This window comes from Venturia canescens, chromosome 1 (genome assembly GCF_019457755.1).
Source record: "Venturia canescens isolate UGA chromosome 1, ASM1945775v1, whole genome shotgun sequence".
Taxonomy (NCBI): domain Eukaryota; kingdom Metazoa; phylum Arthropoda; class Insecta; order Hymenoptera; family Ichneumonidae; genus Venturia; species Venturia canescens.
Window position 1 is genome coordinate 25467994 of NC_057421.1, and position 61022 is coordinate 25529015.

The 61022-nt window shown below is 41.1% G+C and overlaps 3 protein-coding genes and 1 long non-coding RNA gene across 4 annotated transcripts; 1 reads left to right on the plus strand and 3 right to left on the minus strand.

Annotated features, from left to right (window-relative positions):
- Window positions 1-749: 749 nt before the first annotated feature.
- On the minus strand, window positions 750-10243 carry VAChT (Vesicular acetylcholine transporter). Its single transcript, XM_043434164.1, has 3 exons — window positions 10105-10243; window positions 8724-8921; window positions 750-7338 (listed from the first exon to the last, which is right to left on the minus strand). Exon 3 carries the CDS (start codon window positions 7001-7003, stop codon window positions 5156-5158), a length of 1848 nt encoding a protein of 615 aa, XP_043290099.1. The 5' UTR covers window positions 7004-7338; window positions 8724-8921; window positions 10105-10243; the 3' UTR covers window positions 750-5155.
- A 30990-nt stretch (window positions 10244-41233) lies between these two features.
- Window positions 41234-46039, plus strand: LOC122415743 (loricrin). Its single transcript, XM_043428164.1, has 4 exons — window positions 41234-41520; window positions 43948-44166; window positions 44449-45064; window positions 45139-46039. Exons 1-4 carry the CDS (start codon window positions 41439-41441, stop codon window positions 45398-45400), a joined length of 1179 nt encoding a protein of 392 aa, XP_043284099.1. The 5' UTR covers window positions 41234-41438; the 3' UTR covers window positions 45401-46039.
- Window positions 44197-44560, minus strand: LOC122415746 (uncharacterized). Its single transcript, XR_006261964.1, has 2 exons — window positions 44404-44560; window positions 44197-44317 (listed from the first exon to the last, which is right to left on the minus strand). It is a non-coding gene; the product is annotated as an uncharacterized lncRNA (long non-coding RNA).
- Window positions 46040-47994: 1955 nt separating the features above from the next.
- Window positions 47995-59392, minus strand: ChT (choline transporter). Its single transcript, XM_043419143.1, has 7 exons — window positions 58667-59392; window positions 57745-58119; window positions 56984-57354; window positions 56375-56679; window positions 55535-55814; window positions 54569-54786; window positions 47995-54388 (listed from the first exon to the last, which is right to left on the minus strand). Exons 3-7 carry the CDS (start codon window positions 57255-57257, stop codon window positions 53675-53677), a joined length of 1791 nt encoding a protein of 596 aa, XP_043275078.1. The 5' UTR covers window positions 57258-57354; window positions 57745-58119; window positions 58667-59392; the 3' UTR covers window positions 47995-53674.
- Window positions 59393-61022: the final 1630 nt, after the last annotated feature.

Here is a 61022-nt window from a genome sequence, read left to right on the forward strand (position 1 = left end):
AGCAAGAGAAATAAAACGTAAAAGTATTTCGCGAACGATGAGCATACGATGAAAATAAAAAGTGTCAAAGTTCACATAAATCGAATGGAATAATTTCGAAAAGCTCTATCAATAGTTAAGGCAGCAGGCGGAGCCGCTTATGGGAATATGGAAGAGATTGGAATAATTGACTTGTGTCCGAGCAATCGAAAATGCATATGAGAGCGCAACAGCAGCGTGGTCTCTTGAGCTCACCGGGATAGGAATAGCCTCGCTAAGCCTCTTAACGAAACTATTCTCACCGGCAAGCTGCAAGCGTGGAACGACACACGCGAGTGAAGTTAACACACTCGAGTATATCGGCTTACGAATTAATCGTGTACGACACCGTGAGGTTGCCCCGAGCCTGCCACTCAAGAACTGAACTTCACAACTTTTTTTATTCTTTCAAACCGCAACAATGCCACTCTTCTCATATCCGTTATGATCCAAGCGAAGAAACAACCCTTCGCCCACGATTTTCAAAGTCAATTTACGACGGTTTGTCACACTGACTAATCGAAGGAAAACTTAACAAAGCAAAATAAAATCAATTTTTTTTATCTCCGTATATCCCAGCATTTTATTTTAAACAGATAAGGAAAATATTTTCTTTTTAATCATATTTTCATAGCGAGTTTTTTCAATTTCGTGCGCAATAGCATACGCGCGCGGCAAGGAGTGATGAACGAGAAAATAGGAAAAGGGAATAAATGCATCACCAGATACGCTTCGGTAACAATGACATCTTTAATAACCAGTTCAACGACATTACAGTGTTCATAGGTTTTTTTTTTGTTTCAATACATACGCAATTCGATACTTCGTATTACTTTCCTTTTTTCTCCATTAAATATACATACATATACATGTGTATAGATGCCCTTGCGAGTGTTTTTTTTTTTTTTAATGCGATTTTTTTTCATTCCTTTTTCACGTCTTATACGCATGTACTATTTTTGTCTGTGTTTGTATGTTTGTCATGTATATGTCGTGTTGTTGTTCTCGCGTGTTATATTTATATGTATATATATTTTTCTGTGTATTATGCACAGGTGAGTGCGTTTATACGGGAACTACACTCGTACGTAAACTCCTCACGATTCGAATAATGGTTATTCATTTTTTTCTTCTTCAACTTATTGCGCAGCTCTATCAAGTACGATAGACACGATCGACAGGGGCGTATCACGCACGAGGGTCGTACGATATGTGTCGAAATTATTTTTTTCTTTTTCATTATTTTCTCTCTCTCTCTCTCTCTCTCTCCGTTTCTCTCTTTCTCTACATTAATATGGTTCTTCAAGTGATTTTATAAATTTATACTTTCATGCTAAAATATGATGATAAAAACGATTTTACCCTCAGCACCTCGCCAATATAATTCCGAGAAAATGGAACGTTTACGGATGAACTACGCACCCTCACATTATTTTCAATTTCATACTCGAACGTTCGTTCCATGTATGAAATAATAGTTGACTCGTTGCATGGAAATTTATTGTTTTCAAGCAACCAAATGACTCTTCAATGATAATGAATAGTAGTTTTAATTTTATATTACGAACCATAATATATATGAGCTATAAGTATCAAGTATACAACGCGGTATATTGTACAGTAGGCGAGAAATTTCTAACGGGTGTTTGGGACACGAGGAAACGGATATTTGGATGAGGGAACGGGAGAGGAACGAAAATTACGGGAATAAGGAGAGGCTTTTACATTATTTACAAGTGATATATTAATTAGTTCGAAATTAGCTACGAGGTTACGCCCTAACGAGGCTGAACGTTTGCAACGTTCGAGTCCAACGAAATGAACGAACAATACATTTGTAATTCACAAATGATTTATTTCACGAATCATTGGTGTGGATTGAAAAACTACGAATTGAAAATTTGACAGGGAACAAGATTGGAGATTTACTGGAATTATTTGAAAGTTTTTTCAAATCGTTTCGTTGGACTCCAACGTTACAAATTTCAACGTCATACATCTTAATATTATAATCATACATGCAATTTATGCATTTTTCTCTTGTATATGCATGTATAGATATCTACGTATTATGCATATGTATCTATATACATATGTAAATATGTATATAAAGATACATATATATACGTACGTATATATATGTGTATACTATTTACTGTTAGGTACATCGATATAATAGCAATCGAAAATAATGGTTCGTGAATTGCTACCGCGAAGGGAGTTTGCGTTCGGTGAGGCCAGCTCAAAGAAAAGCATATAGAGAGTATGAAAAAAGTTATGGCAGTACATATACTCGAGTCGAAGGCAAAGCACGACAGAAATAATACTCTGTATTTTTTCCGTTACTTCGATTGAACGGTACTCGCCGTACACGATCGACATGCTTTGCACTATAAAATCGCTCTTCTGTACTTCTTCCATGTTGAAAACGAATAAGTTAATAAAACAATAATAATCGTCTCTTTCCTCCAACTATGCTACGAACCTATCAAACAGCATTATATTTATTGTATTTTTCATACTACTTGTTAGCTGTATACCACATTTGTTTAGCATATATTTTCGCGCGGGTTTTTTTTACCAAATTTTTGGTATTTTTGTTAACCCAATTAAATGAGCAACACTGAAACGAGAAAGCGATACTTTTCCTTTTTCATGATCATTTTTTTTCTTTACGTTTTTACATTTATTTATCAATTCTTATCTTAATTCGTGACATTGATTTAACAGGCAATTCGAACGAAAAGCCCAGACACTGAAAACTCGAATACTTGATTTTTTATGCAAATGAAATTATTCGAACGTTCTTCCTTAATAACTACTAAATATATTTTATTATTTCGCAGCAAACAATGAGCATTGAAGTGTACCGCTAGAACAACATCGCTACATAGAGTCAAATTTAATTTACGATTTTTCATGACTCGTGGGGTTTCTTCATTTAAACGTACAACACTTTTGGACCTTCCAAGTACGAAATATGTGTTACTCGTCTGTCCACAACCGTGAAAAAAAAATCGAAAAATGCAATCTTGAGTCTTACGGCGACACTTTGCGACACTTTGCATTTTGAAAAATTATATTCGGAAATAAAGAAAATTATTCGACAAAGGAACAGTCGTCATGCATACGTCGATCTTCATAAACACTAATAATTAATTACAAATTTGTATATATATATCGATTCTATGTATTTGATATACTACAACGTTAACTCACTCCCAATGCCAATTGAGAGCAGCTCTTCTAACTGTGATAAAATCAAGTATTTATTAATTAGAAAAGGATCGTCATAAAAATACGGATATGTTCATACCTTTGGCTGATCAGCCCGCACAGGTTGATTATTTATGATAATATTACACATTCGTCAATCCAAAGTATCCAAGTGATACTCGGTTCATCATACACCTATTCTTTTCTCCTCATTGTTTTATTATCCGGAAAACAAAGTTTCCGCACTCCCAGTTTCATGTGTAAATTTACATATACATTAACTCAGTTCTTTTTAATTTTATTTTTTGATAAACCATACGAGAATAAAACATTTTTCAAAGGAAAGAATACGAAAAGATTTCAATCGAATCGGATCATCAGAAGTTTTGAAAAATAGTTTTTTTCATGTATCGAAATCCAATCACTCGCTGCCCCGAATTAAGACAAAAATTGAATCTGTCTAAAATGGCTGGTGTCAAGGCCTGTGCAATGTGGGATAAAACGGAAAATTCTATGCGATTCAATCGCGGACACTCCAAAAATTCAATTCGAAGAACTTTGTTTTAACGTTATATATATCTGATTGGAAATTAAATTTAAAGTTTAACGCTAAGACGCAGTAAAAGAGGCACTGCATTGCGTCAACAAATCATTCAACGATTGACTCAAAGGTAATTACGATTTTCGTTAGTACCGATATTACAGAAACCGTAATTTCTCTACTTGCCATTGATTTGTAGGAGCCGGTCAAATAAAAAACGAATAAAGCTCAATTAGTTAAGCCATTTCAAAATTCATTCACGAGTTGGCATGAGATGCCTCGCATATATGCTTTATACATGAAATTAGTGATGCTCGGACAGATCTTAATTCGCATCTCGTTCACTCATTCATCATTCATCACCTATTTTTCTAAACTTAACGACTTACGGACTAGATTTTTGGGCTTCGTATAGTCCCCGGTAAAAACTCGATAATGCGTGAGGATTTACTCGGGGCTTCCGAAGCCTGATATGTTATCCTGGTTCAGCAGCAAATAATTTGTTTGTTTTTTTCTTCTTTTCGTTCTTATCAACGAAAGATTTATCATTAATGAACAAAATAATATCGCTATAGTATGTCGCGATACCGGAAGCCAGGGGTACGTTTATGCTGATTGGTACCCTCCGATTCCAGAAGTTATTTTTTCATCAGATCGTTTTCTCACTCTCACAATATCCCGGGCATTTTCGTAAATTCACGAAGACAAATACTCGGACGCTTACATGAATGTAAGATCGAGAGCACGAATCCGTTGTTTTCCGTCTTCTCACCTAATCTGGGCGACCTACCGTTCGTCAGACGCCGGCTTCCTTTATCTTCGCCGTGGAAACGACGTTTAACAGCACCCCTTTCCCCTAAACCACTTCCACTTTCCGGCAGACTCCGCCATTTTGAATCACATTCTTGACACATATCCTCGGACGAAAAGCTCGATGGAACGTTAGCACGACATCACTGATTTTTTTATTTTTTTATTTCACCCTCTCGTTGCAACTCTCCAGAAATATATTCGCACTGATGTAACACTTTATGGAACGTGGGTTCAAGCACAAACGGTAGACACACCGGAATACAGGAACACGAAAAAATCCGCACGATCACAGACTGCTTGGTTGTGATGTCAGAGCTCCATGACGTCCGGACTTTTCAGTTTCTGCGAGTCGTTGAAGCAAATATCCGATCGATGTGTATGTGTGTATGTGTGTGTGTGTGTGTGTGCGTGTGTGTGTTTTATGTAGATATAAGTACTCTATATATGGAAGCCTGGGCCACACGAAGACTTATTATTATCTCGAAGCTTAGACCCGTACGTCGTCCTCCCGGCGTCCATCACAGCTTCGGCGCGATAGCGCTTCATCTTATAACTCGAGGATACACACTAGTACATTCCTTGTCTGAAGGGATTGCTGTCACCACCGGTTGACCTTTGCTCAACATCCGGCGGAGGCGGTCTCCTAAAAGGATTTGGATCAGCTTGGGGTTCACTCGCTGGAGCATTGTACACTCTTGGGTCTCTGGACTCCTGAGCGAAGCTCCTTTCCTGCACGTATCCCGTTGGCTGACTGGCGTAACTTGGCTGTTGTTGAGGCTGTCCATATCCAGGCTGGTGTGCATAGCCACCGGTTCCTTGCTGCTCGTAAGTTTGCTGCTGGTCGTAATTGGCCGTGGACTGATCCCAGCCCGTCGATGTGGCGTTGCGATTATAGCCCGAGGACTGATCATATTCCTGCATCGTTTGATAGCCCGTCTCTTGATCAATGTTCGTTTCCATTCTCGCTCCTTGTTTCAAGTGGTTACCAACGTCACCGCTGATGGGTCTTTGCTCCTGAAGGACGTAAGTTTGATATTCTTTGTCCGGTGGATCCTGCATCAAGATATTTGCCTCATCCTGGAACGGTTTGAAGTCATAGATGTGTCGAAGGTAGTACAATACCGGTGCGTACAGCAGATTGGAAAAGGCGATGCCGATGTTCAACGCGGGAAAACCAATGGCATCGACGACCCCGCCGGCTATTATCGGTCCGACGGCGTAGGCCACGCTATAAGATATATCTGCTATGGCGTAAATACTCCCGTAAACGGAGACATAGCGAACGTCAACGAGATAACCAAGCGTAGGTAGAAGTGCTGTATCGACGAGGGCTATACCAAAGCATATCCCGCATATCGGTAACATGAGAAACGTGTACGAAGTAGAGAAAGGTACTATGAAGCAGCAGAAACCTTCCAAGGCAAGACCTAGCGCCGCCATCAGCCACTGATGCTGCGGATACTTTTTGGCCATTTTGACCGTTATTATAACGCCGAATACGTGGGGAAAGAACGCCGGGAACCACACCATACCGATTTTCCAATTGTCCGTCGTAATGTTATCTTCCATCCACAGTGCGATGGTCGGCTCGAGAAACGCCAATGCAACGTTTGACATCATCAGAGCACCGGCGCAAACCGCTATGTAAGGATCGATGAACAGTCGCCAGATCGGTATCGTCGGACGCTGTTCTTTCTGGCTGCTATCGGTAAGCTGCTCCTTCAACGGTTTCATCACGAGGAAAAGCATGAAAAGATCTGCCAAACTGACGAGCGCTAGGATCAGGAATGGCATTGGCTTGCCGGCGAACTGATAAAGCGAGCCTCCAAAAGGCGGCGCCACGAGACAACCGAAACTTATGAATGCTAGTGCGATACCCAGCGCTTGCGATCGCTCGTTTTCTTCGGTGTAACGATCGGCTATCATGGCCAGTCCTGACGTATCGGCAAACGCTGAACCAACGCCTTGCAGACTTCGAGCGAAAAAGAGAACTGAATAACTGCCAGCGAAAGCGAATACAGTTGTCGATAAAAACAGTATGCACAATCCTATCATCATAGGAATTTCGTAACCAATTCGATCGATTAGTGCACCTGAGAATGGATTAACCATCAGCTGCACTATAGCTTTTGACGCGAACAAAACACCCGTTGCCGAATCCTGGCCCTGATGGCTTCGTGGTCCCGTGTAGTTGAGATCAGCGTTCCCATCCATGTCATCAAAAGCTCCTACGGCTTTCAGATAGTCCGGTAATATCGGCACTATTACCATGTAAAGCATGTTGTCGAGTAAAAGTGCCACGGAGACGATGACGAGCACGAGCCTCTTCTGGGACTGCGGCTCCTGGAGCTTCGCCCAGACGATCTCTTTCGCCTCCCTAATCTCCATATTGAGAATCGGTATTTTCGTGTCCATCTTTAACCGGTTATTCAGCCTTGACAGTATAAACTAACGATAAGAATTTGCGTATTTTTTTCTCCCTTTCTTCCTTGTATTTTTTCAACGATGCGCTTGATTTTTTTTCCTTCTTTCTACGTGTTCCATATTCCTCCAATTTATCAATCCTCACTTTCACGCCCGGATATGTTTGTTTCGGTTTTGTAGTTGATGCTACTTTTTTCGTGTTGTATCGTGAGCGTAATTTCAATATGCACTAATCTCGATCAAGTCCGGGACCCGGGGTGACCTTGGGAACGATGACGGTGGGCTCTCGATTGAAGCGGCGCGCATCAGGCCGGGCCGGGGGTAACCTACAACAAATAACCGTAAAACCGGTTAGCTTCGACGATTGCCTACCGGTACTAATGTATTTTTTTTTTTTTTTTATTTTAATTTTTTTCTCTTATTTGGAGACTTTCCGTTATCGCGTGATATTTTTCAGTCCCTTGTCTCGTGCTGTTCAGAACGTAATCGTCTTTTGTAAATAAATGAGATATTTTATCGCGATAAATACCGAAAGTCTGCCCCTTCCATCCAGCACATTTCTTCCCCAGCTCAAAAGTCGCACTTATTCACGGCCTGGGCCAACAACGTTTTCACACATTTTCGGTTTTATTAAGCAATTTAACTGATAAGAGGGAGCCCTGGCCCGGCCTGGTATATCGCACGCAACCCAAAACTGCGCAACCCCGAACCCGGACCCGAGCGAAAAACGAGCTCGTGCCCCGAGCCTATACCTACTTCCATCTCTCGCCTCACGGACGCCTTCCACCAAACCTGCTGGAGAGGGAAGTGATGGAGGAAGAGGGGTCGAACCAAAGGTGATTGCACCCCCGATCATCGATCTGTAGCCCAGCACCCCAAAATATTTGTCCAGGTGCTATTGTTACTTGAGGCTAACCATTATTTTTTCTCTTTCGTTCCCTCCTAGCATAGATACGAATCGGAGAAAACAAGTCATACCGACAACAGAAATTGTTTTTTTTTTTCATCACCGGGTGATTCGACACTTGAGCAGACAGGTGTCCGATACATAACTGACAAATGTTTGATGTCAAGTGTGCGATAGCTCGACACGTGTCCATACGCCGAAGATCGTGATTATTCATTATTTATTTTCCCCCATTCTATTCGTTAATGATCATCAAGCTAATCGCTTGTGAATTAAACTAAAAGTGGTAATGATTATCTGATTGTCATAGCGAAGGCTATGTGGTTGACAAATGATGAGTTAATGCCAGACTAATAATGTCTAATGTCGTCGATTGATCGTAGGCATTATCCGCACCGTGTGCGCTTCTTACTTTATATACATCAAGTACTACAGCATTCGTTCATGCGCGAAAGCACGTTAAGAGAGAAATTTCGTTAAATCATAAATCCGTGGACCGTCGAAGGGGCCAGTTTGATGATGGCTCATTCTCGTCCAGGGTGCGTTACAAGAACAGCGAATAGGAAAAAAACGAGGCAGAAAACAAAATTTCGTGGCTGGTAACGCTAACCGTCGTTCGTTGTTTCATAGACGAATTAATAAAATAGAAAATGAAAATGAAACGAATCGTTAAGCCCGAATCGTTGCTTCTTTGCAGCCTCTCAATAAAACCGATCGCTTCGAACATGTGAAATACTCGAATCATAGTCCGAAACAGAGAGAAACCGTATCGGGGTGTATTGCTTTTTCAAATGCCATACTCACCGGAGTTGTTGGTCAACTTTTGCCTGAGGGAATTAGCGAGACGCTGGGGCCCCGCTAATGCCGGAAGTCCGGCGAGTAAGCCGCTCAGCGTCGTTCCGACGTCGGGGACTCCCTCGTCCTTCGACCCGTTCGACGGCTCCTCCTTCACTCCTTGTGTCCCCGGGCCCTCCACCTTTTCAACCGAGTCCTCTACCGAGCCTGTAACAACGAATCCATTTTCCATTCACATTAATAAACTTATTTTCCCGAAAAAATGAAGGGATCATTCACTTATTAAAAATGCTCAGGATCCATCAAAAAAATGCCGTCTACAACGTGTGCAAAAATTGAAATATACCGAGGCTTTCCTGTGACGCTACAATCGCATTTGATCGAAGAATTTGCCTCTTTCAATCTACTACCGTACTCCTAGCACAGTTCCTGAGACAACTTCCCTGCGAACTCCCTCATCGCGCGAATTAGTAGGTGTTTCCCGACCCAAGCGGCAATTGCATCGTAGCCTACATATATCAATATTCCATACCAATATAAACGCGGAACTTTTATACCCTTTCTTTCGAAGTGTATCTTATAGCACGAGTGAATATCGAAGAAAGTTCACGAATATAGCACTTCAATCTCTAATAATAGCAATTTGCAGTGTCGCCTTCGGTATCCACCGGTAAGTATCGTCGGAAACGAATAAAATTATCGTGAGCTCGATATTGTAAAGTGGAGTAGGAAGCAGGATGAAAAATATAGTCAGAGGAGAGAGAAGGAACGAGTGGAAAGTAGGAGAGGTTGAGGACAAAAAAAGTTGAAAGTTTCGATTGGCAAGGTCGTACTTTTTCTTGAACACAGAACAAGCCCGCGAGATGTTTGTTCGCAAGCCTTTCATCCGGGGCACACTAATAATTTTCCGTTGAACCGGAAGTCCGCTGCACCCTATCGATTATCTCTCTCTCTCCCCTTTTATGCAGCAGCGCGAAACTCGTCTCGAAATGCACTATGATCGATACCAACACAATAAAATTAGAGCCCGGAAATATACGGATGGAAAAAATCAATCGAAACGAAAATGCAGAACATTGGTGATGGGTTTGCTTCGGAAGCCCTCCATTTCCGGTGAACATGTTCTAATCGTTAAGGAGAAAAAGTTGAAAAATTTAAGTGAAACACACGCGAAACCCGAGAAATGTTGAGTGAGAAAAAACGATTATTCAAACTACACTGCAACACGATTGTTTCAACGAATGCATGACACTTTTCCCCTTTTTGACCGAACGAGTCGCGATAAAAAGACAAATACCTAGGCCGGAAATGAGATGGCAGAGAGTGTGCCGAAATGAAGAGATGTTCAGTGCGAGATTTCAATATTTCGTTAATCCAAGAATATACTTACGTAGACCGATGGGGCTCCCGATGGCAGGGGCGTCTCGACGTGTCTCTACGTCGGGCTAGCTTTGAAACGTCTGCCCGCGGAGACCTCCCCGCCACCGTTCACCTCCGCCACCCCTAGCACCCTCTTGAGAACCACCACTGACTTCGTTCCTTCTATATATGACGATAGGACGTGAAACGCGTAGGGATGAAGCCCCAACGGCGCAGAAGCGTTTCCGAGAGCTTGACCAGGATTGGCGAAGCAGTCGGCGTGCGTCAGCCCCCTCACCGAACACGTCCCCCTTCCCATTCCTCCGAAAGCGCGATAGCATGGAACCACCCTCCCCCTCGTTCATCCCTCCGGGTCCGTGATACTGCGCACGGTCCTCTTCGTCGACCTGCGCTTTCTCCATAACCCTCTATAACCCGCGGCAAAAATGGACGTGTGTATATGCGGCGTCACTTGCGTACAGGTGCTCGTGCGCAATGTTGATTATCAAACAGGCTCGGACGGTACAATTCGACATTGTACGGGGGACGATTTAAGCCCTTTTCCATTTCCATACGACTGCGCTGGTATCAACCCCTGGTAAACGGAAGAGCCTCATTCACCGCATTTCCTACAGGTCTAAAGAGAATTCGCGTCTCTCTGCTTCTCAACGAACGATCCATAAAACTCCATACATCGATGTGCTTTCGTACATTCTCCTCTGTAAATACATTCGTGTACACAGAGGGGCTTGCCAGTGAAGGGTGCGAGAGACAATCGCCACACCAGGTAGGAACATAGAACTCGGTCGATGCTGCCCGGTATTTTTTCCGCCCCCTCCATTCCTCTTCAACCACTGCGCTTCCACCTCTTACCCTTTCTCCTCCATCGTGGTAACAGGTCGATAGCTCGAGGTTATGAGAGGATTCGGGCCTCACTGTGTGTCCGAGCCTTGGTACACGGTGTGCTTTTATCTGTCGGGAGTATTTGGAACCTCTGTCTGGATTCCATTGATGAATTTCAAAATTCTTGGATTTTAGGGAACTCTATTAATTTGCCAGTTGGAAAAGGCACTTTCATGAGTTGAAGTAATATTCTTGATCTCGTTTGGAAGCGTTTTTTTTTTCAAACCCACTAAAAATATATAGCATTTCGCAAGTTTCGGGTTTTTATAGGCTCTTGTGGAAGGAAAATATATATGAAAATGGAATAAACGCTTGGAATTTTTGGGCGGACAATAATTACGATCTCCGCATTGTACGCAGCTGGGAGACTTCGACAATCAGACTTTGCGCATGAATCATGTACAATTTGTATTTCTCACGTTAAAAAAATGTTTTTTAAAAAAACATTCCCGAATACAATGGATTTTCTTGACTTTTTAAAACAGGATCCCCCCCTTAAATACTTTCACTATTGAGTTTATTGATTCTTCGAACGATTATATCGATACTGTTTTCGCTTGACTTTGAAAAAAATGTTCGTTCACTCGTCATCGGATTTTCTTTGTAAAGGAATCGAAAAAATATTGAAATTTTCATTTTTCTTCTGTAACAATTGTGCGTGCTTATTGGAATGTTCATGATTTCGACTTCGTTCATCGAATTCGTATGCCAAATTGAAAAAAATGCAACGCCATTCACATACGATGTTCTGATTTTCCAGTATTTTAACAAACTTCCGTTGGATTAAGTAGTTCCACTAATGGAAGCACTTTACCTGAAATCAACGTAGCCAAGTTACAATTCAATGTTGTCAAACATCATAAATTTGTGAATAACTATCTACCATATATAGCCGTGTACTGTGGCATCGAATCGCTGAATCATTAATCATGCTTGACTTCTATTATATTTACATTTGTACTTTGCAGAACTGAAATATCCTCGGGGAAATAATGTCCGACAATTTTCAATCGTAGGAAAGCACACCGTCTGCAATGATTCATAACGAGAAACTGAGAATGATTGCTTTTTCATTTACAATAAAATAATTGTGTTCTTAACTTTTCGTCCTTTGTTAAATAGTTTGTTGAATTTCAATGATCAATCCTATCAAAGCCTATCAAAACCCTATCAAAGCAGGAGTTGAATCCAACCACGCAACATTAATAAAAAGAAGCTTTCTTCCTATTCAGAGAAATCACTCGTAACGATAGACACTGGCGATACCAAGCGAAAACAACAGCACAAAGTTCATGATTTCAAATGTCAACAACGCTCTTGAGAGGGTTCAGAATGTCAAGGTGGTAGTAGCGATGATAATAGAACGGATAGATCAATGAATTGAGCGAAACTGCCACAAGTACCTTGCATAGTTATTCCAAACTATGGATATATGTATGTACTGCGTGTGTATATTATATATTGGTTGTACATTATGTTCCGGTTACCTAAGCTACCGTCCAAACTATCCATAGCAGCTTTTGGCCCTGCGGCAGAGTTAGAAGATAGTATAGTAGTTGAGCTTCGGTGACCCAGGCTCACAGGACATCTCACGAAAACTAATTCGTTGTGAATAAAGATGTACTTTCACTCGATGACGCAGTCAATAGAGTAAAGCTTTTAAGGGGGGGAGTCCTGGTTTAGGAAGTCAAAAAAATCGATTGTTTTCGGGAATGTTTTTAGGGTGGACGGGAATAACACAGCATAGCGAACTTTTCGGTATATAGTTTTAAGGATATTTCAAAAGTACAAGAACATTTTTTTCATGTGAGAAATGCTAATTTGTACATGTACAAAAATTCCAATTTTTTTTCCATTTTCATAATATTTTCCTTCGGTATGGACCTATAAAAACCCGAAAAAATTGCGAAATTCTATATTTACTAGGGATATTCTTCTTCTTTAGAAGCATTTCTTTTGAAAATCGCTAAAAATATAGAATTTCGCAATTTTACGAATTCCCTATTACGATCTCCAAAAAACAACAGCGATGGCAACTTTGCTTGACTTTCAAAGAGAAAATCGAAAACAGTTTCATCGACTGTCTGACCGGCGCAAGTGATGCTCATTTTGATTGACAATTTTTTTTCTTTATTCAACTGTCAATTTTGCTTATAAATGTACAAAGACTCAAGGCGCAGCTCCTTTGACAATGAAATTATGAATAATTCTCCTAATGCTGAAACTTTCGTTCGCGACAGTAATAATACTCGTGAAAGATACAACTTTTGTTTTTTGGTTTATTCATGAGCCTCTCATCTCCTCTTCTCGAATAATTAGCATCGGTCTCTTTCACGGAACCGTTTTCTATGGACGACGAAACTTTTGTGACGATCAGAGGTGTAACGGTAAAGTCGAATGGAGATTGCAAAAGTTTGACGATTTATTCCCTCGGAGGGATTCAGCTGTGCTTTTAGGTGGAGATCATTTGAGAAGAATGGACACGAAGGTATGGACACGAAGGAATTTTCGTCTCACTCAAAGAGTCCGAGAGAATTCCCCAAACTGGAACTTCGTTTCTACAATGTGGATCTTTATTTTTCTCATTTTTAGCTGATTCGAATGCGCGCTACACGCCTAACAACTTCTTAGCTGACGACGTTACTTTTAACGAAGTAAAATGAACTTAAAAACTGCCAGAATGAATAAAAAAAAAAATGACTCGCAACCAAAAGATTATTATTTACTATTTAATTACTTAATTTAACTGCAAATCCGTTTCGTCTGAAGTAACATTAAGAATCATCGCAGTTATGGCGGTTATTTTTTAGCGTTTACGACTTGTTGAAAAAGTATTTGAATAATTAAACACACTTCGAAGAAGCAACGGTAATCGTGATGTTTCGTACCAGGTAGAATGTCTTTAGGAACACAGCTGGATTGACAGACGATAAAAATCGAAGCAAACCAATCGGAGTAGTGGAACCACGAAGACAAACTTTCAATTTCGTGTGTTGCTCAACATTTTTTAATCAGAAAATTCTCCCCATTAGGATGATGCAAAACAAATCGATGTTTTTTTTTCTCTACAGCCTTTAAACGTTTTCGAGAGGGATAAAATATTATAAGATTCATGATTCCATGGAACACTGACACTTGCGATTTTTGAGAAAAAAAAACAGAAAAATATCGAAAAGTGGCTTGAGCAGTATCTAAGATTTTTTTATTTTAATATTAAAAATTTTGGAAAATTTCCGTTGGAGTTCCAGGAAAAAAAAATCGATTTTTTTTGCATCACCCAACTACCCATGCACTGTTTATTCCCTCCATCTTATTCCCCTTGCCCTTGGCCCTCGGTTCCTTCATCTAGCATGATCTTGCTCCATTTCCTGTATTCCGTTACACAACGATGGACTGGAATCCTACCGGCAGTGGAAACAGAAGAAGAGTGTGTTGGCAGACCGATCGTTGAAATTTCCAACAAGGGGGTTGTCGAGTGTGTACGGGTGCGGCACGCTGAGAACGCGGCAGAGCCGACCTCGCCGTTGGCGATCGTTGAACTTTCTGACGGGTTTACCTTTTACCCCACGCCTATTAGTTTAGGTTATCCCACATTCACATATATAAATATATCATGCAAGCTGGAGTAGTAGTAGTGATCGGACGGACGTGGGTAGGATCGAAACGTGCCATCTGGGAATCGAGTTTCTGTACAAGCATGACGAGTCCAAATATAACCTTGCGCCATTGCTTCTGGATAGCACATTGATCCAACACATTATCGTTAATCTCGAAGGAATAATAGGTCATTTGGAAGTTCATGGCCCCGGGAGAAAAGTGGGAAGTTGTAGAGAAAGGCAGAATAACGCGCTGCGTCTCGTAACTAGTTTATTAAGGAAGTTGAAGCGATACATATATAGGACATGATACGAAAAATACATCAGATTTTATTATTCCAAATTAATGAATTGAAAATTTACGTGAATATCTTCTTGAACAGCGCTTAATTATGTGTGAAAAATTCGGAGAGGTTTCACCGCCTGGTAACCGAGATATTCATTGTTGAAAATGACAAGGTTAAACACGGGCTCTTGTGGAAGCTTTCAAAAAATCGCAAACTTCAACAATAAATATCTCAATTTCACGACGGTGAATTATCGGCATATCCCGCCAGAAGTTTAATACTGTCTTGAGCTTTCTATTTAAAAAATTTTAATGTGCAAAGTTGGAAAATAGTTTTAACAAAAGCGGAACAAAAGATTAACCTTGTCAATGTTCATGGTGGCTATTCAGGAAGACGGCTACGGAGAACTGGGCCGTGAATTCCTTTCGCTTATCCATGAAAGTTTGCGACTACTTTATGTTGATTAATTTTAAGTCTAAATTATTAATAAAATTAACAAAGACTTACATTGAGAATATTTTTATCACAAGAATGTAATGAAATGCTTTATGAATATCACAAAAGTTAAAATTTATACTTCAACTTGACTAGTTTAATGATTGAGTCGTTTAAGTATCACGTAAATTCGCAACACCCCGATAGAGAAGTTTCATTCCGAGTATAACGGTACTCTCGTTATCAGAAAAATCATGACAACAGTTCATGACTCATCTCGGTCGCTGTCGCTCGTTTTTTCGATTATTAGACGAATTGGATTCTGGACACGAGGATTTCAATGACGCCCAGGGTTGGCCACACCCCAAACTCTGGGCAGAGACCCATAAATTTGTCACTCGAGTCGCATCGGAATCGAGCCGACGTTGTTCCAATGACGATTTCGGAGCCAGAGAGATCGGAACCTTGATCGATGACGACGGAAGATTCCACAGTGAGGACATCAACGTCTCCCTTCGCATAAACAGTTTTCGGACACAAACTTAATTTGGTCACAAGCTTTTCACGTTGTTCCTGCAATCAGAAAATTGTGTTATTACAATTGTGCTCAAGTACTACAACCGCAACTGCGAGAACGCGTCCTTCATGCTGAGCTGAAACATGCTCCTGGCATGTGACGCGAACTCCAAGTTGAAACGCCCATGGTAATAACGCCCTCGATGCTGCAGAAGCTTCTAATTTGTCTGACGACGTCACTTCCCGAGAAACTTCCTGCATAAACCACTGACTGCAATAATGAGGTACCCTCCCTCGCTCTCCTTCGATCACTATCTCAGTTGTCTCAAATTTTTACTCTTCGTTGACCGAAATCGCCAACCTTTACGGTGTATTTTTAGCCACGTCGAAACATGAGCGCATACTACCGAGCTTTTGCTGTCACGTTCAGGAGTTTCAAGTTGAAATTTATAATTGCAACTCAACTTCGTGCTGTCGGTCGTTTCCTTTCTCAAGAGCTTCAAAAAAGAAGAAGAAAAAATAATAAAATGGCCGATTTTTTATGTATTTTTCCAGGACGATTGATCCGGGAACTTGAAAAATTTTCTTCAGGCTTCAAAGTCCCTGACTGAATTCAATATGCTTGAAACTGAAAACTTTGAAATATTTTATTCGATAAAAAAAATGGTCAATCTATTTCTTGCTGCAGATGCCCTCCGGATGTTTGGAGTACTTGGAGTGAGTGCTTTCCAGGGAATGATTGAACCAATAAATCACTCGCATAGGAAACAGTATTGAGAGGTTCGGATATTTTTGAACGACGAATAGGAAAAATGCTCGAAATCCTCGGAAAAATGCACGAAACGTGGATGTAGGATGCCTCCCGAATTACGAAATGTGACAAAAATTTCCAAACACGCAGAGCTGCAGCTGCATTATTATTCCGTTTTACTGTACAGAATGCTATCGTGGACGCTCTTCAAGACTCGTGTACGCGATTATACAACTTTTCTTTTCTCGATTGTCCGCTGGTGCCGCTTTTTTTATATACGTATATTCGTATAGAGGATCGCGTTTCAACGATGCAACGAAACGTGGTCAGAATTTCTGGACGAACCGATGGAGTTTCACACGATCCACGAATCCGTTCAACTTTCTCATTACCCGGAACGTCGCTGATGCACACGAAGACTTCTTCGTTATTCCTGCAACGCTGTCGAGATTTTTATAATTCTATGAGCTTGACTAACCGTTCTAGTTTAATTCGCGAAACCCACTGAGTATGCATAAACACTTGGTAAACTCTAATTATATCTTCCTTGTTCCTCGTCTCAACGATCATTGATAAAATAATGAAGGCCCGAGGCTGATCATTTTTGGCGATTAAGCAATCCAGGCACATTGGTTTTTACATTGTTTGTTTATTCTTCTGGAATTCTTCGAAATGTTGTCGAAACAGGGATCCGATTATAAAAATAATGAATTGTGTTGTCTTCGAACCAGGGAGCTGCTAGTTTCAGTCTTTTTCTTTATCACTAACTCTCCGCGTCATTAAAATTATGAGATAAATTTTGAAAACGGAAATTGCAGTGTCGTCGTAGCATTTCTAGCTCAAAGAATAAAACACGAATTATGTCTGCCCCTTCGTCTGACTGCCTACAACTTTCGTACTACTGAATGGATTCACTCAATCGCTTTCGCAACAAAATATTTTTAATTCACGGAATAGAGAAAAAAAAGCATGGAAAATTGGAGAGAAAATGTTGGCTGAGTAAATGCTTCAAATATCGTAAAAAGAAGATAAATATGGAGAAAGTGAACAATATTTTGGGGAGTGTTTGAACACCCATTGAAGGAGCGCTCGACTGAGTATCATAACGATCAATCTTTCTTCTTGGATTTTGGGGAAAAAGCATTTAAAAAACCACTTTCTCATGTTAGAATTTTCCTTTTTTTCAAATTCCCATTAATATTTCATTGCTGTCCCGATTTTTATAAACGATACAAGCGAAGCCCCGGACAAAGCGACAAAATATATTGCCACGAACCACATCCTTTCTCTATTAGTTACCAATACTTTGTCTTTCATCGAAGCAAGCATCGGGCAATATGTTTCGATTGACATTACCGAGTTCTCTTCTATCGGAAATCTCCAGGTATTTGTGAGCTCGGAAAAGCAATAGTTGGATGCGTTTCAACCATTCTCGTTATAAATTGAGACGAGAATATTTTGTCTTGTGTCGAGGAGGAGGCAGAAGAGGCAAGTGGCAGACGAGTTGAATCCCTATGCATACAGAGCGAACTAACGAGCTCTCCATAAAAGCACTTTCCTTTTCATTTTTTTCCTGACGTTGAAAAAGTCGAGGCCTTCCAAAAGAAATACCTTATGAAAAAACACGAATTTGTAAGAGTTTTGATGGGTAGAAATTTCTCATGCTTACGCAGGTTTTTGTCGTCCATTTTCTGAGCTGCTACCTTCGAGTCTCAGTTTCAATGATGGAAATAATAAGAGAAATTTATAAAAATTGGCCCGGTGATAAGTTTGAAAATATTGAAGACTGAAGCTTTTCTAGAATCGCACGAACGAATGATTTCAATTGTACTCAAAGTACAAATGCTAATTCCATCAACTTGTTGCGCAATTGCGGTTATCGTAATGGCGATAATCCACGCCCCTTTATCCCGGCTTATTAGAAGTCGTTCAATCGGAAAAAATCGTCGATTAAGTAAAAAACAAACAAAAGTCTGAGCAGTCACGTCATTCCAACGACACTCTGAGTATATAGCGCGAGATAAAAAGGTAAAATAAAACGGGAGAAACAAGATGAATACCAAGCGAGCAAGGATTCCGAGAACCCGCGTAACTCGGTTCCATCCGATCGGGCTACCACCCTCGAACGTCCTGAAGCGAAATCTCTTGCGAAACCTCGTTATGGCAAAATATAAGAAAAGAAACAAAGGAAATGCTACGGAAATATCGCCACAAAAGAATGAAAATTATTTCTCACCCCACCAAAAGACCCGTTTTACAAGGGAAAATCCAATTGCTTAAGGTGGCTCTGGGTGAATATTCGCTATTCAAGATTACGCGATGATATTTTTTGTAAGCAAAAATGAATATGTACTGGATAGATTTACAAAATGTGTTTACAAATTAATTATTGAATATCGACTTTTCTCTGACACTTGTCACTCCGGCACATAAAAGTCGTACACACATGAAAAGTTATTGAATTTTTTCATCAGCTGTATTCAAGATTTCGCAAAAAAAATCGATCCTTGTATTTCGTGGATATTCAAAAATACATAGGTACTTTAGTTTTCGAACCTTACCGTTGAAAATCGGCTGAAATATTAAAAAATATCCGATGAGAAATCGTTCAGATTACACGACAAATAGATTGATAAAGTTTGACAAAGCTGCATTCAATATATGTTCACACGTGACGTCAGTTCGACCTTTCGGTCATATTTTGTCGTTCGTTTTCTTCGCGACGTTTTTCTGTCAGTTTTTACAAAACGACCATTTTAATCCCGGTAAACTTTTAAATCGTTCATTTTTTTCATTTTCTTTCACTGCAATACTATACTTTGGACAGTAAACTCGCTTCATAACCTATAAAATTTGTAAGCAAAACTGACAGCGTGACATCAACAGCAGCGGCAGCTGTTGCACCATACGCTACTCAAAACGAGCTCTTCAAACGTTTTTTTAATAATAAAATCGCATAAAAATGTTGACTCTCCACCGATCATATGTCTAAAATAATAAAATCATTATTTTAAAGTAAGTTTCATCTTTTGAAATTTTCGAAAAATCGATGCAAAGATCACGTAGCCGTTCCCCATCTACCAAAATCCCCCGAGGATCTTCCGTTCACAAAAAAATTGTCAAAAACTCGAATTTCTCGTCCGAAATCCCAAAATTTTCGGAGCTCCCATCACCTACTCGTTCAATCCTGTCATCCAATAACCACAATCGGCCACGTGTACCTAATTATAATAAGGTGACAACGAACGAATGAGGAATCCAAATATAAATTCATACCGGAAGCAGAACGTTGTCTCGACAGCTATTGAATAATTAATCAGCCAGTGGATGTTGAATGAGCCGACACGGTGTTAACTTATAGTCAAAGCCGAGCAGGTAGATGACCCACACCTCAACGCGTTGCATGCGTATATGTTTACACACTAAAGTTGACTGCCCCATACACATGTAAACGTGCATGCACATATATTTATATATATATATATACGAGAAATGGGAATCGCAGTTGGCGATGAAGTAACGTTGCTCTGGCGCAACGAGCACGCGGAGATCGAGAGTGAAAGAAAGCGTTATTCGAGAAACACAAACACAATGAGAAGACGAAAAAGAGATGATGCCAGACGTTAAGGAGAAAGAGAAAGGGAGAGAGAGAGAGAGAGAGAGAGAGAGAGAGAGAGAGAGAGCCAAAGAAGAAAATATATGTAGACGAGTTACTCGCGCACCAGCGCGTCTTTGAAAGACCCCGTGAGGCCTCACCTTTTCGTTCTTCCCAGGTAAACGCGTATTCATACGTGGGCACATAGAAATAAATGCACGTGAGTTCATATTCTTATGCACATTTACGAGCACTGCAGTTTTAAATAAACACCTGCAATAGTTTTGCACACGTAAGTAGATTCTTGGAAACAGAAGGGCATAAAGAGAAGCCTTTAGCACAAGCGTGAGGTCATTCTCTCTCAAGAGCATCGGCACGCGAGTGCACCGCTGGATCCTTGCCCCCGAGGCTCCCCTGCTCCGTGCGCAATTAAAAACTGGCACATGCACATGCACCCGCGGGCCACAGAGACGAACGGCCGTGGCGATTGCAGCCGGTGCGCGATCTTACGCAAAAAAATCGGGGCAAAGAGAACAGGCGCGTGGGTTGAATGCCGGCGAGGATGAGACTCGGAAAAGAGAAACGGCGAGGAAGATCTGAGACCGAGACAGAAAACGGCCCGCGGAGAGGGCACAGGCGAACGGACCAAAGTACGGCGATTGCAGGCGTGAGAACGGTGACCCCGAGATCATTTCGTAAAAGCGAAATTGTAATCCGAGCCGCGCAGCCTGCTCCGACTCGTTACCTCAGATTTTTCTAAGAATTTTTGTATTCATGAATTTCAAATGTGTGAAATTTGTTTTTATGATCGTCCCTCCGTGTACGACCGACTGTCCGTTGCAGAGCATCGTAAAACCGTAATTGCCCAATTTATCAGATTTTTTCTACGCTCATCATTTAATGCTAACGAAACACACGGAGGCCTCGCGATCTACCTTAAAAGTTTTTAATCGATATCTCCACTCCACCAGCCTTCTAATTTCCAAGCGCGAATATGCAGCGCAAACGAAAAAGTGGCGATTCAAGTGCCCAACAATTTCTCCGACTCCGAGTCAACGTCGTCATCGACCTCACGGACGACCAGTCATTTGCTTTGCTCTCGCGATATAATGAACCAACAAACCCGAAGTTGAAGAATGGAAAAAATCTATCGATCAAATGAATGGAAAAAAAGCCCGGAAATGAGGATGAGGTTTTTTCCAAGCATGCTCGCTTGAAAACAGAACTTTGTCGTTGACGTTTTTCCGCACCCTTCGCCGCCCACCCGTTTTTAACCCCTGCATAACTCAACGGGTGGCCTGAGCAGTATTGCCACATGAAATACAAGTGGAAGAGAAAGAGAGGGAGGGCGAGAGGGAGAGGAAGAAGGAATGATACAAGAGTAGAGGGGTGTGTGCGTGCACGAAAGAAACACACAGGAAGGGGATGAAACTCGAGAGCTCTCCCTCTGTTTGATCCGCAAACACTGTAATTGCCTAGAATATTATATTAGGTACGCCGTTGTGAATGCAAGAGAGGCATACTGCAGAGACAAGGGAAAGAACGAAAGAATTGGTTAGGGGTCGAAGCTCCTGGTGCCGCGAGACCGAGTCGTTTTCCCATTGGGGCTAAATCCAACAACATAGTTGATGGAAACGACGACAACGACGACAGCCAAGTCTTTCATCCCTTGCGTTACGTTCGGCACGTAGTTTTTCCCTCAGGCTTGCCAGACATTGTCTGCCATGAGTTAACGATTGAATCATTATTTATTTTAGCTTCATTCATGAAAACAGGTAAATCTTGTTTATTTGCATACGCAAGTTTGTGTGCAATTAGAAATATCGAAGAAAGGGGAGGAGAGTCACAATCACATTTTTTGTTAGCCTCTTATGGCAGGCGCACTTCCTATGCGACCATTTGGATTTAATGAAATAGGAACCTCCCAACTTTAGAGAGGCAAAAACGAGAATAAGAAAATATAATGTTTTTAAAGATCAATGGTGTCTTGAGAAAGCCTTGTTAACCGTGAAATTCACTTGGAAATGGAACAAGAAAAACACTTGTTTGAGGTTAACGAGTAATAACGACATAGAAGATGCAAGGTTTGACAACACCATGAGCCAGCTGGTTCAAAACATAGATATGCATACGCATATCAATAGAAAATGGTTGTTGTCACATTTTGCTTGACGATTTTGCTACGGAAGTGTTTTAACCGCTGTCATTATATTAAGGAGATTGGATTACGACGATACAATTTTGCCACGCTAAACCATGTTAAAAACATTAAAAATTTCAAAATTATAAGAATTTTATATTTTTCTAAAATAATTTTTTAATTATTTAGATTTTTCTGCTCCATAGCTCTCGAGTAATTGAACACTAAAGTTCACGTGTATAAGCATAGAGTTGACGTTATACATCTCGTGCATAAGAACTTCGATTTAATGCCCAATTATTCGATAACCATGTGGTGAAAAATTTTGAAAAAAATTGTATTCGTATACTTGATGCCAAAGTTTGTTATATCGCCAAATTTTATCACATTCTGATTACGTTGATTTCGTGATACAACCTCCTTAAAAATTGATCAATCTCAACAAATAAGTTACACATTATTTTAATAATTGTCAATATAAATTTTAATCGTTTCTTTGATCATGGGAAGAGCAAAAAAAATCAGTTGCTTTTTTGAATGACAGGTGACGCATGATCTTCCTTAAATGTGCATAAAGGATGGAAGAATTTATCGACAGCGATTTGAATTTTTGCGTCATCGACAAATGTCGCTCTTAGCCACAAAGTCTGACGTTTATTGCTGAGTTTTTTCAACTTTTCACTGCAATTTCATCATGTTTCCTAACGCTTTTCCTGTTGCATGTTCCGCAATGGTGTTGAGCGACTCGTAGCCCGAGAAAATTTTTAAAAGGAGACGCCGATGGGTGCACGATCGCTGCGTCATTTCGGCCATCTCCCGGATTCATAGTCTAGAGAGATCAAAACTTGATTGGGTGTCTGCAACAGTAAACCGGAGCGCGCAACTTCGCCGAGCAGCAAGTAGTTTTCCCAATTTCTGCTGGTGCTAACCGACTGGAACGCAGTTCAACGTAACGACCTGCCAGTAGAGTTTTCCAGTTTCCGTCGACCCTTGTGCAAGCGCGAAACGATTGTGCGCGAGAAAATAATTGCTGCACGGGCAACACTTTCGAGATGTCTCACAGCAACACTAAAAATGCGGGAAACTGAAATTTGCAAGTTGCTTCCTCAAGATGGTCAAAATGCACGATGCTCAAAGCTTACGCTATGAGGTGCTATATTATTCACTTTGGTTTCTTCATAGAGGAAGCTTTAAGCATTGTTCTAAAAGCCTGAGAAAGCAATTTGTTACTTTTCATTTTTTTTTAAATAAAATTTCAACTTATCTATCGACTTTTAACTTTTTCAAATTAATTTCCAAAAATTAAAGCGGATTTTTCGAAAAACTCATATTTCCGTAAAATTCTAAAAATCATAAAATTTCAACCGCTCAACCGATATTTCCCAAATTCTATACCAACCTTCCTATTATGATAATCTATTTATAAAAAAAAGTTAATAATAAATCTTAAAATTTCCGGAAGTTAGAGCGTCGACACCCTTTTTTTAAAAATTTCAAAACGTCGTAGGATTCGTATTTTTTTTTCAAATTCTGACAAAATTATCAGACAATGAAAAGCTCGTTCAGATTAACATCTATGTAAAACGGTAGCCCTGCATCTCAAATCGTTTTCGAGTTATAAGCATTTGAATTTTACAGTGCCATAACACGCACACACATCCGGACATTTTTTTCCAGATGTGATTTTTCCATGTTTTTGGACATTTTGAGCACATTGACATTGAAAACTGGAAAAAAAAAAAAATTTCATCGTCACATAGCTTCCTCTATGAGGAAACAAAATGAAAATAAAACAAAATCATTAGAAAATAAGACAAAAGAAAAACAATAAAACCGTTTGTGCAATAATTTGAACTAATTTTTTCGTTTTTTTTTCCATCCATTCACCAGAAAGACTTATCCTGGTGAATCTCAAGTTTTCTTTCTCGTTGTTCAGGTTTTCTTGTTTGCTACAATGCCTGTACATCCGTTTCCTTTCACTCCCATTCCCGAGACACCTTTATGTCTGTCACTAAGTCTACCCGTGGATATAATAATGTTTCGCAGAGGTTTGCTCACGTGGATTTTGCCAGTGCACCCACACTTATCGTGACGTTTCAATCGCACACTCGTTACGACAGAGTTGCTTCGCGGGACAAACAAAAGCATCGCAGGTGTTAAAACGATCCGTCCGGAGCCTCGATTTTGCACAAGCAGTTTTTTAGTCAACTTTTTTTCTCCTCAATCCTTCAAAGTCCTGTTGCACCGAGGCGAAATAAAAATCGAAATCGTGAAGCGATTGGTCGTTCGACACGTATAAGAGGCAAACGAAAATCTCTTCCATCTCAAGCCGCCGTAGCATCCAAGTGGCTCGATTCGAATGTTATAAAAATAACCGAATCATTCGATAAAGATCTATTCAAGACGGGAGAATCAATTACGTGAACCGGAGACCTTTGAGAGTGGTGAGATGTATAGAAAATAAAAGCATATCTGCCATCGTTGCTAAAAGCCTTTTAAATTGCATTGGATGTTGAAGCTCCTGCATTTTCCATGCCGAAGTGCTCGGATCCTTTTTATATTTACTCTCATATACTTGAAATACATTTTCCGTTTGGTATATTTTAGATTATCGTACGTAAGGCGAAGAAGGGCGATCGAATTCTCAGTTAATCCAGATAGTCGATTATAATTATTTATTTTTATTTAATTAATTATATTATACACATTATAAATTAATATTGGGCTTCTACAGTTGGTTCAAATTTTCGTATCAGACGGGCGATAACCTCGATGAACAATTCACTATTACTGTTCCTGACAGCAGCGTAAAACACTTGCCCTCCCAGGCCTCTCGATTGCTAAGGTGGTTAGAAAAACAATCATTTTTCAGGATTCGATCGAACATTTTGTATAAATGATACGAATATCGTCATCGATTTCGCTATATCGGTAAATGTACGCGTTTAACAACGTCGATATTGCGGATAACTGATTGAATGATTTGAATCGACGTTCGAACGCGAGCATCGTGTACTAGCCCAGCTACCTTTTTAATTAGCGCGCTGTCATTTTTCAATTATTCTCGATATGGTTGGTTTACTCGATCAGAGCAAAATTGGAAATCGATTGAGAGAACCCGATTAGTCGACATTTTTCCTCCTGCTCCAGAATTTATGATAATTCAAAGTCGTTACTTATGCCTTAATTAAACACCACCAAAATAATCATAAACGAATTGCGATTGTTGAAACTGTCGCGAGTTCAAATAATATTTTCAGGATGCTTCCGACAATTTCGGGTCGACAGAGCATGTGGCCCTAGTATAAGGAACAAAATTGCTCGATGGTGTCAAAAAAACAGTCTGGAAAGCTCCTGACAAAAATTGGGTTTAACGTGATCAGCGAACCTCTAAGATCCATAATTTCTCACGATAAAATCTACTTTCTTCTCTCGTCCGGGCGCTACACCTTTAATTCTTTTTATCTACAAATGTATCTAAAAATCCAACTCCTAAAGCTTTCTCTCCGACTGCCGGAATCGTGTGGGAGTTACCCGAGAAATTGTTTGTGAGTGCAATTTACAATTATAATTTTCCCTGGCTCGCGAAAAGTTATGAGGGTCAAACGTATGAATTATTAATTACCATAAAATAAAACTAAACTCGAACAGTCGTCACAGTTGCAGATTTGCGGGAGGCCTCACTTGACCCATTTTCGAGAAAAAGTCCACTTATCATGCCCACAGATAAATCAACCAAATCCTAAACTTCTTGTATTTTTGACAATCATAAAAAAAGCTTGAGCCATTAAACATTTTGAAAAACGCAGTCAGCGTTTATAAAAAGTTTGCCTCTGATCTTCGAGACTGAAAAAATTAAAAAAGCAATCTCCATTATATCCTCATCAAAAACGATTTTTTTTTCAAAGTCATTTTATTGGTTATTCATTTGTCATACTCAACGTAGTATTTTGTTCGCCGTACCATGAGAGCGTACCTGTCTACTTTTCTAGTTAAGGTCGAAGGGCGCTCGTCGCGTTGAATCGATTCGACGTAGGCCATGGTCACCAGAAGTCTAACTATATATATGCACCTTGCCCGTGTATTTATATTTGTATATGCAGCACATACGCGAGCACGTATGTCCACAGATAGTTGGACATAAAAAAATATATATCCATCCTTACACTACTGCGTATATGAGAAAAGTTGGTGTACATGAGACTCTATAGCAGCCGACAGTGGCGAGGTAAACATCTCGTATGTGTCGCTTGAGGAAGAGCGAGCATCGAAATCGACGCACGCGGCGTTTGTACTTTCTTCCGGTAGTCACTCGTTACGGTTATTGTATCGAATAATCATAAATTGACGCCTCGAATCGCGCGAAAGTCAATGATCAATGTTGTAGAAAATTTTGCAAACTCGTTTCAAATGCATCAATGGAAAAAGCATTTTTTCATGGATACTCTTAAAATCCACGAAACATCGTGAATTCAGTTAAAACCGCATTGGTGGAACGACTCCAAACGTTGGGCAAATGTCGGATCAATGAAAATTTGAGGAAAAAAATGTCACTTTCGAATTACGATGTGTTCGCGGCGCGATAAGCGTGGATACGAAAATAAAATGATTTGTGGGTTTTAGAAATCAGATGTCGGCTAAAATTAGAGTCGGCCGCGTGTTTGCGTGACTGCGCCCATGGGGGATGAAGTCTCCGGGTAGCACGCCCTGGGAGAGACTGCAACACACGGAGGGTTGGATTCGCAGAAGACTCGCTCGAAAAGTTGTTGACAGTGTCAATGGATCGATCAACCGAAAAAATCCAATCGCTTTTGGAATTCAATGATGTATTTTGAATAGTTAGTCCAAGGAATTGGGACTCTTCGAGCTTCCTTCATTCAGAGCTGCTCGGAGCGATGGAGACTCGATGAAAGTGGAGGGAAAAGGAAGAATCGAATTCGGATCGGCGGTAGATAGTAAACGACAGTTCAATGTTCGAATTCGCTTTACGAAGTGGCCAAATATATATTTTATGCTTTAATCTTGGAACCCTGCAAAGCTTCGTTCGAAGGGCAGCATCCAAAGTTTGCTACTAAAAAAGCAGCTCCACGAGCACCATAAATGTTCAGCTGCCTAAATTCTCATCCGATCCCTCCCGTTTGAACGACGAATCATTCAACGCCCATCGGGACCCGCGTAACATACGGTTCCGAACAATTTCGCTCGGGCAATTTTTATTTTGGAACAGGCTCGTTGTCGCTGCTCTTCTCATGCTGCAAGCAGGTGGCGAGGTTGGGAAGTTTACGTCGGCGGATTATTGGGAGGACGTGCGTCGGTGCGCGGGATCGATGCCAGTCGGGAAAAGAGGAGCTCGTGTGCTGACTGTGAGCGCATGCATGTAGATACCACCAGGGACCACCGGGAACCGGCATTCACGACCGATACCGACCGAACCCGACCAATACCACCTTAAAAAGCACTTCTTTGTACGCGCCCCCACCTCGATTCGTGCCACGCTATAATACGACGCTCCGAGAGGCTTTCACACTCTGGTTGAGCCTCGTTCTCGGTGCGTTTCAACCCTCTCCGTCCGTCTTTGTCTGTGCCTCCTCCGCAACCCCCTCGACGTTTCTATCTGGCCTTAAGCTTGGGGAGGGTGGGGGGATATATTGATCTGCGGAAACCACGCCTTCCACCCTCGCAATATAGCAACGCCCACTCCGAAGCTTCGCCGACGCTACCGTGTGTACACCTGAAAACTGCAGACGTGCTTCGCTGCTCCCTCTCAGCCTTCAGCCCCCACTTCGATTCGTCTCATTCAATCGTATTTTTGTTCTTCCTCGTTTTCTCGCTTCGTCTTTCTTACTCTTCTCACTTTTTCCCCCTTAAAATACCCGCTTCAACCCTTCGCTCGCGACGTTTTCTCTGCAGCAATTTGTAAGCTGACTTCTAGATCTGACTCTCCAAAACACGATCGCTCTTCGCCGATCTACCTCCGTACAGAGTCGTAAAAATTTTCGCAAAGAGTCAGAATACAAAGTTTTTCCTCAGCCGTACGGGAACGCTGTTAAGACGCTTTGAGAAATGCTCCATCTGTTTCGTGGTTTATCCGCGGTGGCGAAATCTGCGGTAGCTCAAAGGTCATACTCCGGAAATCTTTAAAGCGCGAATAATTGGAGAACGATTCCAGGTTGCGGGTCGACCAAAATGCCGTGTCGTCGCTCTCCTAGTTTTCCTAGACGATGAAGAAATTCGTAAAATCATCGGTTTCCCAGATTTCTCAGTTTCCTACTCGAGTCACATCCTCCTCAAATAAAATCCCGTGTCATCTTACAGTCAAATCCCTCATTTCCAACTTCTCGACAATACAATGAAATGTTAACGTCCCTTTTACCTGCGGTGGACAACCCAAAAGATGTGGCCTAGCTGTCACGTTGGAAAATCGCATTTACGCCCGAATTTTCGAAAGACGTTACGGAGTCTCTTGAATTCTATTGTCTCTTGAATAACTAAATACGATGGACATTAATCACACGAATAATGTTGGCTGTAATATGATAGGAAAGGAAAATAATATTCGAGGATTGTTCCATGATGTCAGACACATGCTATTATACATTGTTTCCGGAGCAACTTTGCATCAATGAATAATGACTGAATGGAAAATCAATGGCGCGTTACTAAACAGCATAAGAGAATCAATGCACCCGAGACAGTTGAAAATGAAGAAATTACCGATGTAAACTTTCTCTGATTGATCTTTGACAAACGTTGGAGCCTCGAGAGACCTCGGTGAGAGACACACGCGTTTATATGTTTTTCTGGCTATGAAGGAGAAAGTACCTGCTTTGCAGCGTGAGGCCACAACGTGATCTCGTCCCAGTGAGCGAGTACGTGGTTTTTCTCCAGTACCTTTTTTCTGCATTTCCTATATTACCGCTCTTCTCCGACATATCCTATCCGACGTGATCGTTTTACACACACAGTTAATATTCAAATGAGTATAGTAGCAGGCTGCGATAAATCGAAATTAAGTGACGGAGAGCATCTCTTCAAAAAATAAAAACGAAGTTCGTTAACCTTTGAAAGTGCTTGAAAAAATTTAATTAGTCGGACTTTTGATATCGATCTTACCTGCCAAGGCTTATATTTTCTCTTTGAATAAATCACAAGAGATTTATCGATTGAGAAGAAAAATTATGTCAATAGGGAATTACAATTTTTTTTTTTTTTAACTGTTTTAAATTAATCCTGAGATCGTAATGAAACAGTAGAATTTTTATTTTCATTTTACAAGACCGAAAAGTGTCGCTTGAAAACTATTTTTTATTCGTGATTTTGAATTTTCGCGCGGCAACGCTAGCCGCCATGGTGTTTCGGTTCGCGACGTCACTCCGTTAGTAAACAAGACGACTGCGAAAGAGCGAGTAACAGGATTTATGAAAATAATGAGTTGTAATGTATATCATTGGTGTCTTGTGCCTGAATGCAGTAATACGAGTGTAAAAACGCCACAAAAATTATGGATTCATCGCCACCATCGACGCATTTATCATTGGTAGATTTGTACTTTCCGTTTTCACAAAACCCTCTTCCATGATGCGATTTTAATAAAATAAATGATAAAAGTCCACAAACGTGATAATAACTTGTGAAATTTCAAAATAACACGGAGCGCGCGATAAAAATCTAAATTGTTTACTATCGGAGTTACGTCACGTTGAAATCCAATATGGCGGATGGCGTTTTAGACATTTGAAAAAAAAGATGAAAAAAGACGATTTTTCGAATTGACTTATAAAATTGACATTGCATTTTTATGAATAAATATTTTGACGTTTCTCGTTTACTTTTTACGAAATCTGTCATAAACATGGACTTTTATATTTTTTCTTACATGGTGTAAAATACCCTGTTACAACCTTCGAGTTATTCTTAAATATTCAGAGTCCAAAACCTCGTGCATCATGAACTTACTACACACATTAAATGTAGAAAGTAAGGTGATAAATTTCGGAAGTTATTAAGGCCAGAGGAGCGAGCTGAAAGGTCGAGTAGCCGAGCTTCCGGTTTTGAGCGTACGTGATGCATAACGCGCGATTTACTGTTACTTAACGACGAATTTGATGACGTACTATGAACTGAAGTGGCAAAGTTCGAATTCTGACGATTTAGAACGTATTTTTGTATTTTTTTCCACATTTTCTCCTCGCTCCTCGTCATTGAGCGACTACCCCATCCCTTGGTAGAATGTACAGAAATGAAAAATATGTGGAAATGGTAATAATTATATTGGTTCGATAAATATGAAGAGCACCAAGGAAAGTACATTATACGCGTTACGCAAACGTCAGAGAAGCCATTTAAACCTGAGTCATTTCCGCTGATAGGAGCTCCTCCGAGTTGGCATAGTTCCGTTTCGCGGAAAGTGAATCTCCACTCCTTGTTGGTAGTAGAAACTCCCAGATACGAGTCAGACTATAGTGAGACTCGCCTATAAAAATGATGAGAATAGTGTACACTGCATGATTAAAAAGTGAATATTTTTCAAGCTCAATAATTATTTCAATAGAAATTTAATCATAAATCAAAAATATTTTTTTCGATCTTTTTTTCGGTAAATAAAATGTGGAAATATCTAATTCCATAAAAATCAAATTCAATTCGAATCAATCGAGGTACTGTTTCAATAAAAAATGTTAATTTTATTGAAATGGATTTTCCAATCCCTCGAGTCCCGAATTGCCTGTAACAAAAATTATTAAAAATAAATTTCTCATGTTTTTACATCAATTTTATTTAAAGCTATGAATATAACTGATTGGAGTATAATTTATTACGGGGTTCAGAAATATATGGAAAGCATGTGCGTGCTCAAGATGAAGCGTCGATGTTTCTGTGATTTAGCACGTGCCTTATACGAGAGGCCATTCTGCTTCGAACGGACGTGCATTCGTTTTTGTATACTTTGGTGGCCGATACATGCTGTTACAGGGTGTTCCATTTCAGTAGCTCATACATTTTTGCGTACCTATCCGCGTCGCCATTGAGAAATAATCCTTTATCTTTGTTTTCAACATATTTTTACAAATCAAATTGAAATAACATTATTTTAAAAAAAAACCTTACGAATGTAACGCTTCGAAATTGCTTCTCAAATATTTTTCGACCAATGACAGTTCTGACAGTTCCAATTCTTTATTTACGATTACACTTCGCCACATTTTTTTTCCTTCTTATTCAATTTTTATGATGAAACTAAGCATCCTATTCGTCCTGATAACAGATTCAGCGTTATCAATGGATGCTCATGGAAATTAATTAAACCTAAATCAATGCCAACCTTACGTTTTACGGTACCGTAAAATCATGTTATGCTAGAAATAATAAATTTGATGAAAATAATAAAACAACAAATAAGACACCCGTTATAAGAGTGCGTACACGCGTGTGCGAGCGTACAAACGATCGATAATCGTACTCTCTTCAGGTGACATACAATTACGTGGGTTTCTGTCGATGACATTGCAAGTGAGTGTAGGAGCAGCGAGGACCACCCGCGGACTACTCAATTGCACGGTCTGACGTAACAAGGGCAAGCTGTAACTACTGACCAGACGGAAGAACAGGGTACGCGAGGGAGAAACGTCGAGGGAGGAACAGCGACGATAAGAGCACAACGACGGAGTTATCACAGCCTCCATACGGATAGTAATATTTCTATTTTGTTAGCAATGCAAAAAGTTGCTGATCGTCGGTTCAGTCAAACTCTTTTCCGATTGCCCATCACCTGGGTATTTCGTATTTTGAAAAAAAAAAAATCAAACACGGATATCGAAAATCGGATACAAAAGTAATATTGAAAATACACGATGGTTCTAGGGATTTAAAAAAACAACGTCAATTGTCAAGGGAAGAAATGAATTTTTGAAAAAAACAACTACGCCATTGGTCTAAACTTTTGTCTTTCGAAACGTTTCCAACCTTTTTGCTACGGTATACTGCACAATATTCACGAAATTAACCGGGCTAATTGGGTTTGCGACGCAAATAATCCGTCATTACGTTCGACGCTTTTGTGATTGCTCTTCAGACCTTCGTTAATGAACAAGAACGCCAAATTAACCGGCGGGGCTGCGTAACATACCTCCGAAGGATCATTCCACAAGGATCTACGTCGACATCGAGTTTGCTTCAGCTGTTGAAATTTTTACGTTTTTTTGCCACTCCATTCCAAATACACGGAGAGAATTAAATTTGTAAAATTACCGTCCAGTAACGATAGTGCGATGACGCGAGCTGCAATTCACGATATTATTGTCGAAAAGTAATTGAATTTTCCTATAAAAAAAATAATATTCACATAGGAACTTTTACCCGAGTATTTAGTGAATTTTGACGTCACGGTGAATTTTACCGCACCGCACTGCCAAAATTTCCGTACGAATGTTCATGCGGCTATATACTGCACGGAGAAAACGGATTCGTTTTGATTTTTCAAGAATTTTCAAAGCATTCAGCTACCGATTGCAAACAGCATAGTATTTTTGAATTTTCCTATTTTTCGTCCCTTTAATTCTAAAAACAGGTTTATGTGGATAGCAAAAAGTGATGCACGTAAGAACCATATTTCGCTTTGTTTTCGAGTGTTATTCGTCGTGTCAGACTAGCACTTATACCGATAAGAGGAAATGTATCGTCAATCACCAATTTTCGCTGTCAGCATAGTGAAGTCTATGTGATAAATACACGAACCCACACCGAATACGTGAAACATTTTACCACACATACAGTTTTTTTTCAGAGTTGCCTAGGCATACTTAACAACATAAATATTTCAAGTGACCGAAAAAATTTTCTTATAGAGAAAAACACTCTTGAATCTTTTCAATAAAAGGTATGGGTATGGGTCGTTTTTACTATGGTGGATATAGAACAATTCTTATTACTGCGCTTCGAATCAATCCTGCAATCCAATGCATATTGTATACTGTCCCAGAGATACTATATTCCTAGTACTTTCCTGTAGAATTTTCGGCCTCGTTTTCTCCGTGTGGGGACACGGTAGGGGTATGCGCTGTCGCTATATCGGCCTATTTCGGGATTCTTTTGATATGCTCAGCCCTTTGTCGAAGTGTGCAAATCACCGTGTCAGTGTGCTACGTCGATCCGTACGTTAAGGCAAAGACATTTAACCGTGATGCACTGTAAAATTCACTAAACGTTTTGTAAATTGTAGTATACGTACCGTAAATTTACCATTGCAAAACTGAAAATTCCACAAAATATTGAAAATTTTACGGTGCGTTACTGAAATAAATATATTTTTCGTTAGCTTGTCCCCGCAATCGAATATGTCCGGTCAATTTTACAGTGAATTTCACGCTAAATATTGCCGTTCAATTCTCTCCGTGGATAAGACAAGTCGACCTTCGCTTCGTAATGTATATCTATGTATGCATTGTACTTTTATATAAGTGAGCTCTGAGTGCTCGGATGACGTTGCGCTACGTCTCAGAGCGTTAATTAAATTAAATATTAAGTAAGGAGGAAAGATCCTCGAGAAGAAAGACGAAAGATTCTTCGAGACGAGGAGATCGGAGAAAAACATCATTGCGAAACTTCTCGTCTTTCTAATTATTTGATATAATTAATAACGATCATTTGTAACGTGCAATAAAAAAAGATTTGCGAAATATTTAACAACGAATTTTGCCCCAGCAATTCCCAGCAACATTGTTTACGCGATGTGATGTCATATTTTCATGCAAAAATCCTTTTTTCGCGAATGATCGATATCAATGTTTACGAAACTCCCGTTAGATCAATAGCCTCAAACTCAAAGGGAGAGGAATTGTCGAGAAGGATGTAAGAAGTTCAGCCACATTATTCGAAGAAGATTCGATCGTAGTAATTGCCCAATATCTGTTGAGCGTAATTTCGTTTCATCACTATTCATAATATACATTTATATGGTTTATAGACACGTGTTGTACCTTTAAGCTACAAGAGCGTTTCTAATATCCTCGAGAAAGAAAAAATGTTCTCCAACGGATCGCGACCATTCGAGGAGGATTTATTTATCGTCTCGAATCGTTTGATTCCATGTACGTACGCACGCGAGTTCGTATCTTCAAGTATATGGCATAACTGTGAGTGGAATCTCATCATTAATTTGCAATCCTGGTGAATTGCAAAAATTCGAGAGCTCTGTGTATATACATTTTTAAATCTCTCTCACATACGCCTCAAATACATAAGAGTGTGCGTAGATAGAGGTAGACATAAAAGTTATGCAGATTGAAAAGCCACGAAGTAACCGCGAGAAACTCTCAATGAATATAACCAACGGAGATATGATTAATAAGGAGCCTCCGGGCTAGAAATGTATAAATTCAATGACGAACACACGGGGTTGCAAGCGCATTTAACCCACACGAATTACAACATTAAAAGTTACACGGTGACTCGCACCATTCATACCTTTCGAACTAACATACACATGTTCCGACGAATCTCACTCTAATTCATGAATTTCGTTTTTTTTTTTTTTTTTTTTTCATCAGACTTATGAGGAAACATGAAAAATTATCAATCAGCGATATGACGACAGTTCCGACATTCTTCATCGCTGTAACATGGCGATGCGTTTGTAAATTTTGGTAGCAGACCCCCAGCGGAGGCAGCAAAGCTCTTTGAAAAATGGTTCGAACGAGAACACTTTTGTGTATGGAAATGAATCTCCCAATGGGTAAATGTAGGAGATTTTGCTAACGCGAAAATGGTGGGCAGAATCATTATAAAAATGCTTAAATTTTGATAGTCGCGAACTTCAGGAATGACAAAAGCAGTTCGCGGATTGAGGTTTCGGACGGCCTGACATGCACCAGCATCGAAAGAACACGCTATTAGGAAAAATTTTCGATCGTCAATATTTGTGTCGAATTTACGAGAGCCAACGTATTTTGTGGTTTGGAATATATTGTATGAAGATCGAATTTCATCGCTTATCGACCAACCAAAATGAGGGATTACCATTCCATGGAATAATGTGATGATACGTGGAGAGTTGTTTCGAAAGTGAAACTTTGTATTTGGTTTATCGGGAAACTTTAATGGCTTTCGAATATCCATAAAATAGTATTCTTCCCCTAAACTGATGTAGCGCGAAGCTCTGTAATTTCGGTGTGATCGAAAACCATCCTTGCCTCATCGAAGGAAAATTTCCCCACAAAATCCCATTAACAGTAGTGCGATTCTTTGATAATGCTTTCATTTGTACACCGACATTTATACGCCGTTATTTTCACTATTATCGAGCAAAACTATTGAGCAAGTTTTTATGATCGAGTGAATAGCATTTCCGACAAGATCGAGTGGAATTTCGTAAAAAAATAGAAACAGTTCGAACTGATTTGTTTCTCGTCGATTCGAATACCCACCATAAGCATTTATAGAAAATAAATCTACCGGAAAAAGCGGTGAAGACGCGAGTCTCACCACCTGCGAGAGTAACAACTATTGCGAAAGGAATCTGTGCACACGGAGCATTGCGTACAATGCTCACTTCCATTTAGTTCATACTTTACTTATCTATGAATACGTTAAGAAAAAAGAGCCATTCGGAATCGTAGATTACCAGGGAAATATCAGAAGCGTAACCGCATGTCTAACTACCCACATCCGGCATTTAAATAAATCCGATAAATCGAAACGAGCATAAAGCACACGAACTAAAGCAATTATAAACTAAAATAAAAAGGCTAAGGTTTTCTAATGTACTTTGATATTTTCCTTTGTTCTTCCCAGCGCTTTAACGATCGTTTGAACCCGCCGTTAAACAGCGCCAAAATATTTCTTCACCCAAGTTCCACGTTATTTGAGATGATTCATCTGGGCACGAAGAGCGCCAAAAGCAAGTCAACTTTTCAGCATTTACGCCCTTTCGATGTTTCCCACCATTCGCAGCTAATTTTGCAAATTTTTCGCTCATTAATTTTCGTTTAGCATCACTCGAATTTATTGTTGAACCTACGCTGGCTCATAAACCACTAACGATTACGTAAAGTACGAACGTGACTATTATCATATCCGACGATTATGTCTATAATAATTCATTGACCGCGATGCCAATGCAAAATACACGAAAATCATATTCCGATAACATCGCGAACATGAGGATCTCGCAAGCCCAACAATAATATCTGTGTTTAACTTTCTCACAAGAGGCTCCAAGCTCCAATAAGTATAAGTTAAATTTCATGTCTTCGATCAATCGATATCGATCGCTTCTCCGTTTCGCGGACCATTAGATTTCGTTATAGGTCAGAGTGTCAATCATCGTTGAGAAATAGCCGATAAAAACGACTCTCCTTTTGTGAGGACACACGAGCAATTCTGTCCTTCATCGCGAGCGATCTCAAACGCTCTGTGTTTACCTCCCAATAAAATTTTCAAAAGCATCTAACACGAAGTCTCTAAAACATGCATTCGCGATGGACTGAGTGAGTCGTTAGTAAATCGTGACCGCCTGAATTTGCAAACTCGATCAACGCCAGTCCCATTAGCGACAATAACAATTTTATTTCAATCTCAACCTAAAATGGTATCCTAACCTGCGGAAGGTAGGAACAACGATCGACGAATTCAGTAAGAATAAATGTGCAGCGAGGATGCAAATATAAAAAAACTAGCTTCTACTCGCGGCTTCGCTCGCGTCATTTGAAAAACTTTGTCAGGAGGAATAAGACACCGAGCACGAATACAGAACAGTGCACTGTTTAAGGACGCTTGTGTAAAAAATGTTGTGTGTTATTTTCCATATTAACCACTGAGACATGCAAATTTCGAGGATTGGAAGGAGAGCGATTTTTACTGTAAAAATACGAATATTCCCGTAAATCTCCCTTGGGAACTTGACGTTTCTCCACAACCAAACCTAGCCACTCTCCGTCTTCTCAACTATTTCTATCCCAAACATCAAGTCGTTTCGTCGCTTTGATAGGACGTGAAGAAAGGACAATTTTACGAATATTCCTGTAAAACTCCCTTGAGAATTTGATTTATTTCCAGGATCAAAAGTAGCCAATGTTGCTCTCCGTTCTTTCGACTAACTTTATGCCAAAAATCAAGTAGACCGTTTGCTTAGTTAGGGCGTGAAGGAAGGACGAGCAAACAAACAAAAAAACACACTTTCGCATTCACAATATTAGTCAAGTTTAGGATTCTAGTTCCCAATCGTTGTAACATTCGAGGTAGAATGACCTGCTGTACCAATCGGCAGTAGTTTTCATGAAACCGTTATTAAGCCCTTTGATCAATTAGCTGTTCTCTGCATCGAGCAATTTTTCAGAAAGTAATTAGGCAACCCGATCGAGTACTGAGAGTAACTTGAAGAAAAATAAAAAAAAAAAACGACGCGCAACGGAGTTGCTACAAAGTCTCGCCAACCGTATCTCTACCTACGGATATTAATTATCTAGGGCAGAGATGCGCTTACAATGCGCTCACCACGGGTCTTCCGAGCCTCTCGAATGTACGTGTATTTCAATATAAACATACGTGTATGCATATTACACACATAAAAATTCGTGCACCGTTGCGGTGTCGAGGTATGGAGCTCATCGCGCGTCTACTGACGACTTTCGCTTTTACTTGTGAGCGGGACGAGCTCGTGTGTGTTGTATACGTGCATAAAATTCAATGTACAGTAATGAGCGTATGTGTTTATTAAAATGGTAGAAATAGGAACGCTTTGAGCATTCCGTAAAGGAAGAATATCCAGGCTAATAGATCCTCGAGACTACGAAGAGCCTCGGGCGTGCGGAAAGTGTTGACGCCGAGTGGCAGAACCAGTCGGAAATTAGTGTTTCCTAATGGATATTCAAGCATGGGAACGCTGACCGAGGAATTATGAGAGCCCGGTTTAAAGCCTGACGGATTTCGAGGAGCCGGATTATGTCCAAAAAGTTTTTTGGTAAATGCTAATTCGCCGCTCGGAAGATTAATCGATCAGTAAATTTGAATAAATTTAACATTCGATCATGAAAAATTTATCTTCCGAATGAGAGAAAAATTATGAAACCTTTTGTGGAGACGATTGAAGGCTTTTATCGCCGGGATGCGAATCTTATTCGAAAAATAAATAAACCCTTATCACCCTCCTGCTAATATTACCCCGTCGATGACGGAACTACACAAAATATTCATGTTCTTGAAGCATTCACTTAAGACACGGGCTTGAAACGATTCAATGGAAATATTCGTTACGTCCCCCAACTCGTTCGGACATTTCGAAATTTCGGTTACTTTGCAGCCATTAACTACGCGATCGCACAAAATTAAGAAGAAATTCTGCTCGTGCGAATTCGCGAAAATCACGCGGCATGACCCTCGTTGCGTTGCACAGATTCAACGGAATCACAAGGGATCCCAGATGCACGCTATATAGGCCGAGGACGACTCAATATATGAATTTTTTCTTTCATTTTTCTTGAGGAATCTCGGCACACGCGTTGGGAGGTGAATCGTCGAGCCCGCCATGTTATTACGGCCCATATTCACTTTATTTCCATCATCTTCTCTCTCCAGACGAAAACGTTTACGAAAATATTTTCCAAATAAATAATCATTCGATCGGTCAAACAATATTGGTATCGAAAGGGATAAAAAATTTTTTCAAATGCTCCTTGCCATTGTGACTCGAGATTTAGCAATCGATTCGAATGATTTTATTTTATGATCCGTTTCATCACACTCGATGGTGCTACACGAACTGTTCATATGCTTTCTACACCCGGTGACATCACAGCGATATAAGCAGGTGGCCCAGATTCAGGAGCAACAAGTTCAAAAATATTCATTCAAATTTACTTCTATGAATTATTTTAACGAACGTTTTCAAGCAAATAGTAGAATGTTTATTCTCCTTTTACAAAGGAGAGCGTAACATTTTTCTTCTCTGCTCGTGAGCCTTGTACTTATATATAAAATAACGCCTGTTTATGAATCTTTACCTAAATCGTCCCTTCAGACATTCCGTGACTTCGACATGAGCAGAACAATATTTTGGTTTATCAATATCCTAACATAGAAGCTCTTAAGGTATTCCTTTGACATGGTCGCATTTTTTGGTGGCCCAAACCATGGGGCACTCGAAATTTGGACTGATTGGTAACCTCTGAAAAGTCGCGGTAAAGGAAAAGCTTCTGCTTCTGCCATTTTTCCAACCTCTATTGTTAATATCTCTTTTAAGGAAGTTGAGGCATTAGAATGAAAATGATGTCACCGCTTTTAAACCGATTGCATCTTATAAAGTGAAGTGTAAAAAAAAATCAGTTAAATTTTCAGACAGTTTAGGAGCGTCGTTGCTGAGAAAAATCAATAACAATTTGGGCCAAATAATATGTAATCTTATGGAAGTCAAGACACATTCAGTGATATCTCCGTTAAAAATGATGCTAAAAATATGAAATTTTTTGGGCAACATGAGCAAGGCTTGCTGAATAATGTCAATTTTTTACAGATTTATTAGGAGATTTGCTGAGATTATATTAATAATAATCTGTTTTCCGTGCAGTTTTTTGAGGCTAGGATCGTCACTGTTCGTGTTTTCGACTGAGCTTTCACCAGTTTTTCGTCTTTTTTTCCCCAACTTTTCTTTAAAGTGTATGCAACATTGCCAAACTGTAAACTGGCCTAACTTTTGAAAGGTACAGGTCATCACTTTTGGGTAAAAAAAATGACTGTACAGCCTCAACTTCCTTAAGCATTTGGTAACCCTTTATTTTAATCGTCGCTATATGGATTCCTTGCATTTTTTTCAATCTGTGGGACAGTTGGTATCAGAAATTTAGAATTATTTAGTATATATGAATTGTTGAATTGAAATGTGGTGATGATGGAATCTCCGTAAGCCCCCGTATAAATTTTACGATTTTTTAAGTTTTAATTCCTTATTGAAAGTTCGATAACCTGACCTGAAATTTCGCCATAATTCTATTCGCATGCACTTGTACTCTACTGTTATTTATAACCCATTATTTGTGTTGAATATTCGGGTTCGTGAAAGGAATACCTTAATTTCCATGTTTCGAGTATAATGAATACAAGATTTTTTGCTGAATATTCTACGAGGTTGTCTAATGCGTGGGCGCGCAATCGGAAGATACTTTTCTCTAATTGGGGTGTGAATCAGGCATTCGTATAAAATATGTTCGATACTCTCCTGTTGGAATCTGTTCCACAAAGAGGTTTTCAAGCAGCAGATATTTTGTGAACAGACTCACCCGTCACTCGTCCAATTCAATTCTTAATGTCAGACGAATCTACGAAAATGAAATATATGACGGATGCGAATTTAAATCTCGACGAAGTTTCGTTACACCTTCCCTCGCAGGGAGAAGCAAAAATAATACAACGAATAGAGACTTATTGGCGTTGAATTGCGAGAAGAAACGTAGTGCGAGCCTCCGATGGAACGAAATGAAGTGATCCCCGCGGCCAGGGTCAACGTTGCCATCCTCATACTCGTCTCAGCAGTCTCTTCTCATAAGCTTCTCTGCTCTTTTTGTTTCCTCGAGTCCTCTGGACATCTCGGCTAAGGCATCGTGTAGAGAGCAATTTCTCATTCTGGTATACGCGTCACACACGACAGTATTATTACACAGACGTACATTATCGTGTTTAATGTACAGCAACCCCCGGATCCTTTTCTCTCCCACTGCATCTTCAAAAGTAGCGACCCCCCCCCTACCTCTCTTGTTGTTCCCCACCCGGCGTGAAAAAGACGCATCATCCTAACGTTGTGTCGTGTACGTACACGCGTCTCGTAAGAAAAGAACGATGTGGTGGGCATCCTCCTTCTGCACCGAAGACCATCCGCGAAGACTTTCTCCGAAAGAAGCCCCGGCCAACTATATAAGACAGATCGACAATGTTTGAAGCACGTTAGAACAATTCGTAGCATCCTACGAACTGTTACAACTCCGACGATTGTGCGCCACTTCTGGTTGTCCGTTTTTCTTAGCTCCCCACTCGACGATCGAGCCTAAGTCGATCGAGCGTTTATTTATTCCGCGGATTATCGCGGAACCTGGATTATCACTTTGAACTCGGAAATCAGTTCGCGTCTTTTTCGTAAGTGATTTTGGGGATTCTTCGAAATGAGGAACTCTGGAAAATGGGCCAACCTGGCCATCGCTATCGTCGCTACGGCCCTCCTCGTGCCTAGCTGCATCGCTGAACGTAAGTTTTATTTTTCATCGCAATCACACGAATTTCAAATTTTTTGAGAGCAGTCCTCGATCGTGCTTTTTTAAATCGAAATCAACAATACCATTTTTGAGTGAGCGAATCCAAGTGCGTGACTTTGCTGGACCACGGAAACAAAAACTATTCTTTTCACAGGCCAATATGATCTTTTATCTACTTGTACTTTGCCATGAAATTTGCGGTCAAATTTGCAATTCAGCCTTAATAAAATAAGACCAAATATCTGATTCGTTCATGAGAAAACAACGAGATTTCCACGAGTACCGGTGTTCCAGGTGACAGACAACACGAAATTATGTACTTTACCTGAACTGTAGACCGAGGAAGCATTTTTCATTGAAAAAAATTACGAAAACATTTTACTTGTACGACTTCGTCGTTTTGTTATTTCCGAAGTTAAAGGAATGAAAGGATTCCCAAGTCTTTAATACGAACCAAAATTTCATTGACAGTTACAGGTAATTTTTGTAAATCGAATGTCACTCAATTTTGATCCTGAAGAAAAACGTCATAAATGTGCAGAACGAGGTCACTCGTTTCAAGTGCTGTGATGTTACCAAGCTTGTGAAAAAATCGAAATCAATAACCTGTCAAGATCGAGATACGCAACGCTAGACTTTTTCAATCTCTCGTACAGTAACTTTTTGACAGCTTATCATATCAGAAAAATGATTGCATCGAAGTACGTAATGAATGAGAAAATAAAACTGTAAAGAAAATGGAAACTTTGAACGACTACTTGGATGAGAAATTCGATTCGTGATCATGCTGTCACGGTCTTGAGTTCTCTCTTAACAACTGCATGTTTGATGTGTTATTAATTTAAAATTAAATCTTGAAAAGACTCGATCGGAGGCAGGTTACAACGAGAGGAGCGAAGACACGGTCGCGAGGTTGATTGCAGAGTATAAAACTTGAGTAAAGTCGTGACTTCGAATGATGGAGCTCAGCATCAATGGCAAACCTCATTCAAATCTCACCTTCAGTTCCCCCGTGTCATTGTCACTTCGTCTCAATTTATATTCATCGCAAAGATGTCACTGGCTTACGTAGAATTTCTCATTTGAAAATTTCTAAAAGTTCCTTCGTGTACTTTCGCATTGGAAATACTTCGTGTACCTGACATGAAAACGTGGACACCGAGAAATCAAGAGTTCTTCAATTTTCTTAGCTCGGTTAAGGTCGTTAAGTCGACATGACACGGTTTGGCGCTAGGTCGCGACTCTGAAGAACATCATCAAGACACAGCGTGCTTATATCTCATTGAACATCGAATCGTATCTCCCACACTTTCACCGTTGTGAACTAGACGAAGAAAGTAGTATTGTGAGTCGCGCGCGTGAATTTTTCATCGGGGAGTATAAAATTTCAGAGAGACACTGAGAGAGAAAGGGAAAGAGAGAAAACAACGATGATCCGCGAGATCGGGCTACATTACTATTCACGACCATGATCGCTACACTACGAGTGATTTCTTCTTCGTGACGCTCACACGAAATAGCATGTCCCGGAGTGGTTTAGCTTTACCATCACAACATTATTACCCGTATGCGGATGGACGGGAATAGAAATGATTCTTGATGAATAAATCGATGCTTAGGGTTTTATAATTCTCATTATCCGGATCGAATGTTCGTTTCTTTGTTTTCGGAAAGATTTTGTCAACCAGAAGCGTCTAAGCGCACGGACTCCATTATCGAAAAATACTGATTCTCTACAGTATTTTCAAAAAGTATACGGGAAAATAAATTTTGTGAAATCTTTTCGAACGTCATTACTCATCCTGGAAACTTATCGAGCTGACTTAGGTTCAAGAAAGAAATTATAGATTCAGAGGAGCAGGGAAACATTATCCGTTCGTATTGATGACAAGTAGGAAGCTGCATTCAATCTTCCTAATTACTATCGCCTCTGGGAGTACAGTAGAAATATCGTAGGCCCTAAATCAAGATTTACAAGGCAAACACAAAATTGAAAAATCGCTTCCGTATGAGGAGGAAGTTGCCGCGTTGATCTGCGTCATTATCCAGTGTGTTTCCGTCATAATGCTTAATAATCATCGCAATAATACGAGACGATAATCTCTTGGAGAAAGTAGACGTTGTGCACGTTGATTACAGTCGTCTCTAATAGACGTAAAATGAATGGAATGACCCTGGATCCATTATCAATTAATCGATCATCAGTAAATACATAAATTATTATCGTTAAAAGCTGATCGATCAGACAAGATTGGTAATCGAGGACGTTTGACAAAAAGTGTAACGATAACGGTGAGCCAGCAGGGTATTTTCCAGAAAGAAAAGATTTAGTGACGCGGCCGAACGATGTTCCAGTGGCTTTTCAAAAAACAGTTATTGAGGAAGGAGACAATAATGGGTTCTTTGCATCAATTTACAGCACCAACAAGCTACTTGCCACCGTCGACAAGCTACGGAACTCCAAATCTCGGTGGAGGTGGCGGCGGTTTCGGAGGCGGTGGCGGTGGTTTCGGAGGCGGCGGATTCGGCGGTGGCGCCCCCTCGTCGAGTTACGGAGCCCCCTCTTCCGGAGGCGGCGGGCGACCCTCCTCGAGTTATGGCGCGCCAAGCTTTGGAGGTGGAAGCGGTGGTTTCGGAGGTAACAAATCAATGACGACAAAATCAATTGTGTGTCATACTCAAAGTTTTTTTCACCCTGTACTTTATTACGAAATTCAACAGCAAAAAAACATGAAATTAATATTCGATGGGGAATCAATTTGTGTCGCACTCAATATTTCCAATTATCGCTAGAACAGAAAATCATGAAAGTTGGAAATTTGTAAGCTCTGTCAGGAATACCAAATTTGCACCGAGTAAAATCATTGTTCCGTACCCGAGAATTCGCGATGCTCAAGATATTGAATGGATGAAACAACAGGCGGAGCCCCCTCTTCGAGTTACGGAGCGCCATCATCCGGAGGCGGTGGCGGCGGATTTGGCGGTGGATTCGGTGGTGGCCGTCCATCCTCGAGTTACGGAGCACCGTCTTCCGGTGGAGGTGGTGGACGTCCTTCGTCGAGTTACGGCGCCCCGTCTTTCGGTGGAAACGGAGGATTTGGAGGTGGAGCGCCCTCGTCGAGCTACGGAGCGCCTTCTTCCGGAGGTGGTGGCGGCGGGCGTCCATCCTCGAGCTACGGAGCGCCTTCGTCCGGAGGCGGCGGCGGTGGATTCGGTGGCGGCGGATTCGGCGGCGGCGCACCCTCCTCGAGTTACGGAGCACCGTCTTCCGGAGGATTCGGTGGTGGACGACCTTCGTCTAGCTACGGAGCACCTTCTTCCGGAGGTGGTGGCGGCCGACCATCCTCGAGCTACGGAGCGCCTTCGTCCGGTGGTAGCTTCGGCGGAAGTGGCGGATTCGGCGGTGGACGACCCTCCTCTACCTACGGAGCTCCATCTTCCGGAGGAGGCGGCGGTGGCGGATACAGCGGCGGCAGTCCTTCGTCCACTTACGGAGCGCCATCTTCCGGAGGCGGCGGTGGCGGATTTGGCGGCGGGTGAGCATTTTCCCGGATATTTTCACCCCGTAGTCCATCAGGCAATAAATCATTTCGTTTTTCAACGGTTGCAGTGGCTACAGCGGAGGCAGCTCCGGTGGATATTCAGGCGGCGGCTCCGGTGGATATTCGGGCGGCAGCTCCGGTGGATATTCGGGCGGTAGCTCCGGTGGATACTCGGGCGGTAGCTCCGGTGGATATTCGGGCGGTAGCTCCGGTGGATATTCCGGTGGCAGTTCGGGCGGATATTCCGGTGGTAGCTCGGGTGGATACTCCGGCGGTGGCAGCAGCGGCGGTGGACAGGGCTATGCTAGCAACGGTGGCTATCAGTACTAAGCAACAAAACAAAATTAAAATACCGGAGAAAAGTCAAAATGGCGCTCGCAAAGTCTCGCGAAAAAGTATGAACCTCTTGATGCGAGGACGAGAAAAGATACAAAGTTGAACTAATTATTCGAGTATGATCGGTGTGTTCGGTGCTGCATTAATCTCAGCGTTAAACGCGAGCAAAAATATGCCTCGTGGAGACAAAGAAATCAAGCTGTGTGAACACTTTTCGCGAGGAAAGAGCGAACTGCCATGAAATTGAAAATAACAATGACGAACTAAATTGTATCAATATGCTACCTGTAGAACACGCAAATGAATCGCCCAAACGAAATTTTTGTACAGTTAGCGGGCTTTTTACCTGCTTTATTCGCTTGGAATGTGAACTAATCAATGCCCCGAGGGTTCGATAAATTCGTCGATATTTCATGATTAGAGTGACAATTTTACATTCGCTGAAAGAAAAAAAAAAAAATAAAATAAAAAATACACGAAAAAGGAATGAAAACCTCAAGGGCAGCGAGCGAATTTTCATCTCGATTCGACATCACCGCGTGCGCTTATCCACCCGCAGAAAGGGCCTGTATTATTCTTATTTATTTTGTAAAGACACGCTTTTTGTATTAATAAAGCCGCTACAAGCTGGAACACTTGACTCCTTATTCAACTTTTTCTCAAATAATTCCCAACGTAACTCCAAACGTCTACGATCGATCCGTCATTTCTTACCACTCGGAAAACCACAAAATTTCAACACTCTTTTACAACGAAATGACAATAGTTTCTCTTTATTCTATTTTCAACAGATTTTGTCATTGTCCAAACACTCCGAATCAATTAGATTCTTCCCACTTTTTTTCCTCCTTTCAGATCGAATCCAATTTCTACAAGACATCGTATATAGCAACGTTTTCTGAATATTCATTCCAAGAAATTCTCGAACAGAGTCATCACGATGTTTCCCGCGATTTTATCGTCAATCAATCAGATTTGATTCGAAGTGGAAACACCTAAAGCCCCATCACAACCTCCCCCCGAACATGAATTTTTTCATATTCGACATCCGGCAACGTATTAGAGAGAATATTAAAAAAGAATATGAGGCTTATAATAATCGACTAGCCGGAGTAATATATTCATCGAACTATCAAGAGATAATACTGAGGGATTTGTCAAAGTATTTCCCGAGTTTGTGCGGAATTCATTCCGGGAGATATGCTACACCGAAAGCAAAGATCATCGGATATATGCTACAGAAGGATATTGTGGCGTGTTGGTGGGAAAGAGGCTTCTTGAATTATGTAAGGTTACTCGGTCGTCGTGGAGCTCTTACGCCGGAATTGGCTTGGTCGATTTATCGATTCTACTCACCTCGGTTACCGGGGAAGCATGAATAACTGAAGAGGCGTCTATTCCTGCTTTATTCTGGCTAAAAACATTTATATACTCTGGTCTCTAACCCAAGCTAAGCTTATAACGAAAACTGCTATTAACGGCGAGTTGAGAAATTTTTCTCACGCTGGACACGGAACCGTCATCCACGTTTTTTTGTCCCTCAACGTTTCTCAAATTTCTTGGGTTTTCATTCTTTCCCATGGGATACCGGACTTGTGTTCGAACCGAGAGATGTAAAACTCTGCTGACATCATTGATGTATGTAAAAATATAAGAGGGATGCACGATCTCCTGGTGTCACGAGAAAATCAATATCGCCAGAATTATACCTGAGACGAAAGAGATGAATAAATGCCAGGTTTATTTAAAAGAGATTGAAAAATTGGGATATATTTTAGTTGCAAATATTCAGCTCTCGATCCAGCACACGGAGAAAATGGATTCGTTTTGTGTAGTGAGGAATATATATTATTTTTCAATAATTTTCAAATTCATTTTTGAAATTTCCTATTTTTCGTCCCTTTCATTCTAAACAGCTTTATGTGGATAGCAAAAAGTGATGCACGTGACAAGTTTATTTCCTTTTGTTTTCGAGTGTTATGTATCCTGTCATACTAGCACTTACTGATAGGTGGAAATGTATCACAAATTTTGACTGTCGGCATAGTAAATTCTATGATAAATACACGATTATACACCGCGAATACGTGTGACATTTTACCATACATTCATTGTTTTCAAGGTTGCCCGAGCCTACTTAACAGTATAAACATTTCAGGTGACTGAAAACATTTTTACTATGCTTAAAAAGACTCTCGAGTCTTTTGAATAAAAGGTACGGGTGTTGGTCTTTTTATTATGGTGGATGGAACATTTCTTATTACTGCTCTTCGAATTAATGCTGCAATCCAGTGCGTATATATACGCTTCCTCTAGAATTTTTGCCTCGTTTTCTCCGTGTACAGAAACAATTTCAACAAAATATTTCAAACGATCGAACATGATCCCTAACGAGAATGATCGACATGCTAGTTATTCTCAAAACTGTTATGGATAAAATTGTTTTGCAAATCAGAGCCTGAAAGGAGCATTGTACTTACGTGAACTCTCGGCCGCCATGGATCGAAGCTCGCGTAATGGAGGGTTCCTGTTTATTTCCATCCATGTGTCTTCATACGAAAGGGTATAATGAATAAAAAAAGAGTCTCTTGTTTATACACCGTTTATTTTTAACATTTACAATCAACGTATCGCCAACCGCTTTCTCGCAATTTTACACATAATTAATATACATATATGCTTATGGATTTCGTTTGTCTTGTGGACCATGTGGTTTCATGTAATTATCATGTTAATTATCATAATAATACAACTCTCGAGGGAAAAAAGTTTATCAGGCGTCCCTGAATTCCGATTACGATAAAAGACGAAAAACATGATTCCTTGTAATCCTTTGAACCCTCAAATTCGTCAAGTAATTTAAAACGATATGAAAAATGGATATGAAATTTATCAATGATTGAGATACATCGTTCCTCCGAGTCACGATTTTGGGGCAACAAACGAACTTTCAGATTCTATCAAATGACTTTTTTTTATTCTCATTCCACGTGAACAAACTTTTTTCTCAATGTGATGACTCAAGATTACATTTCGTACGCTACCACAATTTTTCGTGATAATCGCATTTTGACGTCATTTATATTGCGTTACATCCGCCATCATTTTCAACCAATATTCTTTGCGGCTCTTGGCGAAATTACACCTTTTTCCCCAGAGCCTGAAAATACACGTGACTAACTACATTTTTTTCTTTCAATTTATCATCCGAAACGCTAAAGCGGTTGATGGTTCTTTCGATAAGGTCGAACTTGGCTTCAACGTGGTAGCATTAACCGGAGAGTTCTCCATTTCGTTGCCTATTCACATTTACATAATATTCTATGAAGTTTTTTTTATATTATTTTTTTTTTTTTTTCATTTTTTAATTATTTTTTCTCGTGAAAAACAAAAAAAGCCATCGAACGATATTATTTCTATCCAATCAAGGATTTTTGTTATTTCGTACATTTTCCTTACCTCTTACACTATAAATGTATAACGATATCAGAGCACACTTTGTGATATGTATAGGTTCCATTTATTCTCCATTTATCTCTCGTTACATGCTCGCTATGACGATGTTATTTCATTGAAATAATTGATATGTAGGTGATCAGGACTTTGTGCTTAACGCGTGATGCTCGCGAAATAGCCAAAAGTTGAATCCTCGCGACGTAGAAAAATAATAGAATGAAAATCGAAGCATCGATTACTACATTTGAACAAAGTATGACGATGCGACTTGATTATATTTTTTAATTCTTCTTTTATTCTACACGAAAGCCTATCGTTAAATCGTTAAAACATTCCTTCCAAAATAACCCCGGTATGACAATGATAATGGCAATACGACGAAGCGACGAATGAGGGAACGAACGAATGCGCGACGACGACTCGTTTGCGCGAAATGTAAAAGTAATTGCTCAATAGTCCCGGCTCTCTGTGGTTACTGGATTTAACAAGAGTGAAAGTAACCAGTGATCATCGATGATTAAATCGAGGCGCCTTTGTAATACTAACGGAAGGGAGGGCTCTCATGAGCATTGTATTTTTTTTTTTTCTTTTTTTTTTTCATTTCCTCATTTCTTCTCTTTTTTACACTCGTTTCGTACTCTACTTATCTTTCGTGCTTCTCAATTTTCCCAACGTACCGAACCACTTTTGTACACGTACAAACGATAACTTGTTTTTACACCTAACTTACAAGTATCCCTAAATTGATCATTCTTTCACCGCAGATCAGAGCTATTTATATTTCAGTTTGTCATGCGTAGGTTTCACTCGGTCCGGCTTCGACGGCTGGTCAGCGAAATTCGTATTGGCGAAGAATACGAAGCGGTTAAATCGGCACGATAATTTGAAAAATTTCACCACCTTTCGTTTCACCGAGGATCTGCTCAAGTAGCGCGTGTGCCCCGACGTTCGTCTCGGTGGCGTAAGTGGAAAAGCATGATTTTCAAAAATGGAGCACAGCGTCGGATCGAACAAAAAACAAAATGCAGGCGATCAACGGTAAGGGAAAACTCGTGAAAATGTTGAAACAATTTTCCGCACGTACTTTCTCAGAACGGCTCAATCTTTGCGAGGCTAATGTGGACACGGTTCACGACGCGGATCCCTCGTAACGAGTTTCCGACTGTCGCATACGGAGAAACCGGAGTTTTCACCGTTTCCAACGAGCGAGTAATAGAAAACGACGCTCAACTGCCGAATATCAAACCCCGCGGAGCATCCAATTTCGACGACGAACTAAGCCATGCTCGCACTTGAACGAGGTCTCGTCATAAAATATAAAGTTCCTCCTTCCCAGCTAATTATAAAAAAAAAAAAAAAAAAAACAAATGCTCGATGCGACTCGAGATATTGAATAATTCAAACGTAGGACCAAAAAATCATTCCGTTACAAAGTCCCGACGTAGAATCTGATTAAAACTGACCGCATAGCCAATTTTAGGGTATGCCTCGAGTTTGATCTCGAGAGCAGTCGAAGCAGCCGACGAATACGCACCATAGCCCGAGACTAGTATTTTGATAAACATTATAACACGCTAAATTTGGGCAAACAGAGACGGCGGTGATCAACATGCGATAATGACTACACCTTCATTATCCTGGCTACTATAATTCGTAGTTATACATATATACCCATGTCACATACATATACGTGTATACTGGGGTGATTAAAAAAAAATAAATGCATTTTTTCCCTCAAAGTCGCAAGTGATTATGTTAACACTTTAATGAAAAAGTAATTCTCTCAAAATTTGTCAGATGATACAAATTTTGGGAATATAATGTTTTCACGATATGCCAACATAATATCAAGTTGCGAAACGAAGCGAATCATTTTTATCTCGAAAAGTTTACGAAAAATCGAGGAAAACAAAAAAAAAAAAAAAAACTAGAAAATCTATTGCACGACCTCTAGATGCTTTTCCTCCAAGCTCAAATTTTGAGAGAATCGATTTTCGATTCGCTGACTTTTGTCGTTGCAATCAATCGATCATTCTTTATCGTCGTTTTTAAGTTTGTCACTATATAAAAAATAAAATTTTAACGTCATCGCCGTCGCGTCTAAACATGTTTTTAGATGGCCCAAATTTCGAGATAATTACTTCCGCATTACGTATTAACACAATCACTTGCAGCTTTGAGAGAGAATAAATGTTTTTCATCTTTTAATCACCCTAGTCTATACATGACTCGCGATATACGCATTCGTCAAGGTGGATACATAATAATGGTAGGAACTGAAAGTAACAACGAGGATATGACCGTAACAACGATGATCCATAATAGTTATGCACCCTACCAGACTAATTATTTTTCTCTTCCTTTCGCACTCGTTACACCTGACTATTTATATATATATATATATTCATATTTATAGTTTACCCCCGAAGATATACGTGGCTTTGCATAAATATATATTACATTTACGCATGTATTTATATATATTTATAACGCACACTCATTGAGGAGAGTTCGCACGAGGGATATCGTTAAGTGACGCCGAGTCATATTGCTCCTATAAGATCACTCGAGATCCGCTTCCGGGTGATTTTATTTCCATAATCATTACTTCGTATTGACTTATACGTTAATATATATATATATATATATATATATATATATATATATGTGTCTGTGTATATATCAATATATATGTATATATGTATATTTGTGTATTTATATATGTAATACCTTGCGATATATTCTCTATCCATTGAAATAATTAATATATATAATATATACTATATGATAAACACAACTGTTCATTGAGCGTGGGTCGATCCGTCCGTTTTTCGTCTATAAATAATCGTACATTTTGCGTATACATAAATAAATATATATTTATATGTATATATATATATATTTGTATATATATACCCCGGTGATAGGTTATACCCGGAAAACGACATCTCGATACACATTTGAGTAATAATACATATAGAGGAACCACTTTCGACAAACAGCTTTATTCCCATGATAAATAATCCGCAATGAACGCGCGAGCTTTCTAGCACCAGAGATATTCAATTTCGTAAGCTCACCGACGTGTCGTTTTTATACATGGAACGCTCAATATTTCGTCGCGAAGGATTTGCTTTTATGTTTTATTGAATTAGGTTTTTCGGTCTCTTCGAACCGCGGAGTGACGACTCCGTATGCTACGGAGAAAAAAAAATGCTGCGGATAAGTCTGAAAATGTGTTTATTTTTTTTTATGTTATTTTTTCCTCGTTTTTATGGCACTTTTGCGCGTTCGTTCTCACGATTTCGTAATTAAGTTATTGTATACAGTCGAACTCACGCATTGTACTCGCTCGGGCACGGAACTACTACGGCCAACTGCTCTCGCACTTGACAGACAGCGTAACATCAACCTGCTGCTGCTATTCGCCCGCTAACTCCCGCCCACTTCTTCGCATGATTCGCACTCATTTCGGTCTTCTATACGGATTTTCTCCTTTCGTCAACTCCCCTCAAACTGATCCTTCGGTTTGTTGCTTTCTACAACCTTCGCCATCATTTTTTCTACACAAATATTCTGGGATTTTGACTTTTTCCAGCCCCAATAAGCCCGAACACGTATAAATCTCGAATTTTCGTAAGCTACGCGCGTCTCTTACACCGGCATTACAGATACGCGTATTATTGATTATCGCGAAAGAAAACTGCGATACGAACGCGGGAAGAGGGAAGAACGGTCGATTACGAGTACAAAAGCCTCTTTTCGTAACGTACGGTTACTCGCTATATTCGGAGTAACGAAGGGTGAATTATTATTAATACCTGTTTTTCGTGTGGCATTTGTGTATTTATAATTTTTGTGTGCCGTCTGTGTATGCACGTGTCTGTGAGTATACGTACGTACTTGGCTGTTTCTAGGGAGGTTGGGGGCTCTCCTCCAGTTTGAATTTCGCAGTTAAGGCGATCGATTTTAAAAGAGGTCTCCTCCCCGGATTCGAGCCTTTTCGTGATTAATTAACCGTCGGCCCTAATTAGGGCTGGTCTTTCATTGTCTTCTCGCTTTTCACGTTCACCTGCTTAATAATTCTCGGCGGCGGGCACACGCGCGCGCATGCCTAATGCGACAGCTGACCCCCGACTCGCACTCGCGCACAGACACACCTCGATGAAATTCAATATGATCGATAAATAAATTTTCTCTTGGAATTTTTTTCAATTAATCGTTCTCTCTTTTTCTTATTATTTTTCTCCTCTTGGACGGATCGGCCTCGACGCCTCGCCATTATAGTTACTTTTCGAACGCTACTTTATTATTATTATTATTATTATTATTTTCATAATATTCCTCTCAAGCGACTCTGATAGACTCTAAATATATACATTTTGTGTCCGTGTATGTGTGTGTGTATGTGTGTGTGTGTATATATATCTCAAAAGAAGAAAACAAGAAAATCACTAGGCCTAATTGGTGACGCGATGCGGGAAATCGGTGCGGGATCGACGGGGATGAGTAAGCAATTACGTATACGGCAGCGTTTTTTTTATCCTTGGAAATAAACTTGAATTTGGCGTATACAGGGAAATATTGAAAAAATGATAGTACCACCAAAAATCGATGGATAAATAAACAAAAAGTTGCGATGAAAAATAGCGAATAAACGATATGACCATATAAAAGAGAAGGTGGAGAGACGCAATTGGGTTATTACGAATGACCAAGGAGACTCGTTGGGCTTGAAGGTTAAGGGAGAAGCATCGCGTCACCGCACTTATTGTTGGTCACAGCTTGTGATCACGGAACCGGGTTGTATTATTAAAACGCGGTGCTGGATTGGGGCTGTCGTGGAACGTTGGGGCCGTAAGGTCCCGGATGTCCGACTCCGCCTCCACCACCGCCGATGATACTGTCGTGACGAGCGACAGGACCGCTGTTCTCCGGCTCCATGTCATAGTCCGGCTCGAGTGCTTCATTCACTCGTCCGTAAGCTTCGTCCTTGCTGCCGTAGAGTCTTCCGGCCCCGGCGGCAAGGACTGCCATTTGTTCACCCTCCGCAGGGTCGGGTCCGACCCTCTCGACGTCTTCGGGAATGTTGACTACGCAACGAAACACGTCGTAACCGGGCGCCAATCTACCCGTTAGGAATGCAACTTGTGTACCGTAAGACACTCCGATGAGAGTTATCAGGGATATCAGCATGGCCATTGTACGAAACGGAAACATTTGCTGTCCCGTGGCTTCGTCGTAGCCCGGATAACGTATGAGAGCTGGTAAGCCCATTATTGGCTCGCCACCGGCGATTCTCACGAGAGAAGCTATTACGTACGCCGCGAGGCTACCATAAGTGTTGCAGTACTCCTTGAAATGGACGACCATCAACAGTTGGGGGAATAGTATGACGTAGACGAGATCCGAGCACATGGACCAGAGACCGTAGATCGATGGTATCGTAAGTGCCATGACGGTGCTCAGTATACCAACGACACCGATGCCCACTCGCATCACCCAAATGATCTCCATCTCGGATGCCTGAACATTCGACAGGCGGGCATATTTTGTTATGTTCCGATCATCTTGCTTTTTCGGATTGATCCTTGTTCATACCTCGCGATATTGAATTTATGCACGATAATATCGCGCGATCATTTGAATCGGTGGAAAATCTGAGCTCCGCTTATTCTGACTGTTTTTATTTAGGCTTGTACTCACTCTCTGTCGGAAGATGAGCTTGTAGACGTTTCTCGCGAACATCGAACTCGCCGACAGGATACTGCTGTCGGCTGATGACATGACAGCGGCTGAGACCGCGCCAAGACCGAAGAACGATACGAACGCTGGCGTCAGATACTGCAACACCATCGGCAAAATCATCGAGTTTTCTGCCTCCGTCAGCGGCCAAGGTCCCCTGTAGTCCGTCTCGTTCCAGGCTGAGAAAATACAACGAGGAAAAGCATGCCAATGACTCTCCTTCGGGCTTTCCCGGCTTATCGGGCACTCCGCTAATCAAAAGCAAATATTGATGCGCAGAGTTCGTAGGCGTAACCTTCTGTGAGCTCTCAGCATTGAAAACTTTATGGAAGACTCCTTCCGGAAAACATTGACTCAATCCCACTTTAATTAATGACAAACATGCCCGCAGGTCCCACGGTAGCGTTGCCCGGGGCTTCCGCGACTTGGTGCGATCAAACAGCAAAACTGTAAAGCCCACGCGAATCCGCCTCGTTCACCCCTCAAGAGTGTCGGACTCTCCGTTATAATAACCGTAAATACCTTTAGCATATACAAAAGCAAAAAGGCCTCGAAGCGTCCCCCACAAATTTCGAGTAACCTTCGCACCCGGTAATCCTCTTTGCAACGTCAAAAGATGAACCGAAGCATCACCAAAGACAACGGCGAGTATCACGACTCACACGCGACGTGAAGTTCAGTGATACTCGAGCAAAAATATCGGTGGAATTCAAGCAGAACAGATAAAATAATAATTCGTGAGAGATCGGGATTTTAAGGCAGTAGGGAGTGCAACGGATCGCCACAATTTCGAGTGGCATCGAAATTCACCGGAAGAGGAATCGACGTTCATAACGTTTGACGTTAATGAAGATCGAGCAAAGTGCCGAAGTACTGCACAGTCCGATAAAGTATATGAAAAGGAAACATTGAGAATTGAAGACTCACGCGTGGCTTTAGCAATCGCCCCAATCATGACCGGTGGTATGGCCATCAAGATACAACCAGCGGCAGCGACGTAGCTAAGTAATTGAGCCCTTCCTGCTGTTTTCGACGAAAGAACGCGCTGGAAGTATACCTGCCAAGGTATGCCACCGAATATCAGCAATAAACCGTAGTCCAAGTACGACCAGTACTCGCTGGGCTGTATCACCCCGATCCAATCGACGTTCATCGAACTTAGTGGCTCGACGTGTTCATTCATCCACGCGAACGGAATACACATCCACTGAAAATCGAATTTTGAAAAATCCTCGTAAAGATCCTGCATTTTTAAGGACTCGTGCAACGTGTCGTCGGAGTTGCTCAAATGACACGAGAACTGATCTCATTTACGAAAGTCCGACGATTCATTGTGCCAGTAATAAGACGTCTTTTGACCGGTGGCTCAGCCCAAACATAATCGAATGTGACAAAGTCCCGGTAAGTCTGCGAAACCGTATTTGGTGAAGCGTATTCAATAAAGCGCGATCCCCAGACCCGAGTGAAAGCACGCGCGCGAGTAATGCGAATTGAGGTGGCTTCAAAGGATTCCTTTTTTCCCGCAGCCTTGCTCAGCCCCGTAAGGATAACCGAGCGTTGGGGAAAAGCCCCAAGAGTCGACTCCACGGATCATTAGATTATAAATCGAGCGAGCGCGACATTCTAGAGTAACTTTACAAGGATTCTTTCTCAAGAGCGAGCGAGGGTGATTTCCCAAGTTCCGGGAGATGCGTTCCATGTGAACACGTGTCAGGTGAGTCGTCCCGTCAACGCCAAAGCGTTCCTTCGACTCTTCAGTTCACTCACCAGACCGATGAAGATGCAGAAAAGTTGAATAACGTCTGTGTAAGCGACCGAGTACAGTCCACCGAACAGCGTGTAGAACACAGCGATACAAGCACTCAATATGACGGACGTGCTTTGTTCCATGTCAATAATGACAGCTATGGTGGCCCCAAGGGCAGCGAGAATTCCAGCTGCCCAAAAGACTTCGCCGCACAGGGCTGGTAAAAACAGGAGACCACCCATACGTTCCCCAAAAGCGTCCTGGAGCGGATCGAGCATCGTAATGTACCCCTGCTGTCGCATCTTGTTGGCGAAAAATATACCACCTGAGAGGAATTAACGTAAAGCAAGTAGAGGCACTGAAGTTTCGTGAAAGTATAAAAAGTCTACTGAAAGGACGTGCAAGTATGATATCCGGTGGGAGTTTTGTCGGAGAGCATTTATTCCTGCCTCGTCGTAAGTCCTGCCTGCAGCAGTAATTGAAGGTCATTTGAGGCTCATTGGCACGGCGGGTGATCGAGCGTCTGATTTTACCAACATTTGACAGGCTTTCGATGCGGCATCACTCAACCGATATCATACTCGAACATCCTTTTTCACAATCGTCAGATACGGTTAAAGAAAAATTACCAAAAACGAGGCTGAGGGCATAGCCGAAGGGTGCTTGGCACCAGACAAGCCCCTTGGTGTAAACAGCCTCGGCGGTTCCGTTAATGTAACCTCCGCCTACCCACGTTGCCGTCATCGTAAAGATGCCGACGAACAAGCCGATCGAACGACCGGCAAGCATCACCTCCTCCTCGGAGTCGTTGCCGGCTTCCTTCTTCCTGGCCGCCCATATTCCGACTCCAAGGATTAGAATGTAGAATAATACGATCGACACGAAGCCGGCGATATTGATCATCTTCGGTGAGGATAAGTCGACCGGCGTTAGCTCGAGTTGACGGAGACGGAGGTCCGAGAGGTTCGGGATACGATCTGATTTGGGAACGTCTGGATACCTGAATGGAGACGGAGACGGCGTGCGTTTTGCATTGTAAACAGGTTTGCGCGCCCTCTCAACTGCTGGTCACTATAGTTTCTTTATAAATATCCTCTAAATCGACCCAAGAAAAGAATGAAAGTTTTTTCAACGAAACGTTATGAACGAGATCCAAACTAGAAACTGCGTTCAAAAACTTTTTTATTCGCATCCCACTGCGTTTTTTTCATCGACCGTGAAGCTACGGAAAAAGCTTTTTTTTAATTCGACACAGCGTCAATAATCGCCTTCGGTCCAAGGGACGACGGTCAATAAAAAGGAACGTTTCATGCGAATCGTGAAGTGTTTGCGTTGATGAAAAGTCGAAAAAAAAAAGTTTCCTCCAGTACGATACTGAATGTAACGGTACCTCTGAAGACCCCGTGGGGTACAGTCACGCAACAGCGGGGGACAGCCTCACACAGGCACCGGTGGCATGTCCTGATGACGGTCCTTAAGGACGGCCGACGACGCCGGTGGGCTGATGTACTCAATGTTAGGGGGACAGCAGTCACCCCACCGTAGTGAGGTCTTCTGGGAGGGGCTGTTCCTTGTCCTAAACGCGAGGCCGCCCATGGGCGCTGATGGCCATCGATTTTTCGCCCAACTCACCGGTCGCCCCGCTGCCCACGACTCCCGATTCTGAGCTTATCTCCTTCACTCGTCCTCCGACTCCGTGCTCTTCCCAACCAACCTCTTACCACCCCTCCACTTTGATGTTTCCGCGATCCACGAGGGAGCTCACCTGGTGTCAATTATCCCGTTTAATATGCTTCCTGGTTCCTTCAAGGATGCTCTAGCGTCGTCTTTATTTTTCAAACGGGAAATGATCCGGGGGGAGCATAAAAAGGATCGATTCGAATGGGATTTTTCGCGAAACGAAGATTGAAAGATTTTTTCAGATTTCGTTTTTTTCCATATTAAAATAGCGACAATCGCGCGCGCCGAACGTATTTCGGCACCGATGATGCCATTTTTAATTATATTTTTAGCATTATCGCGTGACAGAGCTTCGGCCATCAACAAATAGCCAGAGCTCTTATTAGAACCGCCATATCGAACGGACATTAATGTTTCAGCGGCTGTGTGAAATCGATCAAATGAAAATAGCCAAACCGCGAAGCACACTATCGATCCCTATGACGCTTCCGCTAACTCGAAGACCCGACATGGCGCGCAAGTGTTTGCAACTGTTGAACCGTAATTGAAACTAATCGGGCGAATGAGAATCACTAAATTTTGTTTACCCCTCGAGGGACACTGGTCGGCAATGAATTTCCATGACTACTTACCAGTTCACAGGGGCTTCCAGTCGTCCTGATAAATCCTCAGCGCGGCTAAGTACAGCCGCGACGACTTCAGGAATCACAGCCGAACGGCACGTCTTGGTTTGCATTCGACCCGGTCTTATCGGGCTTCGACAAAAAAAGTATAAATCGACGGTGAGCTCGGGCTGTTCGTAAGCTCAATTACACACACAATTTTCCATGCGAAAATTAATAATTTTGTTTTGCTCGAACGATTAATTAAACAATTGCTTCAAGAACACATTTGCTGTCGCGATTTGCACTGGGTTTTCTCGATTCTCGAAAGATCCAATGATTATTTATTCGTCTCCCGTCAGCCGTTTCGGATTCCTCATTATTTATTTATTTATTTATTTATATTATTATACAGCAACGTTAACTAAATGAGATATTTTTGTATCTGCCTCGACGTTAGCGCTCCGTGATTGACTCGTTATTGTTGTTGATTTTAGCGATTGAAATATCGGTTACAGAATCGCTCGCTTACGAGCCGTCGTGGATGTCGCCGGTCTTCGGAGCGACGTTACTTCCACGTCCCAAGCGTCGCGGCGACCTCCCCGCACTGAAGGCACTTCGGGATATCTCGGGGGTGGACGAGGACCGCGCGCCGAGGCACGGGACGTTGGATATTGATTCGAGCCCTCCTCCTCCAGCCCCCGCGGGCCTCGCTCGCGCTGTACTCGGCGTACCTCTCCTCCGTGACGTCACGAAAAGTAACACGGGGATGCCAGACAGCCCTCTCTCGATCTTCTCTCTTCTCACCTCGCTTCTCTTTTTCGATCCCGCGGGGGCGTGGACTCGCTCTAACTCGTGATTCTGCGCCCCAAAAAGCACCCCACCACGGAACCACGCGGCGGGGCTCGTATCTCCTTTCTCCTCTCGACCCGCTGAAACCTCGCCCAACCTGGTTACAAGTGAGCCAGCTCAACTTTATCCGAAACTCTCTCTTGACATCTTATTTTCAACTCCACATTTTTGTTGTTGCTAAATTATCAACCTCGTTCATCATTTCGAACGACGTAACGGAGGCTTCGAAATGCCGATCGTTCAACTTGTATTTACCCTCGTTCCAAGGAGCTTCCAACTTTTCAATGGCATACGTGAAGAGAAAACGAGGATGCAACACAAAAATCCTAAAAATCCGTGCAACGATCCTTGCAGATCCTTCGATTCACGTTTTCTTTTTTTTTTGTTTGGTTTTTCTCTTTTTTATTTGGTTGAAACAACGTTTGGAGAGAAGGCTCAACGTTTTGTACGATTTTGACAAAAACATTGTGAGTTTTCTCGATAAATTACTTTTTCTAAAGGTCAGATAGAATTGAGAGAATCAATATTGAGCAATTAAACGAGGGGAGTACGGACACGGGAATTCATCAGCAAGAAAGTGAGATTGGAACGAATCCTATGTACTGGAAATTGAATGATGATCCGGGAACGAATTTGTCAGCTCTTCAATTTTTTTTTCTACGTCTGCTGCCAGCCGTAACGCCCATTTATTTGTTTTCCTGCTTCCGGGGCTTCATAATATCAAGCATGAAAGAGGTTTTGATGACATTTAGCGTGGGCGATGAAAAGCTCGACTTGCTACAACTCCGGCTTGAATATTCGAGCTGTGGGTCGGTGGGAATCTGATTTTTCAAATTGTAAAATGAACTCGGTGGGCGACGATCGAATGCGGGCGAGCGAGATCCCCCTTTCGGTAGCTCTTTGACCTTCTTCACTGCTGCCTGGCTAATTCATCTATCATTCATTCGACAAAGGTTGCAGGTAAAACAGAGAGCTTTGAGAGCCTCTCGAAATGCAATGGCTCGTGCAACGAAAAGTAATGAAGCAGAAATAAATGCAACGGAATTGGGAGCATAACATCTGAATTGGACAAGTCACGCTGAAAAAATTACGGTTCTCAGGACTGTTGATGAAATTCACTGAATTTAATAAAACTCAACAATTTTTATTTCCAAGATACACCGGTCTAACTCGCACTGAAATTTCGAGTTGGTTCATTATTTTTTTCATTCATAACCTCGTATACAACAGACACGGAAATTCCACTCAAGATATTCCTCTCACGAACACGAATATTCTACAAATAACTGATTTGAAATTTCAGGTCAGGTTATCGAACTTTCAATAAAGAGTTGAGCTAACTCCTGTACCGCATGCTAGTCAAATGAGTGCTAAATTATCAAAACGCTTTTAGACCACGTTTAACGTACCGATTAAATGTATCGTTAGTGGATTTGTGTTACAGCATATCTTATTGAGATGTAAAAATATTAAAAACTCTAGTTTTGCGAAACCATCATCTGATAAATGCAAATGTCCACGCTGACACATTTTC

Bases quoted from the DNA above. Each gene is read 5' to 3' on its own strand.
- VAChT (XM_043434164.1), bottom strand. From the start codon at position 7,003: ATGGACACGAAAATACCGATTCTCAATATGGAGATTAGGGAGGCGAAA.
- LOC122415743 (XM_043428164.1), top strand. From the start codon at position 41,439: ATGAGGAACTCTGGAAAATGGGCCAACCTGGCCATCGCTATCGTCGCT. The intron at 41,521-43,947 runs GTAAGTTTTATT...ATCAATTTACAG, and splicing joins GCCTAGCTGCATCGCTGAAC to CACCAACAAGCTACTTGCCA. The intron at 44,167-44,448 runs GTAACAAATCAA...ATGAAACAACAG, and splicing joins TGGAAGCGGTGGTTTCGGAG to GCGGAGCCCCCTCTTCGAGT.
- ChT (XM_043419143.1), bottom strand. From the start codon at position 57,257: ATGATCAATATCGCCGGCTTCGTGTCGATCGTATTATTCTACATTCTA. The intron at 56,680-56,983 runs GTAATTTTTCTT...AATTCCTCTCAG, and splicing joins TGCCCTCAGCCTCGTTTTTG to GTGGTATATTTTTCGCCAAC. The intron at 54,787-55,534 runs GTGAGTCTTCAA...GTATTTTCTCAG, and splicing joins GGCGATTGCTAAAGCCACGC to CCTGGAACGAGACGGACTAC.